The sequence below is a fragment of the Macaca nemestrina genome, chromosome 6, assembly GCF_043159975.1.
Source record: "Macaca nemestrina isolate mMacNem1 chromosome 6, mMacNem.hap1, whole genome shotgun sequence".
NCBI lineage: Eukaryota > Metazoa > Chordata > Mammalia > Primates > Cercopithecidae > Macaca > Macaca nemestrina.
Genome location: NC_092130.1, coordinates 7,884,319 through 7,956,407, shown reverse-complemented (window position 1 = coordinate 7,956,407; position 72,089 = coordinate 7,884,319). Strand labels below are relative to the sequence as shown.

Here is a 72,089-nt window from a genome sequence, read left to right as displayed (position 1 = left end):
GTGAGGTGGGTGCAGCCAGATGTCACTCTCTTTTTCCTTGGAGTAAGTTTCCATAGCTTGCTGTCTTCTACTTCCACTCACTTCCCTGCAAGACGGAAGAGCTTTGTGAAATTTCTGCTCAGTATCCCCAGATTTCTAACTACTTCTTCAGTCTCATTTTCCATTAGAATCTTTCAGTTCAAGAATACTGAAATATCTTTAGAGTCTGGTAAGTTTTGTACCTATTTAAGAAACTGCCAACTGTTTTCCAGAAGGGCTGCATCATTTTCCATTCTCACTAGCAATGTATGAGAAATCAGATTTCTCTCCATCCTCACCAGTATTTGATATTGCCACTGTTTTTAATTTAGCTGTTCTCATAGGTGTGTGGTGATATTCCATTGTGTGGCTATAACACCGTGAATGTTTAGTCACTCAGAAGTTGATGGCCATTTGGGTTGTTTTCACCTTTTGGCAATTGTGAATAGTGCCACTATGAATATTTGTGTCTAAGTCTTGGTTTGAATACCTATTTTCAATGCTTTACGAGTGGAATTGTTGAGTCACGTGGTCATTCATTAATTAACGTATTGAGGAACCGTCAAATAGTTTTCCACAGTGGATGTATCATGTAACAGTTCCACCAGCAAGGTACGAGGGTTCCAATTTCTCCGTTTCCTTGCAAACGCATACTGTTTTTTTTTTTTGATATGGCCATCCTGATGGGTATGAAGTGGTATTTCAGTGTGGTTTTAATTTGCATTTCTCTAATGACTAACGACGTTGAGCATCTTTTCTTTTTTTTTTTTTTTTTTTTTTTTTGAGACGGAGTCTCGCTGTGTCGCCCAGGCTGGAGTACAGTGGCCAGATCTCAGCTCACCGCAAGCCCCACCTCCCGGGTTTACGCCATTCTCCTGCCTCAGCCTCCCGAGTAGCTGGGACTACAGGCGCCCGCCACCTCACCCGGCTAGTTTTTTGTATTTTTTAGTAGAGACGGGGTTTCACCGGGTTAGCCAGGATGTTCTCGATCTCCTGACCTCGTGATCCGCCCGTCTCGGCCTCCCAAAGTGCTGGGATTACAGGCTTGAGCCACCGCGCCCGGCCGAGCATCTTTTCATGTACTTGCTGGCCATTTATATATCTTCTTTGGAGAAGGGTTTATTCGGGTCCTTTGCCCATTTTTGAATTGAGTTGTTTGTCTTCTTGGTATTGAGTGTAAGAGTTCTTTTTTATTCTAGTTACAAGTCTCTTAGCAGATTCTGATTTGCAAATATTTTCTCACATACTGTAGGTTGTTTTTTCACTTTCTCAATAGTGTCCTATGAAGCATGAAAGTCTTCAGTTTTGATGAAGCCTACTTTATCAACTTTTTCTCTTGTTGCTGCTTTTGGTGTTTTATCTAAGAATCCATTGCCAAATTCAAGATCATAAAAACTTATTTCTGTGTTTTCTTCTAAGAGTTTTATAGTTTTACTCCTTATATTTAGGCATTTGATTCATCTTGAATTAATATTTTGTATGCAGTATGAGGTCAGAGTCCAGTGTCATTCTTTTACATGTGGTTATCCAGTTGTCTCAGCCCCATGTGTTGAAAAGAATATTTATAGTGTTTTTGAGTGTATAACTTCATATAGCTGCTTTTAGTGGTTGCTCTAGGCATTATATATTCAAAGCTTATCAAAGTCTACTGGTGTTAACATTTTATCAGTGCAAATGAAGTATAGAAACATTATCTCCTTTTATGTCCCCTCTCCTCCCCTGCTTATAATAGCCTTAAATATTTCCTCTTCATACATTGAGAATCATATTAGACAGTGTTATAATGTTTGTTTCACAGTCAAACATAATTCAGAAAACTCAAAAAAAGAAGGAAAGTCTATCTTATTTACACATATAGTTGCTGTTTCCATGCTTTTTTTTTTTTTTTTTGAGATGGAATCTTGCTCTGTCGCTCAGGCTGGAGTGCAGTGGGGTGATCTCGGCTCACTGCAAACTCCGCCTCCTGGGTTCATACCATTCTCCTGCCTCAGCCACCCGAGTAGCTGGGAATACAGGTGCCCGTCACTGCGCCCGGCTAATTTTTTTTGTACTTTTAGTAGAGATGGGGTTTCACCCTGTTAGCCAGGATGGTCTAGATCTCCTGACCTCATGATCCGCCCGCCTTGGCCTCCCAAAGTGCTGGGGTTACAGGTGTGAGCCACCATGCCCGGCTTCCATGCTTTTTTTTTTAATTTTAAATTCCTGATGTTCCAATATTCTATCTTTTGTCATTTCCTGTGTTTGGAAAACTTCTTTTAGCCATTCTCTTAGGGTAGGTCTGCTGTTGACAAATTCTGGTATTCCTTCATCTGAGAATGTCTTGATTTCTCCTTCATTCATGAAGGATTTTTTTTTCTTTTCTGGATCTACAATTCTAGGTTGGCAGTTTTAGCATCTGAAAAATGTTTTGCCACTTCTTTCTGGTCTCCATGGTATCTGATGATAAATGAGTTGTCATTTGAATTCCCTCCCGCCCCCCGTTGGCAACGTGTTACTTCTCTTTGGCTTTGTCTTTAGCTTTCAGAAAGTTGACCATGTGTGTCTTCTCATGGATTTCTTTGGGTTGATCCTATTTGGGGTTTTCTCAACTTCTTAAATCTGTAGACTTTTTTTTTTTTTTTTTTGCCCAAAGCTGAAACATTTTCAAGTCCTTTTTCAGTGCCGCCTTCTTCATCCTTTCCTTTCCTTTTCTTTCTCTTTTCCCTCCAGAACTCCAATGACATGAGTGTTAGATCTTCTGTTACAGTTGTACGTGTACCTGAGGCTCTGTGCATTTTTTTCCCAATTTATTTCTTCTCTGCTGTTCAGGTTGGGTCATTTCTTTTGTTCTGTCATCAAGTTTACTAATCCTTCCCTTTGTCATATCCATTCTGGTGTTGAGATATCCATTGGGTTCTTAATTTTGGTTATTGTATTTTTTTGGTTCCTAAATTTCTTCTTGGTTCTTTATATCTTCACATTTTTTGCTGAGACTTTCTATTTTATGCTTGATTTTAAATGTGTTCTTGTTTGTTGAAGCATTTTTAGGATTTCTGCTTTAAAATCCCTGTCAGATAATTCAAACATCTGTGTCATCTTGATGTTGATATCTGTTGATTGTCTTTTCTCATTTTATTTAAGATCTTCCTGGTTCTTGGTATGATAAGTGATTTTGATTTTTTTTCTTCTCTTTTTTGACAGAGCCTCACTCTGTCGCCCAGGCTGGAGTGCAGTGATGCAACCTTGGCTTGTTGCAACCTCCACCTCCCAGGTTCAAGTGATTCCCCTGCCTCAGCCTCCCGAATAGCTGGGAGGGATAACAGTCATGTGCCACCGTGCCTGACTAATTTTTTTTTTTTTTAAATTTTTAGTAGAGATGGGGTTTCACGATGTTGGCCAGGCTGGTCTCGAACTCCTGACCTCAAGTGATTCACCTGCCTTGGCCTCCCAAAGTGCTGGGATTACAGGTGTGAGCCACTGTGCCCGGCCTGATAAGTGATTTTTGATTGAAACTTGGCCATTTTGGATATCATAAGACTCTGGATCTTATTTAAATCGTAGGTGTTAGCAGGGATTTTCTGATGTTGTTGTAGAGGATGTAGGGGCCTCTTCCTCGTTATTGCCAAGTGAGGGTGGAAGTCCAGGTTTCCCACTTGGCTTATGTTTACGCCTGAAGCAGGGGGCTTCTTATTACTGCTGGGCAGGGGTGGGAATTCCGGTTTCCCATGCGGCCTCCACTGCCACTGTCTATATGGGGTGGTCTCATCATTGCTGAGTGGTGGTAATAGTCCTGACTCTCCTCAGGTCTCCTCTGACACCACTCCAGTAGGGAGGTCGAGGGGCACCTTGTTACCATGGGTGGGCCAGGCTCCCCCCATAGTCTCCACTGACACAATGGAGGAGGCCTCAGGACCACCAGCTTCCTTCTGGGTCTCTCCGACACCACCCAGGTGGTGCAGTAGGGGAGGCTTGCTACAGCTTGGCCAGGGTGAAAGTCCAGGCCCTCCCTTTGGCCTTCGTGGGCGTGGGCGGTGTTTTCTGTGGAGTTGGGCTACGGCAGAGTGGTTATTATCTAAACGTTTCCTGTCTTGCCACGCTGCCCATTGCCTGGTCTTCTAGTTAGAGAATGCAGCTCTCCTGGGAGCTTCTTTAGTCGACCCATTGACGTTTCTGGGTTTCTGGCTTGTCTTGTGTTCAGTCTGGGAACAAGCCAGGGAACTGACCACCGTGCTGTTAGTTGGGTCCTAACATTCCAGCAGGTCTGCCTTCTTCTCTCCACCTTCCAGAGTCTTCTTACGTTTGTTTTATATCAAATATCTAGGATTTTTTATTTTATTTTATTTTTTTGTAGGAAGAGGATAAAACATGTTTATTCCATCTTTCTGGAAATTCTAGAACAAGGTTCTTTTCATTTTGTACCTATTGAAACCCTCAAATGGTTACTTTACCTGCTAGGTTCTTGGGAGGATTAGAGATGAGGCACAGAAAGTGTAGAGCAAACAGTAAGTGCTCAAATAACGGTCAAGCGGAGAAAGAGATGTTGCAACTCTTTTTTTTTTTTTTTTTTTTTTTTTTTGCCCAGAGTCTTGCTCTGTTGCTCAGGCAATGATGTGATCTCGGCTCACTGCAGCCTCCACCTCCTGGTTCAAGTGATTCTCCTGCCTCAGCCTCCTGAGTAGCTGGGACCACAGGCATGTGCCACCATGCCTGGCCTTTTTTTTTTTTTTTTTTTTTGCATTTTTAGTAGAGACGGTTTCACCTTGTTGGACAGGCTGGTCTCTAACTCCTGGCCTCAAGTGATTCGCCCACCTCGACCTCCCAGAATGCTGGGATTACAGCTGTGAGCCACCAGGCCCAGCCCAGCAATTCTTATTCTTACTGTTTTGTTATTTTGGAAGCACTAGTAGTTAATTTCCTCTTCATTCAAGCTACTGCTAGATAACAGTAGGGCTGAGGTTTTGAATTATTGATAAGTACTATTTTATCTTCCCTGACATAAACTTGTTTGAGCTTTCTGTCTGATTTCTCTTCCTGTCCCGCCCCCTCATGTAAATGGCAACCATTTTGATTGAGCACCTTCTGTGTGCCAAATGTGTACTCCAGCCTTGATTCCATCTCTCATACACACAGAAACCCTGAACCGTTAGGAGGGGCTTGTTAGATCTTGGGCTGTGTTGGGGGATTTGGGAGAGGAGTCAGAGAGGTGGGGTTTTGCTCTGGCTGGGCTGCTGTCAGGAAGCAGGGGTAATTCAGAGTCTAGTACTACTTTTTATCTAGGAGGCAGGGGGAAAATAGCCCAATTGCTCAGTTTGGACGGAAGGGGGATATGTGCTGTTAGGACATTGCCCAGGGTCTTGGTTTTTTCTCTGCAGACCATGATTAAGGAGTGGTCTTTTTTTGCTCTGTTTTCTCACCTTCACAGTGTCCTCATCTGACGTTGCTATTCTGTGAAACTGTGTGTGTTCAGGATGGAGTGGCGCAGCCTGGCTGGAAGCAGGAGGCCAGCTACCAGCTTTTGGTGTCATTGGTGTCAGGACTGCTTCTTTCTCTTTCTCTCTCTCTCTCTTTTTCTTATTTATTTATTTATTTATTTATTTATTTATGTTTTTGAGACAGAGTCTCTCTCTTGTTGCCCAGGCTGGAGTGAAGTGGCACCATCTCGGCTCACTGCAACCTCTGCCTCCTGGGTCAAGCGATTCTCCTGCCTCAGCCTCCCAAGTAGCTGGGATTACAGGCTCCTGCCACCACACCTGGCTAATTTTTGTATTTTTAGTAGAGACGGGGTTTCACCATGTTGGCCAGCTGGTCATGAACTCCTGACCTCAGGTGATCTGCCCGCCTTAGCCTCCCAAAGTGCTGAGATTACAGGCATGAGCCACCGCGCCTGGCCAGGACTGCTTCTTTCTTTTATTTTCTTCTTCAAATCCTGCTCTCCTCAGGGGGCTTAAGTTTAAGAAGGAAAAGTCTTGCTTCAAATCTCCCAGGGGCAAGGAAGCCCAGAGCCAGCTCTCTGGTTGAATGTGGGGAGAAAAATATTTCTGCTAGGAGGAAACAGGAACTCAGGTGTAGACATATGTTTCTGGCCTCATGGGCTTAGGTGGTTTCTGCTAAGCCTAACCAAGGCCTTAATGTCAGGAATGGGAGACCTTACTAGAGAACCAAAGTTCAGAGAAGGGAAATGTGTGGTCCAAGGTAACGCAGCCAGCAAGGGCTAAACCTGGATTCCAAAACATAGTTATTCAGTTCAGGAGAGTCATTTTATGCTGAGAAGGAGGATGGTATCATTTACACTGAAATTTATGTGCTGAAAAACAGTGCAACAAAATAGACAAAGCAGAAGAAAGACATGGAAATAAACCCAAGAGGGGAGGGGTGTGCTAAACCTCTGTCCCATCCTTTGCTAGATCAAATAGACAAGAAGTAAATCCAAGCACAGAGCAACGTTCTTGGCCATTTTAGAGCAGTGAGTGAGCTCAGTGGGCCCTCCTCTACCCAGTGTACATCTGCAGGTCTGTCAGATTTTGCACACAACTGGGACGTTCATTACACCGCCATGAGCTCCATGAATATCAAGGGAAGAGTCCCTGATATGGAGGACTTTAATTATAAATTAGCCCAAGCTTAGGAATCAGAGTTAAATTGAAATCCCAGCCACATGCTTCTGGTTGTGTGACTGTAGGCAAGTTACTGAACCTCTCTGAGCCTTAGTTTCCTTATCAGTAAAAAGAGGATCACAAAAGACATATCTTGCAGGGTCCTGGGGACTGAATGAGAGAATTCATGGAAAGGGCTCAGCATAGATCCATGTACACAGCAAACCCTCAGTGGATGGTGGCTGTTACCATCAGAGCTATAAGGTGGAGTTAAGGGACACACATTCAATTTTGTACTTTGCAAATAAAGAATAAATCTTTATGGTGCCCGTGGACCAAGCGCAAAGATGGACTCTATCTGACACCACTAAGAAAAGTCAAATTAAATACAAAAGGCAGAAAGTTTATTGTCCATGTTCGTTGACCACAAAGCAATGAAACCAAGATATGAATACCACAGTTTAAGTTAAAAGCAAAAACCTAACTACTTAGAAATGGAAAACAACAACAACAACAACAAAAGCATTCTTCTAAATGGATCCTGGACCCAAGAGGAAATCAATACATGTACTCTTATTGTGATTAAGAAGCTGTTGGCATTTCTGCTTTGCATCCCAGGGCCTAGAGGTCCCTCTGTTCACTGGTGTCTGGCTGCCCTAGGGCCATCATCTGCAGATTTAAGGACAGATGTGAAGGTTCCTGCAGGTGCTGAGATGTGCAGGAGGATCTGGGGATGAAGGCCAAAGCAGAGGAGCTGCCTGGCCGTGGGGCCAGGAGTGACAGTGACTGTGGCTGTGACAGTGGCAGTGGTCCTTATTGTGAAGTTAATCAAAAGGAAAGTGGATCCAGGAAGATACAGCTTTACAAATGGATGCATTAAATAGAACTGGGGATAACTGGGAAGTCCTGAACGGAAATGGAGATCAATATGTGTCGCTTTGATTTGAATGGGCCAGGAGACCAGAGAATAGAATCAGGCCTAGAACATCAAGATACAGAATGGAAAGCAAGTAGAAAAGGCGTGGAAAATGGAAGAAAAAGAATTAATATGTTAGGGTAAAAGGAAAAAGGAACAATTTAATAAGAGAAAGATTAATCATTAAGTTGTATTTTATTTAATTAATTATTTATTTTTATTTTTACTTATTTTGTTAAGACGGAGTCTCTCTGGTGCCCAAGCTGGAGTGCAATGGCATGATCTCGGCTCACTGCAACCTCTGCCTCCCGGGTTCAAGAGATTCTTCTGCCTCAGCCTCCAGAGTAGCTGGGATTACAGGTGCCCGCGACCATGTCTGGCTGATTTTTGTATTTTTGGCAGAGAAGGGGTTTTACCATGTTGACCAGGCTGGTCTCGAACTCCTGATCTTGGGTGATCCGCCCTCCTCAGCCTCCCAAAGTGATTAAGCTGTATTTTAAAGCAAGCTAGCACAGGCAGATGATGTAACAAGCTGAATGAAGAGTTGAAAGATGGAAGACTGAGTTAAAAGCTGGTAGGTAAGGAGGGAGGCAGGACTGCCTGGGCACTCCTTAGGTTTTCGCACTGGCAGCAGACCTAAGTAGCGAAAAGAACATTTGTGTAAATGTCTTTTGTGAATTAGACTGAGTGTGAGAGGAAAGCAGGCAGTGAAGGCCGTGTTGACAGGCAATTGAGATGCATTTGCAACTCAGGTCCAGACAGGGATCCCGGAGCAGCGGAGAGCTTGCAGGAAGAGGCAAGATGTAATCATGGCCAGCAATGAATGGGGTTTTGCAAGAATGCTGAATGACTGTAGTGAGGAATTTTTATCCTTCATAAAACAACTGTGAGATTACATTGGAAACAAATCACTGTGGGGAAAAAAGAACCACCAAGTACATGGTGTTTCCTAGAGAATTATGGCAAAATCTTGTTTGATGTGATGATTATAAGAGGTCTGAACTAACTCTTAGGCATGCAGTAGTTATTGTAGCTTTCATTTGTTGTCCAGCATTAACTGTGTGCTCTGTGCCTGGCATGATGGCCATCATAATGATAGATAATACTTAACTAGCACCTGTTGAGCTCTGATTGAAGCTCTATACATATCTTAGCTTATTTACACTATCAGAGAGGTGCTGTTATTCCTCCCATTTCACAGATGGGGAAACTGAGGCATAAAAGAGTTAAATAATTGCACAAGGCAGGGCCAGGATTAAGGTGAGCTGAGTGAGGTATTTGTTTCAGATGCAAAATTTAAAGGGGGTGCCCCCTAAGACTCTAATCAAGATAATTAATACAGTAAAGCTATATATATATATATATATATATATATATATATAATTTTTGAGATGGAGTCTTGCTCTGTCACCTAGGCTGGAGAGCAGTGGTGCATTCTCGCCTCACTGCAACCTCTACCTCCCAGGTTCAAGAGATTCTCCTGTCTCAGCCTCCAGAGTAGCTGGGATTACAGGCGTCTGCCACCCACCATGCCCAGCTAATTTTTGTATTTTTAGTAAAGATGGGGTTTCGTCATGTTGGCCAGACTGGTCTGGAACTCCTGCCTCGGCCTCTCAAAGTGCTGGGATTACGGGCATGAGCCACCGTGTCTGGCGCAGAATAATTTTATAATGTGATACCATCTATGCAAAGAAACCTCCAAGAAAAAATAGAAATTTCTATCTGCGTGGGGAATGGTCTGGAGGAGGAAGACCAAGCTCTGGGAGGGCTCCAGGAGGGTTAGGAGGTTGGAGGGCAGTGAGAGAGGCCTTCAGCCTTGCATGCGATGTTCAACTTCTAAAAAACAAAGATGAGAGCTGTGTTTACTTGGGTAATTCAAATTTAATTAAAAAATAAATTGAAGAGAATTTCTATGAGCCAAATGGAGTTGTTTCCAAAATTTATTTTTAAGTGCAAAAAAGTTCCATTTTTTTTTTTTTGTGAAACCATTACAATTTATAAAAATAGAATGTGGGAAGAGTAAGTCCAGAAACAGTGAAAATGATTACCTATGAAAGCAAAAAATGGGGAGAAAAGGGTAGAGATGAGTCACTATCTTTACAATTTTTAAGTTTGAGCCATATAAATAATTTACTGAGTAAAAAATTAAATAAAAATGATGGGAGGCCACATGCAGCCGCTCACACCTGTAATCCCAGCACTTTGCGAGGCTGAGGTGGGCGGATCACGAGGTCAGGAGTTCATGACCAGCCAGGCCAACATGGTGAAACCCCGTCTCTACTAAAAACACAAAAATTAGCCGGGCATGGTGGCAAGTGCTTATAATGCCAGCTACTCAGGAGGCTGAGACAGGAGAATCGCTTGAACCTGGGAGGTGGAGGTTGCAGTGAGCCACGATTGCGCCACTGCACTCCAGCCTGGGCAACAGAGTGAGACTGTGTCTCAAATTAAAAAAAAAAAAAAAGAAAAAAGAAAAAGAAAAAGAAAATGATGGGAAAAGCAACCCTAGACTCTGTCTCAAATAAAAAAAAAAAGAAAAAGAAAAAGAAAATGATGGGAAAAGCAACCCTAGACTTGAATACAAATAGAAACAAATGAACCTGCCTGTCAAATTGATAGCAACCACAGACAGTGAAAGAATTCCAGGACTGTGGGCGCACACTCTTAGTGGGCTATATTTTAAGGATGAAATAACCGCCACTAAATCATGACTTTGTTGGAGCAGTTGTTGTTGGTAGTGGCATTGGTGTAGTTATTCGTTTGCCCCGTGAAGTGGAGTTAATATATGGATGTTGCTGTCTGCCAGAGTTCTCACTGTGGAAGAAGAGAGGTTCAAGTATGGCATAGGGAAAGCATGGGAGAAACCTGTGGTGTTGAATTTGATTTGGAGCAATCATTGTAAGCTAATAATTAAAATTTAACTAAAACAGCAGTGATACCTTTCCACAGACCTTGGTTTCTAAAGAACATTCCTCACCAACTCCTCAAAGAAATGAACAGGGAACATACAAGGTGAGTCTGGCACAAAAGGAAGGGCTCAAAGACCGATGTGGACAAACTATTAATAAAAGGACAAACAAGACACAGGATCTGTTGGAAGGGGCTCCGACGGTCCACCCAAGAACAACTGAAATATTGAAAGAAGAGTGATGGGAATGGGTTATCACATATTAAATGAAAAACCCCATGAGTTTATGGTGACACTAAAAAAGGCAGAAGGGAGTTCTGTCTTACAGAACAATAGAACGAATACATTCAAAAGCCATGAAAGAACCAGAAAATCATCATTTTGCAACCCGTAATTGGCTCAAAGATCATATCAGTAAACCAATAGGTTGTTGGAGTACCAATAGGTTGTTGGAGTATAGAATATTCACATGGTCTCAAAGAATTGTCCCACACATGACATAATCACAATAGGTATAGGGTACAATGGAGTGGATGGGTGGTCTGGTGGATGCCACCTACACCAAGCATGACAGCCCCCGAGGTGCTCTGTTCAGCTCTCCCTTCAAGAGGATCCGCTGTGGGAAGCACGTTTGACAGATAGTTCAGTGGCCATACTTTTTGACCCACCAATGGTCTACTTTGCTGTCACACTTAACACAGCCACAACTGAACACAGTAGGAATACTAGAACCAGGCCATTCCTGCCCTACGTGGGATTCCTCTATCGGCGCCTTGACTTGGGAACTCCCCATCAGCCTAGCCAAGACATTCCCGGAATTCTGCTGCTGTCTGGTGCTCTTCCTCCCCAGTCCTTCCCTCTTGCTCACCTTTCCTAGGTGTTGGATGTACACAGCAGCCAAACTCTCCCTGCTGCCTCCTGCTCCCTCTCTGTCCTACACAGGTGTTTCCACCAATACATCTCTTGCACATTGAATCCTATCTTGGCATCTGCTTCCTGGAGGACCTGAAGTGGCATGCCACATGATCACATTTGGCACTGCCAGTAATTTCGGTCTGCTGGTTCTGCCCCTTACATACGCAGGCTCTGATTCCAGGGTGGGTTACTTATCTTCCCTGTGTCTCATTTCTAAATCAGGATATGTATTATACTTACTTTGCAGGGTTATTGTGAGGATTAATGAAAACCAGTGGTTTGGATAATGCCCTTAGACACTTAACTGCATGCATAGCACACAGTAAGCACTTGGTAAGTGGGCTGCTCTTATCATAAGGGCCATGCTATTTGCTGTCTTATCAGCTCAGGCTGCCGTAACAAAATACCATAGACTAAATGGCTGGAACAACAGACATTTATTTCTCAAAGTTCTGGAGGCTAGAAGTTCAAGTTGGGGGTGCTGGCCAATTCAGATCTTGGTAAGGACTCTCTTCCTGACTTGCAGACAGCCACCTTCTTGCTGTGTCCTCACAGGATGGAGAACGAGAGGGAGCTCTCTGGTATCTCTTCTTATAAGGGTGTTAATTCCATCACAAGGGTGTTAATTCCTCGCCCTCATGACGTCATCTAACCCTCATTATCTTCCAAAGGCCCATCTCCAAATACCATCACATTGTATGTTAGGGATTCAACATGAATTTTGGGGGGCCACCAGTCAGCCCATAGAAGTGGGACACAGGTGATGCTCAATAAATGTTATTTTCATTCTTTTCGTCTCTTCTTCTCCATCTGGCAAATAAAGCCCGGACCCTGAGTCTGATTGTGGTTGTGCTATGGAATAAGTGAGTGACCTTGGCCAGAGCAGCAAACCCCTTGGAGCCTCAGTTTTCTTTTCTGTAAAATGGGGCTTCGGCCGGGCGCGGTGGCTCAAGCCTGTAATCCCAGCACTTTGGGAGGCCGAGACGGGCGGATCACGAGGTCAGGAGATCGAGAGACGATCCCGGCTAACACGGTGAAACCCCGTCTCTACTAAAAAATACAAAAAACTAGCCGGGCGAGGTGGCGGGCGCCTGTAGTCCCAGCTACTCGGGAGGCTGAGGCAGGAGAATGGCGTAAACCCGGGAGGCGGAGCTTGCAGTGAGCTGAGATCCGGCCACTGCACTCCAGCCTGGGTGACAGAGCAAGACTCCGTCTCAAAAAAAAAAAAAAAAAAAATGGGGCTTCATGGGGGTGATTGTGAGGATTAAATGAGATAGAATATGAAAAGAGCCTGGCACACAGTAGGTGCTCATTAAACCTGCTATGATGTCACCTTGGGGCTGTTGTCACTCCTCTAGGATTTTTTTTTCTTTTTTTTTTCTTTTTGAGATGGAGTCTCGCTCTGTCACCCAGGCTGGAGTGCAGTGGTGCGATCTCCGCTCACTGCAAGCTCTGCCTCCCAGGTTCATGCCGTTCTCCTGCCTCAGCCTCCTGAGTAGCTGGGACTACAGGCGCCCGCCACCACGCCCGGCTAATTTTTTGTGTTTTTAGTAGAGACAGGGTTTCACCGTGTTAGCCAGGGTGGTCTCGATCTCCTGACCTCGCAATCTGCCCGCCTCGTCCTCCCAGAGTGCTGGGATTACAGGCGTGAGCCACCGCACCGGGCCTCCTCTAGGATCTATCAGGAGTCCTACATTCCTGACTCCCGCCAGATGGGGGCACTCACTGCCTTCTTATTCCTTGTGTGCTTAGAGGGACATCCCTGAGAAGTGGGCTGACTCACCACCAGAGGGCTTTGTCACTGCCCTTCAAACCATCCTCAGGCAGACAGACAGACAGAGAGACAGAGGGAGTCCTGGATGAATGGCAAACCTTTCAGATTCTAATTTGTTTCTCAATCAGTTGCTTCCTCATGTGAAATGAGGTGTTAGGCAGCTGATCTCTCTGAGCTGCCCATGGCTGGAACCTCTGCCCCCATTCCCAACATCCTGCTGGGAACCCCGCCTTCCAAAGAACATGCCCCAGGCACACAGGTGAGTTCCCGCCATGCACTCCACATGCAAGGGAAGCCGTCTGGAGGCAGTGTGGCACCTGAAGATGCTGGAGCTGCTGCTGTCAGGGATGCACGCCCTGCCCATTCATCTGCCTTCTGCGCCGGGAGCCCCCGCAGATGCGGAAGATGCAGGGAATGATTCAGCCCCAGCCTTAGTAAGTCAATTTCCACTCATTCACAACTTACGATGGTTTCACACAGGGTGCTGGATTGATGCTTCATGTTACTCAGCAAGGCTTGCTTCTGCGAGAGGGAGGAGCAGTGGTGGTGGTGGTGGGGGAAACCCTTCCTCGGTGAGGCCTAGTGGTCCAGCACAGTGCTTAGGGCCCTGCAAGGGTCCTGGGGTAGAGTAACTTGCTCAAGGTCACACAGCTGGAAGGGGCAAACTGGATTTGAACCCAGACTGTGGGGCTCCAGGGAACCATGGTGGGGTGCACCCCTCCCACTGCCACCACTCTTTGATTGGCAGCTTTTTGTGGAGTGTCTATACTGTGCCCAGGCCTGTGCGGGAAGCCTCTGGGAGACGCAGGGAAAGTGGCTGGCCTTGTGGCAAGATAGGACACATTTGTTGCTATTATTGTTTATTACCACCCTCTCAAACTCTGATCCTTAGAGAAAAAGAGGCACCAAAGAAGATGAGTAAAGAGGAGCAGGGTTTCCTTTTTCCTCCCAAATGAATGATTGAAAGAAGTAAGTTTCCCTTCAATTTACATTTCAGTTTGGGCCTTTAAAAGCAGTTCTTTTTTAGTTGTTTGACTAAATATATCTTTTAGTGAATATTTGCACCGATTTTTGGTTGTTTTATAATTTTTTTTTTCCTGATGACTGGTGGTGTGGTTAGAGTCTGGGTTCTAGAGTCCTGTTGACCTGGGTGTGAATTTGAACTCTGTTGCCACATGAGCTGTGTGACTTTGGACAAGTAACTTAACCTCTCTGAGACTCATATTCTTCATCTGAAAAAAATAGAGAAATTAGAGTATCTTTCTTACATGTTCTTTGAAGAACTTTTTAAATATAGTTTTTTTTTTTTTTTTTTAAAGATGAGATCTGGCTATGTTGCCCAGGCTGGAGTACAGAGGCTAATCACAGGCTTGATCCTCACACTGTAGCATTGAACTCCTGGCTTCAGGTGATTCTCCTGCCTCAGCCTCCCAAGTAGCTGGGACTACAGGTATGTGCCACTGCACCTGGCTAATATACTCTTTATTTTTTTTGATGAGACAGAGTCTCACTCTGTCACTCAGGCTGGAGGGCCATGGTGTGATCAAGCTCACTGCAGTCTCTGCCTCCCAGGCTCAGGCAATCCTCCAGTCTCAGCCTCCCGAGTAGCTGGGACTGCAGGTGCACACCACCATGTCTGTCTAATTTTTTTTTTTTTAGTAGAGACGAGGTCTTGCTATATTGCTCAGGCTTGTCTCAAACTCCTGAACTCAAGCCGTCCTCCCACCTCAGCCTCCCAAAGTGCTGAGATTACAGGCATAAGCCTCCACACCTGGCTTAATAGACTTTTTATGATGAAAAATTTCAAAAGCAAATAAAAACATAAAGAATAATATAATTTGAAGTCCAATGTACCAATCTTGCAGCTATGTCTTCAACTTCTGGCCCCTCTTGTTTCATTGATTTTACTTATAACTATTACAATATGTATCTCTAAAACAGGGGACCCCAACCTTGGGGCCATGGACTGGTCTGGGTCTGTGGCCTGTTAGAAACCGGGCCGCATAGCAGGAGGTGAGCAGTGGGTAAGTGAGTGAGGGAAACTTCACCTGTATTTACAGTTACTCCCCATCGCTCACATTACCCTTGTACTCTGCCTCCTGTCAGATCAGTGGCAACATTAGATTCTCATAGGAGCACACACCCTACTGTGAACTGCGCATGTGAGGGATCTGGTTGCGGCTCCTTATGAGAATCTACTGCCTGATGGTCTGTCGCTGTCTCCCATCACCCCCAGATGGGACCGTCTAGTTGCAGGAAAACAAGCTCAGGCTCCCACTATTCTACACGATGGTGAGTTGTGTGATTATTTCATTATATGTTACAGTGTAATAATAACAGAAACAAAGTGCACAATACATGTAATGCACTTGAATCATCCAAAAACCATCCCCTGCCCTGCCTGCCCTGTCCATGGAAAAATCGTCTTCCACAAAACCACTCCCTCGTTTCGAAAAGGTTGGGGACGGCCGCTCCAAACGATAAGGTTTCTCTTTTACAACATAACCGTTACAATCAGGATTATAATTGTAATCCTGATGATCATGTGTGGAGGGCTTACTGGGTGCTGAGCCATGCTTTTACAGCCCTTGGAGGTGCGAGTGACTATCTTCATCTGTAGGTGAGAACAAAGAGGCACAGAGAGGTTGAGGAGTTTCCAGGTCACACAGCAGCAAGCAGTGGAGCTGGAGTTTGAGATGAAAGCTTGTCTGACTCTGGAGCCTGTGCCCTTTCCTCTGTCTTGTGCTGTTATAATCAGCATCGTGTGTGGCTCGTCTGTTTCGATTATAAACTGTTCAAGGTTAGGGCCCCACCGTAGCTTTCTGTTTTTCCACAGTCTCCAGCTGTTTGATGATTGTCAGACTGATCATCGTCATCATCATCATCGTCATCGTCATTGGTCTGCACGACCAGCAAGTGCTTGTTAAATACCTGTCTATAGGACTGCACTCAGACCCTGTGCATGGAGAAGTCACAGTCTCTGCCCTCTAAGTTTCTTACATAATCTGCCAGGGATCAGTTCAGACATAACCGCAAGATGGGGAAACCGATGGGTATCTTCCTGCTGATGAGGCTGGTTTCTTCTCTGAGTGACCTCAGATTCCACCTGAAGACGAAGATGTGGGCATGAGCTGAACAGACATTCCTCTGTGCCCACTGTTGTGCCTTGATCTGGGGATAGCAGAGGATACATGACGTGGGGCTTTTGAGGCCAGGGGAGGAATTTGGATTTTACTCTCAGTGTGATGGGAAACCAGTGGATGGTTTTAAAGCGTGATGCGATCCCACCTTGCCACCCTCTAGCAAGTGAAATCCCTCCTTTGAGCCTCTTGAGTAGTGGGGCAGGTGCGTCCAGCCAGGTCCTGGGTGCTGCCTGGCGTTCACCTCTTGGCAGTCAGCCATGCTGTAGGCCTGGGACAGGTCCATGCATGCGGCAGACCCAGGCCCTGCTTTCCTTCTGCCTTCGGCTTCCCCAGCATCTCCATGCTGCCTCCAGAGGGCTCCTTCCAGAGGCTTGACCACATTCCTCTTTGTGGCTTCCATCACCTTCTGGATAAAGTCAGGCCACTGTAGCCTGCCTGCCTGATGGGTCCCTCATGACCCGGATCCTATTCATCCTCCTGCATCGCCTCTTCCCTCTGCTGCTCATGCTCACATGTCCTATACTCCGGAACTGGCAGCCCCTGTTCTTCCAGACCTCTGGGCCTTGGGCCTTTGTCATGCTCTTCCCACTGTCTGCAGTGCTTTCTACCCTGGCTGACCTGGTGAACTCCTAATTATTCATCAAGGGCCCAACCTGAAGATGACTCCTCTGAAAGCCTTCCCTGACTTCCCGATGCTTGGGAGGTGCCTGTTTCTATTGGTCTGCTTTTGGCCGTATGTAACAGACCCCTCAACTAAAAGAAGCTTAAGCAGTAACGAATTGATCATTTCATTTAACAAGCAACCTGCAGGTAGGACAGTTCTAAGATTGGTTGATTCAGGGACAACCAGGTCTTTCTTTTCTTTTTTTCTTTTTTTTGAGACGGAGTCTTGCTCAGTCCCCCAGACTGGAGTGGAGTGGCATGATCTCGGCTCACTGCAACCTCTGCCTCCCGGGATCAAGTGATTCTCCTGCCTCAGCCTCCCGAGTAGCTGGGATTACAGGCACCCGCTGTCATGCCTGGTTACTTTTTGTATTTTTGTAGAGATGGGGTTTCACCATGTTGGCCAGGCTGGTCTTGAACTCCTGACCTCAGGCGATCAGCCCGCCTCAGCCTCCCAAAGTGCTGGGATTACAGGCGTGAGCCACCACGCCCGACCACAACCAGGTGTTTCTTCTTTGCCATCTGGGTTGTTGGTGATGACTCCCCTCATGATGACAAAATGGCTGCCACAGCGCCAGACAAACCTGCACGTGACATCCAGAGAGGGTGGTATTTTGTGTTCTGTAGCGGGGAGGAAGAGCTCCCTCAGGAGCCACCCTGCAGACTTCCCCTCAGGTTCCCATGGCCAGGACTGGGTCATCCGCACGTTCGAAACTAATTCCAGAGAAGGAATATGGGATCACATGTTTCCCTCAAACCAATCAGATTCTCTCTTTGGAGCTAACGAGGAATCATCATCTGATCGAAATTGGGGTTTTATTAGCAAGAGAGAAGGGAGAAAGGTGATTAGTTAGTGTGGTTGTCGGCCTCCAGGATGGCCCCCAACGATCCTTCCTCCTGCCTGCTGTGATGGCCAGCCTTGTGTTGCTACCGCTCACCTTGCACTGGGTTGGTTTGTGTGACCAATAGCATCGGGCAGAGGTGATGGTGCTTTGCTTTTGAGATGAGGTTGTAAGCACTGTGCTTTCCATCTTGGCTTCTCTCTTGCTAACTCATGTGCTCTCTCTTCCCCTTGGGCTGCTTATTCTGGGGGAGGCTGTATCTTCAGCCACCCCGCAGAGAGGCCCATGTGGCCAGGAACTGAAGCCTCCAGCCAACAGTCACACCAGCATGCCTGGGAGCAGAGCCTCAGCCCCTTCAGCGGCTGAGAGCTTGACTGCCACCCCCTCCGAGAGACCATGAGCCAGAGCCACCCGGCTGAGTGCTTCCGGATTCCTGACCCTTAGAACCACATGAGATGTCAGACGTCTATTGTTTTGGACTGCTAAGTTTGGGGGAACTTGTTATGTGGCAGTAGATAACTAATAAAGCTAGCAAACAACAGTGGCTGCTGATGTGCACTCCACTGCCCCCTGAAATTGCCATCAGAGCGTTGTTTCATAATCTGTGTTTGTCTGTTCCCTTTACAAGCTTGCGAGTGCCTTGATTTTCCACTTGCTTGTGCATGGGGGTCTGGAGTGTGCTTGTGTGCATGCTCGTGTGTGTGTGCCTGCTCATGTGTGTGCATGTGTGCATGCTTGTGTGTGTGAGTGCATGCTGGTGTGTATGTGTATGTGTGTGCTGTGTGCATGCTTGTGCGTGTGTGCCTGCTCATGTGTGTGTATGTGTGGATACTCATGTGTGTGCATGCTTGTGTGTGTGAGTGCATGCTGGTGTGTATGTGTATGTGTGTGCTGTGTGCATGCTTGTGTGTGTATGAGTGCATGCTTGTGTGTGTGTGTGCATGCTCGTGTGTGTGTGCATGCTCGTGTGTGTGCATGCTTGTGTGTGTGTGCGCGTGCTCATGTGTGTATGCTGTGTGCATGCTTGTGTGTGTGATTGCATGATCGTGTGTGTGTGTGTGTGCATGCTCATGTGTATGTGTGCATGCTTGTGTGTGTGAGTGCATGCTGGTGTGTATCTGTATGTGTATGTGTGCATGCTTGTGTGTGTGCATGCTCATGTACACATGTGTATGTGTGGATACTCGTGTGTGTGCATGCTTGTGTGTGTGAGTGCATGCTGGTGTGTATGTGTATGTGTGTGTGCATGTGTGTGGGGGACCAAGTCCACCAATCTTCTTTGAGACTCCTTCCTACTGGGCTCTCCCTGGATTCAAGACGGTGTCTAATTTCCTTTGTATCTCCGAGACCTGGCATGGGGCTTGTCACAGAGTGGCCTCAGGGAATTTGGAGGGAATCAACAAAATGAATAAGATACTGGGGTGGGTGAGAACCCGCTTGGCTGCCATGACAACTGCAGCATGGAGGACTGAGAGCAGCCTGGGTCCTATTGATGAGCTGGAAGATTTTGCAGTAATTTTTCTGTGACATGGCTTGGATAGTGGAAGGCAGTTTCCATTCTCACCATCTTGGAAAGATGGTGCCCAGAAACATGGGGCAGGGTGTCAGGAGGTGACGAGAGTGCTCTCCCAGGAGCAGAGTCCTCCCACATCCATGTCCTTAGCTGTGCATTGCCATAACTACTCCAAGTCTCCTGAAGACCTACTATGTGCCAATCTATTGGCTGAGCACTTTCCACTCAGCTGTGGTCCATAAGCCTCTCAAGGGCGGGAGCTGTGTCTGTCTTGCCAATAACACAACGCCAGGCACATAGAAGGTGCATAATACATACTTTGTGAATGAGTGAATGAATGAATGAATGAATGAATGAAATGAGTGAGCCAGTGACTCTGGCTGATGCCTCACATAAAAGATAAAAGGAGGTTAGCCTTGGAAAAGTTAGGCAAAGGGAGGATAGGCAGAAGGGTGACTAGGATGGGAAGAATGTTCCAGGCACAGGAAGCCGCATATGCAAAGGCCCTGGGGTGAGAAGAAGCTTGCAGTTGGAACCCAGGCTCCATAAATGGCACTTTCACCATAGCCCATGGTCCTCTGAGATAAGTCCTTTTATTGGCACCACTCTTAATTTGAAAAGTCCATCCCCTCCAAAGGGTCATGGAGAACATATAGAATTGGAGTGCAGGCTGCCTGGACCTGGCTCTGTCCCTAAATAGGTGTGTTTACCTGGGGTTCTTGTTTCAGTGTTTTTATCTGCCCAGTAGGGGCAACAGCAGAACCTACCCCATGGGCTTTTTGTGTCACTAAATGGGCTCATAGAATATATTATTATCTCGTAGGAAGCAGAGCTGTGCTGAGTCAAGCGCAAACTCAGTGCCTTGGTTAGACAACCCTCTTAGCAGGCAGAAGGACAAGAGCATTGGCCATCCCCTGCTGGAGGTGGAGCGTGCAGTCAGGCCTGTTCCAGCCTCTCTCTTCTGCCTGAGTCCCCCACCCCTTGGCATTGATCAGAAAGGACATTGGGGCAGAAGATTTGTCCTTTGCATGAGGCCTCCATGTTCTGAGAGTTGGTGACGGTGACGGTGTACTGGGCCCATTGTCTCCATTTCCAGACAGTTCCAGACAGGACCAAGCATGGCTGCGTCAGAAAAGCATGGAGTGAGACAAAGCTGCTATTTTAAGGCAGCTGCAAGAGCTCCGAGGGTGCGTCTGTGTTCTCCTGTCACAGGCTTGTCAGAGTTGCTGGAGTGAGCCTGGAAGTCAGGGCAGAGGAGGCAGGACAAGGAGAGGAAGGGCCCTCGGCTGACTCACAGACAGACCTGGGAAAGCCAGGGTCCCAGAGGAAACCAGACGCAGCAGGGGGACCCTCAAAAGGGGCATCTGTATATGGGGGTGGGGCAGAGAAAATGTTTATAATCACAGGCTGTGCAAATGGCCATAGAGATTTTTCGGCAAATGCCCCCATTTTACAGGTGAGAAAACTGAGGTGAGAGACGCAAGTGTGGTGGAGGGGCAGAGGCTTCTTTGTCAATTGGTGAAAGCACTTTGTTTTAAATAATCACTGTATTAAATAGTTAAATAATTATGGCACATTAATACTATAGTCTTTTGTCATATTTTAAAAAACAAAAAAGATCTGTGTGAACCAACTTAGATTTCTAAGACTTGTTAAGAGAAAAAGAAGTTGTAAGAGAAGGTGTACAGCATACTCTTATTAAAAAAACAGAAACAAAGCAAGATTTCCTATTTCAGTAGGTCCAGGTATGTCTATCAAGGCTTTGAGAAAGTTCTGGAAGGATGTTAGCCAAATGGAGTAGGATGGTCAAACTTCAGAGGGGACTGGGTGGGGAGTGTGGGACAGGGGACCTTCACTTCATCAGGATTGTTGCAATCATTAAGAGAAACTTTTCATGTGTTACTTGTGTCATTAAAACACAGGATACATAATTTTTTTAAAAAATTGTTTTCCAAAGGCTTGTTTGGCTTTGAGGCTGGATTTGTCCAGAAAAAATTTCTCTCCTGGGTATCAAACCCCCTGAAACCCTGGCCTCTCCTCTCTGAAGCCTCACCCTGCTCCCGCTCCCCCACCACACATTGGATTTTATAAAATACAGAAAAATGATAAAAATGCTAATTAAAAGACATCCACTCAACTCCTTCTGCCCAAAGGAAGGCCGTGAGAAGATGCTTTTTCTCATGGTGCCTCAGGCTTCCAGGAAATTCCCGAGCCCTGGGGGCAAGGCCTGCGGGGGTGCACCACCTCCCAGAGGTAGGGATGGAGCCCCTGCGTCCCTCTTCAGAATGTGGGGTGCTTCCCCTCCATCACTTCCCACACTTTGTCTCGAGATAAGCAGTCAGCACCCTGGACACGCTCTTCCCAGAAAAACGCACAGTTTTCATTATTTAACAATGTTTGTATATTTGCTATTTTTTCAAAATGAATTTTTAGGAGCATGAATAAAATAAGAATACATTCTCCATGATGGGAAAGGGAGTTCAGGAAGAAAAGCAAGCACTGTAGATGAGGCTAAAGTCGCTTCAAACAGCCCCCCTCTCCAGGGGTAACCACTGTTAACAGTTTGGTGCAGATCCTTCCAAACCTTTTCCTAGGCGTTTATGTGGAGTTACTTGGACTCATAGAACTCTATGACGTTGGCGTGTGTGCAAGATGGTTAAACACGACCTCAGCCTGCAGTATGCATGGGGTAATGACAGTTTCCGGTTGCTGGGCTGTGAGCCCCGCATGGTGATTCCATCTTTGTCCTGTTCCTCATGGTTTCCCCCTGCCTGGTGCATGGCAGGTGTCTGCGAGGTCCCCTCTCTGCCTGGCATCCATCTCCAGGCACGGCCTTGTGACTGGCACTCTGTTGCGGTGTCAGACCCTGAATGAGCCTCTGTTCCTAACAGTGCCTCAGACGGGAGGCTTGGGGGTATGACCAAGAGGGAAGTGACCAATCAGAGGCACTCCTGGATGGGACAACCCTGGAGATCGGAACCTTATTGGGTGGCCATATGGCCCCAGAGAGAAGAGAAGTGTGAGGAGAAGGTTTTGTGGAAATCCGGAGGCGAGAGGGCAGGGCTGGGACTCCTCAGAGCTTCCCTGGGGAAGAAATGGCGAGTTTTGATGTGGGAGTGGGCCCTCGAGGGTCCTCAGTGGGGAGGCCCATGTTGGGGGCTTGGGTCACAGCCACTGGGAGGCTGCTGGTGCCCTCCCCAGCAGAAGTCTATCAGACATCCCAAACATGTGGAGAAAGTAGACCTGGTGACTGGTCTGGAAGGGAAAAAGAGACCGTCTTTAGATATGAATAGGCCTCTTGACCAAACGAAATAGGAAAACCCACTTCCCGTGCTTCTGTGGAATTATGCTCGGATCAGCCTGGGCCCTAGTCTGGGCTCAACACTTCCTGACTCTCAGCACTTCATGTTTCCTACCTGGCAGTAGCAGGCTGTGTCCTGGGCACACTGTAGGATCTTAACCAACTTCAACTCACCTGCTCTTCAAGGGCCCTACCACTTGTGAGATGATGGCATTGACTTCTGGAATAGACTTCACTGATTCATATGTGTTGATCATCTGTGTGTGTCTCAGTCTGTTTTGCTATAAAGAAATACCTGAAACTGGGTAATTTATGAAGAAAAGAGGTTTAATTGGCTCACGGTTCTGCAGGCTGTACAGGAAGCATGGCTAGGGCGGCCTCAAGAGACTTAGAATCACGGCAGAAGGTGAAGAGGAAGAAGCATCATCCCAGGGCCGGAGCAGGAGGAAGAGAGGGAAGCGGGAGGTGCCACACACTTGTAAACAACCAGATCTCATGAGCACTCACTCACTATCATGAGAACAGCAAGGGAAAATCCACTCTCATGATCCAATCACCTCCCATCGGGCCCCTCCTCCAACATTGGGGATTACAGTTTAACATGAGATTTGGGCGGGGACACAAATCCAAACCATATCAGTCAGTATCAGGGTTCCTCGGTTGCAAGTGACAGAGTAAAAGCTCCTGTGCTCTGCTGTCCAAGGCAGCATCCTCCAGGACTTCTAGGTTTCTCTCCATTTCAGGGGTTGGCTTCTTCAGCAAGGCCTCTGTAGTTGGGCTGACCTTCCTTCTGTGGTCTGAAGACAGCTGCTAGCAGCACCCATAGCTACATCTTCCTTCATTCACATCGAGTGGGAAGAACAAGCGCCTCTCTGCAGCCTTCCCAGCACAGTCTTGAGTTTCCTTCTGATGGGTCATCTAGGGTCACAGGGCCTCTCTGGAGCAGGTCAGCTCAGCTGGGGCGTAGGCACTTGAGGTGGCCAGGCCAGTCACAAGTCCACCGTGGAGTGGGGTCAGTCAATTTCCTAGACTGCCTCGAGGACAGTGGGCAGCAAAAGCCCTGCACCCCTGAAGCAACAGGAGCATGGAGCCTTCTCCCTGTGCCCGCGGGTTTGGAAGATGAAGTGGGTGTCAGATCATAGGTGAGGATGGAGGCTCCTGCATCCACACACACCCCCCAGAGCCGGGCTACCTAACCTGGGAGGAGAGGTGCAACTACCCCAGTGCCTTAAATATCACCCTGTGGTGGCCAGGCGTGGTGGCTCATGGCTGTAGTCCAAGCACTTTGGGAGGCTGAGGCAGGTGGATCACCTGAGGTCGGGAGTTCATGGTGGCCAGGTGCGGTGGCTCACGGCTGTATTGCAAGCACTTTGGGAGGCCAAGGTGGGTGGATCACCTGAGGTCAGGAGTTCAAGACCAGCCTGGCCAATATGGTGAAACCCCATCTCTACTAAAAATAAAAAAATCAGCTAGGCAAGGTGGCGGGCACCTGTAATCCCAGCTACTTGGGAGGCTGAGGCAGGAGAATCACTTGAACCCAGGAGGCGGGGGTTGCAGTGAGCCAAGATTGTGCCATTGCACTCCAGCCTGGGGAAAGAGAGCAAGACTCCATCTCAACAACAAAAACGAACAACAACAAAAAAGATAAAAATAAAATTACCCCATGGGGATCGCTGCTTTTAGAACCTAGATTCCCCAAGAGAGAATATCAAAATCTATCATTTTATGAGCGAGGAAACAGGAAAGTTATGACTTGCCCGGGTCACACAGCAGCTCAGGGCCAGAGCTGACAGCAGAATTCAGGGGTTCTGACTCCCAGGGGAGTGCTCAGCTTATGGGAGTGGTCAGCCAGGCGTGTGATTCATTGCACCAGAGGCGGGGGTAAATACATGCTCCTAAGTGGTGGGGGGTCACTCCTGCAATGTCTCTTCTATGTCCTGGGGTGGGTGGTGGGGGCTGCCAGGGAGCCAGCTGGGCCCTCGCTAGTCGAGCATGAGTCTAGGCTCTGGCCTGACACAGTGGGCAATCCCAGAAGCTCTCCCAGAATGTGTGGCGTGTCTCCCTGCTGATGTTGAGCTGGTCTGCCACTCTCTAGCTGTGTGACTTTAGGCAAGTTACTTCACCTCTCTGTTGCCTCCTCAGCTGTGTAATGAGACCAACCACCCTGCTTCTCTAGGGGGCTGCGAGGAAGGAATGAGACAAGATGTGTGAAGCGTCCAGCACAGTTACTGTCCATAGTCAGTACTCAGGAACAGTGCGTGGCTCCCCACAGGGGCACAGATGGTCCATCCTTGGGCACATGTGTGCCCTCGGGTAGGTCCTGGCTTAGTCTCAGGACTGGGTCTGAGGGTACCTGGAAAGGAATGGGCATTCTGCCTGGTATCTGCAGGTAAGCAGGAATTGCTTCTAGAATGCCAGGCCAGCTTGGGCATGCTGCTCCCGAGGCCTGACAGCCCACTGGCTGCCCACCCTCTGGGGAGCCTCTTTTCCTGGCCCTGCTTCTGGGGTTCCCAGGGGAGGCCTCGGGGCATCCACTGGGAGCAGCTGCAGGATGAAGACAGGGTGACTCACCTGCAGACAGGGAGGCCAAGTCAAGGGATCAAAACAAGACAGACAGACTCCTTTTCTTCCCTAGGGACAATGAGAAGATCCGAAAGGGCATCATCAGTTATTCAGGAGGTCTGCAGGAACTCGTGTAAAAAGTCCAGCTGGGGAGCAGGGTGGGGTGATGGTGAAAAGCCCTTCTGGACAGGTTCCCTCCCCGAGCTAAGCAAAAGCGTTGAGGTGACGCTTGTCACCCATTCCTAGAGGATCTGCACTGAAGGCAGGTCAAGCAGGACCTGCTGTCCCCAGCACGGAGCCTTTCTTTCCACAGCTGCATGCTGCAGTGGTGACACTCTTGAGTATAAGGGCTGGCTAGCCACATCGCATGAATGAGAACACAGAGAGGCAGGGAGAAGTGACTTTTCCAAGGTCTCACTGCTATGAAATGGCCAAACCAGGGATGAATGAAAGGAACGCGCTCATCTGAAGGGGAGTCAGTATTTGTTGGGCATCCACTGCCGCTCTGTGTGCTGTGGGTACCGCAGTGAACAAAGCAAAGCTTTTGCCCTTGTGGGGCTTGTAGTTTATTTGTGAGGTAACAGACAGTTAACAAGCACATAAATAGATGCGTGAAATAATTTTAGGGAAGGATAAGTGCTGACCGATGGGCTGAAGGAAGAGAGGATGAGAGGTGAGATGGCACGCAGGGCCATGTGCACTGTAAGTGGCTAGGCCTGTCACAGGCCATCCCCGAAGTGGGGTCTGCCAACTTACCTGACTGCTGTGTGGCCTGAGGGTTGGGGACCATGGGCAGAAAAACCCCTGTAGCAGGGACGGGCTGCTAGTTTAGATGGGGTGGCCAGGAAGGGCCTCTCTGAAGAGGTGACATTTGAGCTGAGGCCTGAATGAAGCGAGGGACTGAACTCTAAAGGCCCAGGAAGAACATTCTAGGCAGGATCACAGCAAGTGCAGAGGCCCAGAGGCTGGAGGCTGCTTGGTGTGTTCAAAGTGTGACAAGGAGGCTGGTCTGGTGCAGGGCATGCAGAGTGGTAGGAGATGGGCTTACACTGGGACTTGGGACCAGAGGTGGGGGCCCTTGGAGGCCACAGGATGGAAAGAGACTTTAGGAGGAATATGAGATGCTGAGGCCCCAGAGTACCCGAGATGGCCTCCTCCCTTTCCAGGTCAGATCATTCCGGGTTTCCTGGTTTCCTTCCCTCCTGAAGAACCACTGGAGGAGCCAGGACTCCTAGCCTGTGGAAGGAAAGGATGAGGGGCCCACAAGTCCGTCTTCACACACCTGAAGAGCTGCTGCCACTGCTCTCTGCCTCATCCCTGTCATTCCTTTCTCTTTTATTTTCTTGAGACTTTCACTCTATCACCCAGACTGGAGTGCAGTGGTGCAATCTCAGCTCACTGCAACCTCTGCCTCCTGGGTTCAAGCGATTCTCCTGCCTCAGCCTCCCGAGTAGCAGGGATTACAGGTGTGTGCCACCATGCCCAGCTAATCTTTGTATTTTTAGTAGAGATGGGGGTTCACCATGTTGGCCAAGATGGACTCAAACTCCTGACCTCAGGTGATCCGCCCGCCTCAGCCTCCCAAAGTGCTGGGATTACAGGCATGAGCCATTGCGCCTGGCCTCCTGTCATTCCTTCAGTGCGATGCCCTGTGCCTGGCCTGAGAAATATGCACATGATCTCGTTTACTGTATGCCCCTCCACAACCCTGGGAGGAGGCACACATACTGTCATCCCACATGACACATGAGAAAACTGAGGCTCAGCCAGGACAGGCTTACTCAAGGCCACACAGCTGGAAGTGGAGCAGATCTGAGCCCAGATGTTGAGACAATGCTCTCAGCCCAGGGCAGGTCTTTGAGGACTCTGACATGTCTGCAGCTGGGACTCCCTCCAGACCACGAGCCTCTCAACCCCTCCCTGAAGAGGTAGTGATGTGCTTTATCCATGGATGCTTGCGTCTCCAGCTTCCCTTCTTCTGCAGTCCAATGCCCTACCCCTGAGCTATACCCTCACACCTTCCCTTCTTCTGGCTTCCGGGTCTTCCAGGAACCTTGGATACCCTGTGAAGCCATTAGCATTATCAGCCTCTAATAGGGAACTATGAGCCCTGCTGACCAGGGAGTCTTTGGTGAGAAATTGCATTCTAGCGCCTTCTTGACTCCTTACTAGATGGGCACCCGTGAGAATGGCAAAGGGGCTTCTTTAAAGTGAGAATGAAGTTGGAGCCATTTAGAACGAGATGTCAGCTGGCTATCGTGGCTGAAGTCCGTAATCCCAGCCGCTCCCAGCCGCTTGGAGGTGGAGGTGGGAGGATCACGTGAGCCCAGGAGCTCAAAGCTGCAGTGCATTATGATTGGGCCATTGCACTCCAGCCTGGGCAATAGAGTGACACCCTCTCTCTAAGAAAAAAAGAAAAAAAAGTAGATATCAAAAGTCTCAAAATGTTCCCTTATCTCTTGGGCCACTCGGCAATTCTACCTCTTAAAATCTATCCAGAGAAATCGCAAGATGTGTGCACAGATAAATGTCTGTGCAGTGGGAACACAGTATAGCCAAACCACTCATTTGTGACCCCTGTCCATTCCAACTGAGCCCAGAGCATACCAGTTGTTACATATTTTGAAAGTCATCTCTGCATAGAAGGATATTCATTGTATCCGTAATGTCAATAGAGGGGAACTGGAAACAACCTAAATGCACAGTGAGGAGATTGGATAAATAAATTATGGCGCATCCATTGATTGATTACTGAGTTGCTGAGGCGGGCAGATTGCTTGAGCTTAGGAGTTTGAGACCAACCTGGGCAACATGGTAAAACCCCGTCTCCACAGAAAAATTAAAAAATTAGCCAGGCTTAGTGGAGTATGCCTGTAGTCCCAGCTACTTGGAAGGCGGAGGTGGGAAGGTCACTTGAGCCTGGGAGGCAGAGGTTGCAGTGAGCCGAGATAGTGCCACTGTGCTCCAGCCTGGGTAATGGAGGGAGACCCTATCTCAAAAACCAAGACCAAAACGAAACAAAACAAAAATGATGCTTCTGAGGAATATACAGATTGGTAAATGAAAAAGGGTTACAAAACAGCATGTTCCCAATTTAAAGAAACAAGGTAAAGTTTTCTGATCCTGGCAGTATGACAAACTGAGCTGACACTTCTCCTTCCTCGCCATAACTGATGGAAACATCTAGAAGTGCTGGATAAAACAGAAGTATTAAAAACATGTAGCTGAACTGAAAGTAAATAAAGGGAAGCCCCCATTGGGACAGTCAGAGATGCGGCTGTGATGTGCTGTGGTAGCCAGGTAGAAGTGAGATGCCTGAAGGAAGCGAAGGTCTCAGCAAGGCCTGTTTCCTGACCAGACATTTCAGAGCATGTCAATGCCTGTGCAGGTTGTCCAGACTGGGAATGTTCAAGAGATTGGCTGCTTCCTCAGCTTTGGTCCCTGAAGGAGGACACAGGGTACAGATCTCAACTGATCCCTGGTAGACATGGAGTATAAGTAAGAAATAGATCTTGATTGCTGTATTAAGCCACTGAGAGCTTAGGCTTGTTTATTACCACAGCAGAACCTCACCTACTGTATTAGTCTATTTTCATACTACTATGAAGAAATACCTGAGACTGGGTAATTTATAAAGAAAAAGAGGTATACAGCTCCACATGCTGGGGAGGTCTCACAATCATGGTGGAAGGCGAAGGAGGAGCAAAGTCATATCTTACATGCGGTGGCAGGCAAGAGAGCGTGTGCAGGGGAACTGCCCTTTATAAAACCATCAGATCTTGTAAGACTTATTCACTATCACAAGAACAGCATTGGAAAAACCTGTCCCCGTGATTCAGTTACCTCCCACTGGGTTCCTCCCATGACATGTGGGGATTATGGGAGCTACAATTCAAGAGGAAATTTGGGTGGGGACATAGCCAGACCAAATCACATACCCTAACTGCCACAGCATGGAGGGCCTAGAAAAACCCCATCCAAAATATTATGTTAACTTTGGGCTCTGAATGGGAATTAAAAAATATACTTTGATAATTTGAAATCACAGGCCTGCACCATGTGAGTGAATGGAGTTTGAATATTCACTACCCAACTATTACAGGAAGACTGAATCAAAAAATTACTGTAAAAATTGGTCTTAACTAGTGAAAGCTCAGGACACCAGCAGGAGCAAATGGAAAGATGATTTTCAAAAACATTTCCCAACCCAGCATGCATGAAAGTCTCATAGAAGCCACAGCCTGGGGAAAAGATGAGGTTACAATAAAAAATAATAAACTACACAAGGAAAATGATCACCGTAAGGGAGAGTCAGAAAATAGAACAAATTAAAAGGATGTGTATCTCAATACCATGAGATAACAGTGCAATCAGAGGCTCAAACATACACACTTTTAAAATGATTTAGGATGGTTACTTTAAGAATACAAACAGAGCAACCATGAAAGAAAAAGCAAGGCACTTGAAAAACACAGCTACCTGCATAGAAAAAAGACTGGAAGGAAATACATTCTAATTCCAACCGTATCTTTCGGTGATGAGAAAACCAGTGATTTGAATGTTTTTCTGTATTGTTCAAAATTTCTACTATGACTCTCACGTTTGTTTCAGTTCGCATTAAAATCTTTGTTTAACCATGCCAGTGCTACAAATATACAATTAAAAGAAGGTAATACAGGCCAGGTGCCGTGGCTCACACTTGTAATCTCAGCATTTTGGGAGGCCGAGGTGGGAGGATCATTTGAGTCCAGGAGTTCAAGACCAGCCTGGGCAACACAGAGAGATCTTGTCTCTACAAACAATAAAAAAACTAGCCGGGTGCAGTGGCCTGTGCCTGTAATTCTAGCTATTCAGAAAGCTGAGGTGGAAGGGTGGCTTGAACCCAGGAGGTGGAGGCTACAGTGAGCCATGATTACGCCACTGCTGGACACTTAAACCAGGGCTGAGTTTCAAAATAGGGGTTCTAGTTTGCTTCAAGGTCTGGCCACTTCTTAGCTTTGGGAGCTCAGGCAAGTCATGTTTGCTCCTTGGGCCTCAGTTTTTGTGTCTAAAATTCAATGAAAATCTGCTTTGCTGCCTCACAGGGGGGCTGTGAGGATCCAAAGAAAAAAGCTTTGTAAATGGGACAAGATGGGATAGGGGTTGTATTGGCAGACAAGAAGGAGAAGGGCTGGGTGCATTGGCTCACGCCTGTGATACCAGCACTTTGGGAGACCAAGAAGGATGGATCACCTGAACTCAGGAGTTTGACACCAGCCTGGCCAACATGGCGAAACTAAAAATGGTCTCCACTAAAAATATAAAAATTATCCAGGCCTGGCGGTGGGTGCCTGTAATCCCAGCTACTTGGGAGGCTGAGGCAGGAGAATTGGTTGAACCCGGGAGGCAGAGGTTGCAGTGAGCCGAGATAGCACCGCTGCACACCATCCTGGGTGACATGAATGAGACTCTGTCTCAAACAAACAAACAAACAAACAAAAACAAACAAAAAAGAAAACAAGGAGAAGGACATGCACCATCTGGACAGCAGGAGTAAGACAGAGAGGTGGACACACCAACTATTTCCCCCAGGCTGATGAGTACCAACATTCTAATGACAGGATCCATTTTGGGGCTCTGGTCCTGTGCCAGGCTCTGGAGGCGGTGCTGGGGCCACAGGAGCAACAGAAGTGACATAACTCTGGGCTACATGGAGCTTAGGAGCAGGGACTGCAGTTTAAATTATCAGTGGTGTTCTGAAGGGGACACTTGTTTTCGGAGCAGTAACAGGGACCTGAGCCAGTCTGAAGTCAGGAAGGACTTCCTGGAGGAGGTGACCCTGAGCTGAGCGCCAAGAATGGGGGAGGTCACAGGGCCAGCCAGTGGAGGACAAGCACTCTGAGCAGAGAGGTCCCAGCTGGGGAAGCCAGCGTAGGCTGGAAAACCATGTGCTAACATTGCCAGAGGGATCACAGCTCATGGGAAGCAGAGACACTGCTGCCTAGGGACGTTCACTTGTTAGGGCCTCAGGAGGAGCCAGTGAAATAGGGGATCTTGCCCTCCTGGGGTTCTGGGATTCAGAGAGTTTGAGTGCTTCGCTTAAGGGCATTCAGCCTATAGGATAGTTAAGGGAAGGTTCAGATTTAGGGGAAGGTGGCTTGGGAATATACCCTGAGGACAATGAGGATGCAGTTGGAGGGCTGAGGTGGATTTGTTCCTCCAAGCAATGGGGAGCCAAAGATGTCTTAGAGCACAGCAGGTTCCCAGCACCCATGGCAGCCATTTAGCTCCAGTGTCAGAAGGCTCAGGACAGTTTCTGGGGACAACGTGCCACAGTCTGCCACATCACATGCCACGTTTAGTTATGGTCAGCAGTAAACCTCAGCCCTCTTTCAAGGCAGTAAGTGATGGTAGGGATGGCATCTGAGTGTAATTGGAGGTTGTTGCTGTGGCCACTCTGCCCTGTGGAGGAGGAAGGCCAGCTTCTTCCCGTGAGTTGCCTGTTCTGGGAGAGACTGGGGTGGGAGAAGGGAGCTAACATTTCTATTTCTGAGCACCAACCAGGAGTCAGGAAGGGGTGGGAAGTGCACCCAGGGCAGGTAAGGTCAGCAGGTCAGTGAAATCAGGTCTTTAACACTTGTTTAACACTCTTTTGCAGCTGCAAAGCCCGACTTTTGGCTTCACTGTATTTATTTTCATGGTTACCTGTTATTTATGGTGAATGTGTTTGGTCTTCTTTTTATGGTAGTGATAGCAAGTTTCATTTCAATACATTTTCAATACATATACTTGAATAATAAATCTTAGGCTATTTAAAGAAGAAAAAAATCATTAGTAAATAACACAGGGAGCTGAAAACTGTGGCCTGCAATGCAGGAATGGTGGAGATCCAGGAAGCCTTACCGCCTGTGGTCCTCATGGCAGCTCTGAAGCAAGGACTGTCATCCCCATTTTACAGCTGGAAAAGCTGAGTCCCCAAGAAAGTAACTTGCCCTCTGCCCCAAGCCAAGTCCGGAACCCAAGTATCTTCCCCCCTCACCCTCCCACCTTCACTAGTGAATGAGCTTCCAGACACTCCTTGGCAGTTCAGAAATCTCCTGATGCCAGGGGTTCTAATCCAGGCCCTGGTGCCACCATTGACAAATTGTGGCTTTGTGCAGTTGTCTAACTCTTTGTCCTTGGTTACTGATATGGTTTGGCTGTGTCCCCACCCAAATCTTATTTTGAACTGTAGCTCCCATAATTCCTATGTATCGTGGGAGGGACCCAGTGGGGGGTAATTGAATCATGGGGGTGGGTCTTTCTCGTGTTGTTCTCATGATAGTGAATAAGTCTCACAAGATCAGATGGCTTTATAAAGGGGAGTTCCCCTGCACAAGCTCTCTTGCCTGCCACCATGTAAGACATGACTGCTCCTCATTCGCCCTCCACCATGATTGTGAGGCCTCCCCAGCCATGTGGAACGTGAGTCAATTAAACCTTTTTCCTTTATAAATTACCCAGTCTCAGGTATGTATTTATTAGCAGCATGAGAACAGACTAATACAGTTACTCATCTTAAAATGGGAATAATATGTGTACCTCAGAGGACTGTTAAAAGGATTTAATGATATGATATGTTATTTTTCCTAATTTAAAATGAGACAATAGAATCCCAGAGCCTTGAAGCCACTTGACCAAGGTCACAGAGGTAGAAAAAGGAGGAGCTGGATGCCAATGTAGGTAGATCCAAAAGGCTTCCACGCTGCTGTTTTTAATGATCCCATGGCACTGCCTTCCTTCTATAGAAAGCTGCCTCATGCCTAGGTTGGGAGCTGAGAATGTCTCCAAAGCCCATTGGATAGAAGAGAGACCTGAACAGTGTGCCCATGTGGAAGGGGCTTGGTTTTCTTTAGGCTGGAGCCTGTGGACTCTGCCAAGGTCCCCAGAAGCAGCGAGTCGGGAGTGCGGGAGGACACTTTCCTGTGGGAAAATGTAGGGTGCTTCCACTTATAGCCTGATAATTGGGCCCAGCGAGGTCTGAGCTCAGATGATGTCATTCATTCTCTGTGGCCTTTGGGGCTGAGGAAGCCTCTAGGGAAAGAGGGGTGGGGGAGGAAGGGCTGGAGAACAGAGAACCTGGAAAGAATGACAGATAAAAACAGGAATCCGAATTTTGGGCATGCATGGAATGTGGCCAAGGGAGCTTTAGAGCCGTTGTGGCGGGACAGTCCATGGCAGGAAGTACTCATAGAATCAAGGGCAGACGGCCCGGGGGCCAGCCAGCCGGAACCCAGTGCTGGCAGGCAGTGCTGGGGGTGAAGGCATGAAAGAGCCGGGATGCGTGAGTGAATGGTTGGCTTTAGTGCAAGATCGAGGAGTGGAGATCAGTTCCTGGAAGGCAGCTGAGTCGGGGGAAGGGGTGCGCAGACAACATTGGACAGAGTTTAAATCCCGGTAGAAATTTATCAGCTGCCTCACTTGGGCTGATATCTGACCCCTCTGAGCCTCCGTGGGAGCAGATGCTGTCAATTTCCAACCCGATATCCGTTTCCCAAGTCATCCTTGCCCACAGAACCCTGATTCTACTGAGGGTGATGATGCAGACAGCCTGGGCCCTCTGCATTCCCAGCCTCCTTTATAGCCAGGGGTGGCTTGGCTGAGAGCCTCAGTCACTTCGTCTCGGAATGCAAATGATTATGCCCCTTCTGCAGGGATCTGGGGAGGAGTTCGGCTGGCGCGTGCTGGGTGGACATTGCTGAGAGCGTGGCCAACTTCTGCTGCTGGTGGAGGGTCTGAATTTCTGTCTCTGGCATTTGCATCTCCAAGTGCTCCTGACACCTCTACCTCGGTTGTTCCCATTGCCTGCAATTCAACAAACCAATCAAAACCCTGCCCAGCCATCCCAGCATCCCATGCTCACCCCCAGCCCCCTGTCACCCCCGTCATCTCTGGAGCCAGTGGTGTGGACTCGAAGCTCAGTCCACCACTTCTAGCTTTACATGGCTTTGCAATGACCTGACAGGGATGCTAACAGCACCTACCTCCTGTGAGAGCGAGGGTGAAAATCAGCAATTCCTGTGAGGCCTATTCAGTGCCATGCTTAGCACATAGTGAGTGCTCGTGCAAGCTGTGTTACTGTGAAGAGGAAGGCTGACTCCTTGGCCTGGCCCACCATGCCGGAGTGACCGGGTCCTTCAGCCCTCCCTCACACCTCCAAGGCTTAGTGCTTGCTGGTCTGCCTGGAATGTTCCTCTATTCTTTTGCCCTTCCTTCTTTCTTCACTTGGCTAATTCTGCTTTATTTATTTATTTATTGAGACAGAGCCTCACTGTGTCACCCAGGCTGGAGTGCAGTGGTGCAATCTCGGCTCACTGCAACCTCTGCCTCCCAGGTTCAAGGGATTCTCCTGCCTCAGCTTCCCAAGTAGCTGGAATTACAGGCGCGTGCCACCACCCCTGGCTAATTTTTTTGTATTTTTATTTTTTAGTAGGGACAGGGTTTCATTGTGTTAGTCAGGATGGTGTTGATCTCCTGACCTCATGATCCACCCACCTTGGCTTCCCAAAGTGCTGGGATTGCAGGTGTGAGCCACCAAGCTCCGCCTGCTTTATTTATTTTTAAAATAATTTAAAACAAGTCATTTTTGTCCCCTTCTCTGAGAAGCCGTCCCTCGCTCACCTCTTACTGGCTGGGGTTCCACAGGCTTCTGTACGCTGTCCAGTCAGAGGCATTCTCTTAGTGTTGCCACGGTCTGTGGTCTGAGTTTCGGCATTTCTGTCCCTCACAGCTCCTGCTCCGAGCTCTTCAAGGGCTCATACCCCGACCTCATCATCTCTGACCTTCCAGGGCCTGGCTCAGGGTGCCCGGTAACTGTTCTCATGCCTCCTCAAACACAGAAACACCACACAGTAGCGCATCGAACAATATAGCAGCTACCACTCAATTGCATTGATGGCATCCATTTCCATGTTGTGTGCCAACCCTCTTCTCACCACTTTCCTGTGGGGTATGACTGCTCTGATGGTTTGGTCATCTTGGTTAGTCTATTGAGCCCAGTGGTTTGGTCCACTGCTAGTCTAGATATTGCTGTAAAGCCAGGAGTTTGAGACTATAGTGAGCTATGATCGTGCTCCTGGACTCCAGCCTGGGTGACAGAGTGAGAACTGATTAACGTCTATAATCAGTTGACTTTAAGTAAAAAATATTACCCTTGATAATGTGGGTAGGCCTCACCTAGTCAGTTGAAGGCCTTAAGAGTAGACACCAAGGTTTCCTGAAGAAAGAACGATTTTCCCTCAACTGTAGTAAGGAAATCCTCCCTGAGTTTCCAGCCCGCTGGGCCACTCTGTGGATTTTGGACTTACCAGCCCCCATAGTCACATGAGCCAATTCCTTAAAATAAGTATACATTTCTATCCATTCCCTCCTGTTGGTTCTGTTTCTCTGGAAAACTGTAATACAACTGTCATTCCCATTTTACAGATGGGGAAGCTGAGGATCAGAGAAATTTGGTCTCATGGGCAGTGTCATACGCCACTCAGTGGCAGGGCTGGAACTGGAACCCAGGCAGCCTCTCTAGGACCAGCATTACAGATCACCTAGCTGATGCTGGGATCCAGGTCTTTTCACCTTCTTCAGGTGTTTCCAGGTGCCTAGAGCCAGCTTCCTTAGCCAAGGAAGCTAATGAGTGAAGCAGCCCCTCTTCAAAGTGCCCTCTTCTGTGCACCGTGTTTTCCAGAGAGACCTGGGGAAGCTTCTCTAGGTGTGAAAAGAAAAGAGAAGGGGAGGGCTGGGCGCTGTGGCTCCCACCTGTAATCCCAGCACTTCAGGAGGCCAATGCAGGAGGATTCCTTGAGCCCAGAAGTTCAAGACCAGCCTGGGAGATAGCAAAACCTTGTCTCCACAAAAAAAGTTTTTAAAAAATTAACCGGGTGTGGTGGCATATGCCTATTATAGTCCTGGCTACTGGGGAAACTGAGGTGGGAGGATCACTTGAAGCCAGGAGTTCGAGGTTATAGTGAGCTATGATCATGCCACTGCACTGCAGCCTGGGTGACAGAGTGAGACCCTGTTTCTACAGAGAGAGAGAGAGAGAGAGAGAGAGAGAGAGAGGGAAGGGGAGGACCTGGGGACCTGGGAGTAAGTCCTTCTTTTCACTTCCTGTCTGTGTGACCTTAAGCAAGTACCTTTGCCTCTCTGAGCTTTGGTTTCTACAGCCTAAAATTACCTCCAGACAGTGGGACAAAGTCAAGAGATTCTCTGTGTATTGATATAGAAAGGCCTTTAAGACAAAATGTAGAGGGAAAAGAGCAAAGTGTAGGACAATGTTTCTCTTTTGTATAAGTAAAGGGGGGACTTTTTTTTCGAGACAGGGTCTTGCTCTGTTGCCCAGGCTGGAGTGCAATGGCATGATCATAGGTCACTGTAGCCTTGATCTCCTGGGCTCAAGCAATCCGCTCACCTCAGACCCCCAAATAGTTGGGATTACAGGTGTGTGCCACCATGCCTGGCTGATTTTTAATTTTTTTTTGTAGAGACAAGGTCTCACTGTGTCACCCAAGCTGGCCTCAAACTCCTGGGCTCAAGCAATCCTCCTGCCTCTGCCTCCCAAAATGCTGGGATTACAGGTGTCAGCAACCACACCAAGCCAGGGGGGATTTAAGAATATATTCTGGTATTTACATAAACAGACTCTTGGGGAATATACTAGAAATTAATAAAAATTATCCTTTAAGGAGGAGAATAGGAGCAGGATGAGACTTCTCACTGTGTTCCTTTGATTTTTGAAACGTGATTAAATTATGTAGCAGAAAATAAATATTAATAGTTTTAAAATGAGGATAATGAGAGTATCTCCTTCAAATTGTTGTATGGTTAAGCTTAAATGTAAAAATAAATGTAAAATGCAAAGCACGCAGTAGGTGCTTAAAAATGGGAGCTGGTCATCGTGCCACAGTGACCCTCCAGGATGTTTCTCCAGGAAAGAGCAAGATGATTATAATGATGCTTCGATGTCCCGCTTGAACCCAATACGTGCTTTCTGCTGAGCTGGGTCCCCTGGGTGACAGAGGAAATAGTCCCCATAGGCCCTTGATCTCAGGCTTTAATAAGCCATCTGGGGATCCTGGACTAACAGTCATGGGCTATGCAGTGCTCACCATTCATTCACCAAAGATTTGAAGAGAAAGAAGGGTCGCTAATGGGCAAGGGGAGGGGCTTTATCGGATAGGAACAAACATTCGTTGGGCTGTACCGGGTGTTCCTACATACATTCCTCCCGTAATCCTCATATCAACTCTGGGAGGAGCAGTGATTGTGTTCATTTCACAGAGAAGGAAACTAAGGCCCAGAAACTTGAGCTAGTGTGTGCAAGAACACACAGCTAGGAATTGGCAGAGTTAGGCTCTGAGGCCACGTCTCTCCAGTTGCAGGTCTCCTTGTCTTCCTACTACACAACAATGCCTGGCCAGGGTCTAGAAGGATCCGGTGGGTTAAGTGAAGTGTGGGTAGGTGGTGGGATGGGAGTGTAGTTGTAGCAGCAGCTGAGAGCGATCCCATGATCCCCTCTGAGGACCATTTAAACTTGCCAACAACCCTACTACACAAGCAGAAGACATAGTGCTATCTTCCCCATTCCCTCAGGGATTCATTCATTCATTCATTCATTCATTCATTCATTCATTCATTCCCTCAATTTAGCCAATCATTAACATTTTAGTGAGAACTAGTCCTTCCCAGGCCTTATGCTGAGAACTACGGACATCAAAATGAGTGGGTCACAGCATCTGTACCCAAGGAGCTTACAGTCTAGCAAGAGAGAAAGACCCACAAACTGAGGTAGACAATTGAATGCTGGGATTGGAGATGAACATAGAGCCTAGAGCCTAGAGCCCAGAGGAGGTGACATTGCAGGGCAGGGGGTCTTGGAACATGTATGGGAATTTTCCATGTGTGGAGTGTGGCTCAAAGGGACAGCACATGGTAAGGACCAAGGGGAAGAAAGCACAGTGGGTTTGGGTAACAGCTAAGGCCTGGAGTGATCGGTGGGGTGCAGGTGTGGAGGGAAGAGGCTATGGATGAAGAGTTGGTTTGGGAAGAGTCAGACCATGAGGCATTGTGACAGAGACTGGACACCATCTTGTAAGCCACAGAGTTAAGCAGGGCAGCGGAGTAGCCAGGCCGATCTGGGCTTCGGAGCAACCACGCTGGGGGACCTGGGAGGAAGGGCAGGGACTGGAGAAAGAGGTCCTTCGTTCATCCTAGGGCACTCTCCAGTGCCTTGGGGTCCTCCAGGGTCTTATTTGTGCTACTTTCTCCAGCTTTTGTGTGTGTATGTGTGAGACAGAGTCTTGCACTGTCGGCTGGGCTGGAGTGCAGTGGTGCAATCTCAGCTCACTGCAACCTCCGTCTCCCGGGTTCAAGCGATTCTCCTGCCTCAGCCTCTTGACTAGCTGGAATTACAGATGCCCACCACCACGCCAGCTAATTTTTTGTATTTTTAGTAGAGATGGGGTTTCACCATGTTGGCCAGGATGGTCTCGAACTCCTGATTCGCCCGCCTCTGCCTTCCAAAGTGCTGGGATTACAGGCATGAGCCATCGTCCCCGACCACTCCCTGACTTTTGTATTGATAAACTTTGAGATAATTGCAGATTCACAGTCATAAGAAATGACTCAGAGAGACTGTGCTTTGTGCCCATTTCTCCCCAGTGGTCACATTTTGATTCCTTTGCTGCTTTTGAGAAGGAGGTGGTGGTGGGGGGTTGGGGGTGGGGGGCGGTGGGCACCAGTATGTTGAAGGAGAAATGCCCAGAGAGCTCTGGTGAGAGTTGCCTCCTTCCCCATCACCCTCCCTCTCTGTGAGACAAGACTGTTTCATAGGTGTATCATGGAGCGAGTTTGGGAAGCCTGGTGTACGCAACTCACAAGTTCATCCTATCAACCCCTTACCAACCCCTTTGCCATCTTCTCACAAGAGCCCAGGCCACTTCCCTAGGGCACCACCCTTGACATGGCCCCACCCAACACACAGTGGATGTAGCTGAGAAGATCAACTGACCAACAGAGGATCAAGTTCCCTTTACACCATCTGTTTGGTTGTGGAGCTGGTTGGTAGGTTCCTGCCCAGCCGGGAACTACATTTCCCAGCACTCCTTGCTTCCCACATGACTAGTTTTCACCAATGCAGTGTGAGCAGAGGGATCCAGGTGCTGTCAGGACGCGGGGTTCAGTAGTGGCTATGCCATCTTCTCTTTCTTCTCCCAGTGGGCTGTTTGGATGACACCAGGACAACCTTGGGGCCACAAGATGGTAGAGGAGCCTCAAGATAGAAGTGGTCTGTGTCTCAGGGCAGCCATTGGAGGAAAACCACCCATGAGAGCCACGAGCCAGGGACACCAGCATTGGACTTTGTATGAGGGAGAAATAAACATGCATAAAAACTTCAAATATGCAAAAGAAGCAGAGAGCACACTAGAATAACTCATCCTAGCCATCTATCATTCCGTTTCCAGAAATTATCAACATTTTTCCAAGTCTTCTTTAATATACCACTCTGACCACTCCCTCCCTCCGCCCTTTTTATTTTATTTTGTTTTTTTGACCGAGTCTTGTTCTGTCGCCAGGCTGGAGTGCAGTGGCGCCATCTCGGCTCACTGCAACCTCCGCCTCTGGGATTCAAGCAATTCTCCTGCCTCAGCCTCCCAAGTAGCTGGGATTACAGGCACACACCACCATGCCCAGCTAATTTTTGTAGTTTTAGTAGAGACAGGATTTCACCATGTTGGCCAGGATGGTCTCAATCTCTTGACCTCGTGATCCTCCCGCCTTAGCCTCTCAAAGTGCTGGGATTACAGGCATGAGCCACCGTGCCCGGCCTCTGACCCCATTTTAAATTGTTTGCTAGAGTATTTTAAAGTAATTACCAGACATCATGCACAAGGGCAAACAAAACCAAAAGGTAAACACCCTTTATCATGCTAAGCCACTGAGAGGAGGGGCCGTTCATCACGGCAGTTAGACAGCCCTGACTGATGTGGTGGAGACTCTCTGTACCCAGCTGTGGAATTGGACATAACGGGCCTGTTCTCCTGGGCTGTGCAGTGCGCAGAGGAATGTGTCTGGGCCCAAAGCAGCAAGCCTGCCAAGCCTTCCAGCCCTCCGAGAAGGAGTTCTCTTTGTTCTTCTGGCCCAGCTGCACCCAGCCCCTACCGCCCACTTCTTCCTCCTTCCAGGCTGGGGCTGCCCAGAGGAGAAGCAGACGAAAGGTGGGATGAGAAACAGAGTGTTTTGCAGACCGAGTCTGGCTTGGGCTGGGCTGGGTGTGGCGGGGTGAGGCTGTGCTAGAACAGAGAGAGCAGGCAGAAGGCATGGATATTGGAAAGCCAGGGCCTATAGCAGGGGCTGGAGCCAGGGGAGCAAAACCATTTTTTTGCCTTTTGGCTTGGCCTGTGTTCATGACCCTGAAGCTCAGAAGCTGGATGGAGCTTTGTGGTCAGAACCTCCAGAGAGCTTGAGTCCATGGAAGAAGGCATTACTGGGCACCAGTGGGGCAGCTCTGTGCTGTGGGCTGCATCCTGGCTTAGCTACTCTTCCCAGCCTCGTGACTTCAGAGAGGCCCCTTCAACCCTCTGAGCCACAGGCTCTCTGTATTGAAAGTGAGGATGGGAATATCAATTTTACCTGGTCCTGGGGAAATTAGACTTAATGTACATAGAAAGCCTGATACATAGCAGGTTCTCAATGACTCATAGCCATGGCTATTGATCTCTGTTAACAACATGACACAAGTATAGGAGTGCAAACTTGCATCCATCCACAGAATGGACCAGGGCCCCAGGATGCTGGGCCTCACCCTCTTGGGAGCTGTTTTCAGAGGAGGAGAAACAGAAAATGCAGGGAGCCAAAGGGCTTGCCCTGGGAGCGGCCAGGTCTGGTTTTGTATGTCAGAGGATCAAGGGTGGGTGGAATCCTACAGTTCAGGGACTCTTTCCTGGAAGGGGCTGGATTGGCAACAAAAGACTCCCTCCCTTGGAAAGTAGCCTCACAGCTGTCAGGAAAAAACAGCTGTGTGGCTTCCTGTCAAGGAGGTAAGACCTCAGTCCTGTGGGGAAGCAGAGCAAGACATGATGGAAAACAGGAACTCCCAGGCCGGTTATCTAGCAGCGATGGACTGGGTTCAAAGCCCAGCTCTGCTGCTTGCTGGCTGTGTGACCTTGGGCAAGTCACTTCACCTCTCTGAGCCTTAGTAACATCATGTTTTAAATGCGGATAATGATGCTCATTTCACAAGGCTACTGGGAGAAGAGGAAAAGATATTAAATCGAAAATGCCTTGCTCAGTGCCTGGTACCCTGGAAGCACTTAATAAATTGTCATTGTAAATCACTCATCCCTAGGGCTTAAAATGAACCCCTGTTTCTTCTCTTAAGAGACTTCTAAATATGGGAGGCTCCATCGTCTCTTGTTTTCCCTGCATCGACTCCCTGGATGGGCTTGTCCTCTTCCACAGTATTAAACACTGTTCCATGACATCAGCTCTGGAGATGGCACTTGAAACCAGACACCCTTGCTATTACCCTAAACGGCACCCCCACCCCCAGCCCTTCCCATTTTGGGAAGGGGCCTCCATTTGGTTGTAAGATCTTTTGTGTGTGTGTGAGTACATAGATAGATAGATAGATAGATAGATAGATAGATAGATATAGATGGGGTACAGGAGATGTTTTGATACAGGCACGCAATGTGAAGTAACCACATCATAGGGAATGGGGTATCCATCCCCTCAAGTGTTTATCCTTTGAGTTACAATTCAATTATATGCTAACTTATTCTAAAATGTACAATTAAGTTACTATGGCTATAGTCACCCTATTGTGCTATCAGATAGTAGGTCTTATTCATCCTTTCTATTTTTATTGTACCCAGTTAAAGGATCTTGATTATTGTCTTTCCCCCAAGCCCTCAAGTCCAACCCACCAGGAGGTCCTGATGGCTCCATCATCAGCATGTATCTCTCATCTCACCCCTCCCCACCTCCACCACCACTGCGACGGTCCAACCTGCCATGCTCCCAGCTCTCTGCTGCACAGACCCCTCCCCACGCTCCCTGCTCTCACTCTCGCCCCTTCTACAGTCAGCTCTCCACACAGCAGCCTCACCTTTTTCTTTTAACTTTTAACAGAAATCCTAGACTTACAGAAAAATGGCAATAGTACAAAGCCTTCCCACACAGCCTTCCCTCTACTCCCCACATTTGCTTGTCTCTATCTACAGAAGTATTTTTTCTAGAACATTAGAGTCAGTTGCAAACATGATGCCCCTTTGCCCCTAAATACTCTAGTGGGACATTTCGACACACAAGGACACTCACATGGCCGCAGCACGGTGATCAAAAGCTGCGCTTGTGACACGGTCCTGGCAGCGGATCTGCAGGCCTGTTCACTGCTGCCTGTCTCCCAGAAGGAGCGTCTGGCTCACGCATCACCTTCTGTCCTCCTGCCTCTTCAGTCTCCTTTACCTGGGAGCAGTACCTTTGTCTGTCTTCACCTGTCACGACCTTGGCATTTTGAGTACAGTCCAATTATTTTACAGCACATCCCTCAATTTGGGCTTGTCTAATATTTCCTCACACAGTGAGCTTTTAAAAGGAATAGGGAGCTGGGCATGGCGGCTCACACCTGTAATCCCAGAACTTTGGGAAACCGAGGTGGGTGGATCACTTGAGGTCAGGAGTTCGACACCAGCTTGGCTAACATGGTGAAACCTCGTCTCTACTAAAAATTAAAAAATTACCAGGCATGGTGGCACGTGCCTGGAATCCCAGCTACTCAGGAGGCTGAGGCAGGAGAATAGCTTAAACTCAGGAGGTAGAGGTTGTGGTGAGCCGAGATTGTGTCACTGCACTTTAGCCTGGGAGACAGAGCGAGACTCCATTATAAAAAAAAAAAATAAAAAAAAAAAAAGTGAAATAAATAAATACATAAATAAGGTATAGGAGATCTCCTGACTTGCCGGCTCTCAACCCTGCAATGGCTGGCTGCCACATCCTGAGAAAATGCCAACTCCCCACCAGGCCCTTCACCAGAAGGGCTTTGCCCGACTCTCTCCCTCTGCTCTCTCGACACCAGCAATCTGACCTCTGTCCTCAGTGCCCTGGCCCTGCCACTCCTCTCTGGGGACTGATGGGAGGTTTGAGGGGGCTACCTGTCTTCTCACTTCTCACTGACCATTGGCTCACATGAGTGCCCCCTCTCTCCAAGAAATTATCTTAACCTATCCCATGGGATATTGTAGAATTTGTCTTGAGCCCTGGTGTGTGACAGGGAAGACCCAGAAGGGACTCCTTTGTATGACACAGGTAGACCTGGCGTGTCATGCCCTGGTGTTTCTTTTCAGCTGTGTGTCCTTAGACAAGTTACTTAACATCTCTGATCCTCTATTTCCTCATCTAGAAAGAGGGAATAGGAAGAAGAATTGAGATAGTAAACGTCAAAGTACCTGACACGTAATAGGGTTGTCTTGTCTCCGGATGGTGAAATTAGACCCATTGCGTCTTCTGGAGAAACTGGAAGGGGCTTGTAGTGGGTTGAATGGTGGCCACCCCAGAAGATATGTCCCTGGAACCTGCTAATGAAACCTTACTTGAAAAAGGCACCTTTGGGCCGGGCACACCTGTAATCCCAGCACTTTGCGAGGCTGAGGACAGTGGATCACCTGAAGTCAGGAGTTTAAGACCAGCCTGGCCAACATGGCTAAATCCCATCTCTACTAAAAATATAAAAATTAGCTGGGCGTCGTGGCGGGTGCCTGTAATCCCAGCTACTCGGGAGGCTGAGGCAGGAGAATCACTTGAACCTGGGAGGCGGAGGTTGCAGTGAGCCAAGATTGCTCCACTGCACTCCAGCCTGGGTGACAGAGTAAGACTCTGTCTCAAAAAAAAAAAAAAAAAGAAAAGAAAAGAAAAAAAGAAAAAAGAAAGAGGCATCTTTGTCAATGTGTTTAAGTTAAGGATCTTGAGATGAGATTATCCCGGGTTGTCCAGTGAACCCTGAATCCAGTGACAAGTGTCTTTAAAAGAGACACACAGAGGAGAAGACAGACACAAAGAGGAGACGGTGATGTGAAGATGGGGGCAGAGATTGGAGGGGCACATCTACAAGGCAAGAAAACCAAGGATGGCTGGCAGCCTCCAGAGGCTGGGAGAGAGACCTGGGCTGAGATGGCCTCAGAGCCTCTGGAGGGAGCCTGGCCCTGCCGACACCTCAGTTTTGGAGTTCTGACCTCCAGAACTATGAGAAAATAAATTTCTGTTGTTTGAAGCCACCGAGTTTGCGGTAACTTCTCATGGCAGACCTAGGAAATTAACATAGGAATGAATTTGGGCAAAACAACAGCGGAAGGTCCTGGTCCAGTGGAGCCCTTCCTGGATGGCACTGTCCGCACCCAGGGCTTCATTCCTTCTCCATAGAGGCAGGAGTGGAGGGGGCCCTGAGGACTGAGAGTAGGAAGTAGCCCAGTCAGAAGTCTTCTGAGCCAGGGGTCTCCCAGTGCCCCCTCCTTCTCTCCCTGGAGTGTCCCTTTGAAAGGGCAAACATGAGAGAGTGGCTCAGTCCCTGGAGCATCCCAGGCTGCTTGGATCCAGGCGGAGTGGAGTTGGGGAGATGGCTGTTTGCAGAGGTTGTTCGGGGGTGCTGACTGCCAGCACCCAGGGGTCTTGGGGATCTTGGGGGCCAGTGGTGGTGGGAAGAGGGGGCCATTAATCTGTGGAAACAGGGTGGTCCTCCTGTAGCTCATTGCTTAGACAACATGGGAAGACATTCTGGGGTCCTTTTCAGACAGTTCTGCTCATGATACCCATCTGTCTCCAAATCTTCACCGTTTCCACCACATTACACACTCTCCCAGACAACGCTTGCCCAGAGAACTCGGCATCCTTAGCTCGAATCTAACACTTGACTGCATGGCTCATGCCTGGGCTCAATAATTTCTGTGGAGCTCTAGGAAGCAGGTGCAGGCAGCATGGAGCCCATGGCCACAGGTCCTTGGTGTAATCTGTTGCCCAGGCTTAGGTTTACTCTCATACAGGGATGTCCCCCGAGTCTCTGCCGTCCTCTAAATGAAGGCTCCAAAGCTCTGTGTGAGTAGATCATAGGCGAGGTGGGGCTTGAGACCCCACTTCCTTTGCAATGTTCACTGCCTGAGCTTTTTTCCCCCTGGGAAAAGCCACTCCCCTCTTGGTGCAAGTCAGCTGCGTCAGAAGCAGGCTATGGCACCCACGGCAGCCTCAGATTCTCCCCACCGCGCCCCCACCTCTGTCAGGGCCGGCTCAGGGGCTGCTGCTGAATTCCCATGCGAGGCTCACTCGGCGGTCAGGAAGAGGAAAGCTGCTCTGGGAATAGCAAACTCCAGGGAGCCAGGATTACAGGCACGTGGGGGAGGCAGCGGAGGTGGCTGTTTCACACTCTGTCACAATGGAGGTAGCAGTTTCCTTTTGAGGGACTGGAAATGTGACCTACTTCCTTGTAACAAGGATGCTGCGTCAGCACTTGGATGGAAAACACAGGTGAAGGATGTGCTCCTCCCCAGACAGAACAAGAAAGAAAAAGGTCTGTGCCCTCGTTTTCAGCATGCATTGTTCTCCCTGCCTGAAACACTCCTGCTCAGCTTTTCCATCTGCAAAACCCCTCTTTGTGCTTTGTAAGCCAGCTGGAGGAATTTCCCTAGGGAAGCCTGCCGTGACCTGTCCGTGCTCTGCTGCCCATGCTGGGGGAAAAGTCAGAGCCTTTAGAGTTGGATACTGGGCTGTTTTGGCCATCCGAGAAAGGGGCCATGTTTGCTCTGAATGTGGCCCAGCCCCTAGCACTGTGGCCTGCACACAGCAGGTACTCAGTAATGTTTGCTTATCAGCTGTGGAAGGTGGGCAGGTGGATTAAACTCTCTGAGCCTTGGTGTTTTCATCTGACCATAGGACTAGTATATAATAGCTGCCTTTATCAAACCCTTTATATTGACGCATTTAGGAGGTAGGGGCTATGGTTAGTCGCATTGTGCAAAAATGTAAAAAACTTATCCAAGGTCTCACAGCTGGTAAGTGACCAGTATACCTCCTCATACCTTGTTTGAGGACCAAATGTGTGTGTGTGTGTGTGTGTGTGTGTGTGTGTGTGTATGTGTATCTAATTCAGAGCAGTCAGTGTTTGGTACATGGTAACTGCCCAATAAATGGTAGTTGTTTTGTTTATTACCACTGCTGTCCTACTACTGCTCCCAGCATCTCCCCAGGCACTGATCACATCATGTCATACAGTCTTGTCCAATTCTCCCTGAGGCAGGAGATCTCTGTGCACAGGTCTGCCCAGACTAGATGCTAATTACATGCTAAAGGCATGAATACAATGAATGAGGAGGTGACTTTAAACCCAATTTCAACTCCTTAACTAAAAATGTAGTTCCCAGTGAGTATCGAAGACACTTCTATAAAAGCTCATTGTCATTGCTAAGTAAAATTTCATTGTAATCGTCTCTGCAGTGTGCAGAGAATTTTTCACATTGGAAAATTCTTTCAAAACTGTAATGTCAGTTGATCCACCCAGACATGTGGTACAGAAGGGCACTGTGACTGTTTTGCAAATATAGTTGGCACCTGTTTTGTGAAGGAGGTGGTTAATGGAACTTTTGCTAATTGATGTCCAATTCATGCTCTACAACATCCTCTGTGCAATCTGGGGCAAGTCATTTCTCCATTCTGAGCCTCAGTTTCTACATTAACAAAATGTAAGTAATCCTATGTACTCATGTTGACCTAAAGGAAGAAATTTAGGCAAAATTAATATAAGTAGAGAGTTTATTTGGGTTAAATTTGAGGACTGCAACCTGGAAAACACTTCACGTTACCTTGGGAAGTGCTCCAGAGAATAAAGGAGAGGCCCCAGCTTTAAAAGAAGACAGGGCGAATCAGCAGATGGGGTGATTCCAAAAGGTGTTTCTTGGGAATCCTCATAGGTTAGTAGAAATAACATTGATTAGTAATTGGCTATATATTAATATAGGCTATGAGTTATAATGTCAATGTGCAACATTGTTAGGTTAATTTATAGTTTCTTGGGGCATTAGTGAGTCTAGAGTCCAAATAACAAGTGGCTTCAGGAGATGATTATTTAGCTCAAGGGAGTGGGGTGGGATGTGACTACTGTCTCATTCCAATGCCTCCCTGGGCCTGATAATTTAAAGGGGGCTCACATTCCTCAGATAAAAAAGTTTCTTTGCTTTCTCACCCAATAGAGCTGCTGTGAAGCTTGCATGAGACACTATATATATAGGAGGGCAGTTAATTAGGACCAAACCATCCAAAGAGGATGATGGGAAAAGCTATATGGAAAATAACATCTTAAATGTATCAAAGAGCTAATAAGAGAATAAAGAATTAGCTGACTAAAATCTAGTAAAAAATGAGAACCCAGAGAAGTAAGCTTAATAGGTAAAGCTGTATTTTTCCTAAGGACATTTACTAATCCAGAAGAAACAGTTATAGTCTTGATGGCCTCAGGAAAAAAATATAAGGTCCAGAGTCTACCAAAAGTGGGGCCTGTGATAACTGTTCCTCTTTCCTCCCTTTCAGCTGGGATCCCAAATGGCTACCTCTGAAAGTTATGATGAAGCATAAGTAAATGAACTCCCACAGACTTTTAGGTTCTAGTCATCTGGGTCATCCAGAAAACCACAAACCTAGAACTTGAATTAAGGCGGTTCCATGCTGGTAGAGTTCCCAGACTCTTGGTAAAAGCAAACAAAAATCCTTTCTGCAGAAAAATAGTACCATTTTAGGTAACAAATCATTCTTACAAATAATTTTTCAAATCAAATGTCTGGCACACAGTGAAAAATAGTCAGGTACTTAAGGAAATAAGACACTTGAGTGAGAACAACAGAAACACACACAAAACTTTAGTTATTAGAATTGTTAGACACAGACTACAAGGAAAATGTGTATCATGCTTAAAGAAATACTGGGGGGCAAAAAACTATGAGAAACCATACTGTAAATTAAGAAAAATAAAATAAACTTTGAAGGCTAAATAATAAAAAATTAAGAACTTACAGTCTGTTTAATGGTACAATAGATACAGCTGAAGAGAAAATTAATTAACTGGAAGGCAGATCAGAAGAAAGTATCCAGAATCATCCTGAGAGACAAAAAGACTAAATATATTTAAGAAAGAATGATAAAGCACAGTGAGAACATCTAACTATTGTAATTGGAGTGGAGTTCTAGAAAGAAAGAGAAATATAAAGAGATGATGGCTGAGAATTTTCAGGTCTGTAGAAAAAAACCAATTTGAATATTCATGAATTCAAGAAGCCCAAGTAGGATACAAAAAAAAAAAAAAAAAAAAAATCTATATCTAGGTATATCATAGTGAATCTGAAGAAAACCACAAAGAAAACAATCTTAAAAGAAGCTGGAGAAAAGGGATAGTATTTTCAAAGGAGTGACAGAACAGCTGACTTTTCTCAATAGCAACAATGGAAGCCAGAAAACAGCAAAATAACATCTTTGATGTACCGGGAAAAGTACCCCAAACCCCTAACTTAGTATTCTATACCCAGGGAAATATCCTATAGAAATGGAAGTAAAATAAATGCAATTTTTGAACAAACACCCCCCAGATAATTGGTCACCAGTAGACATTCACTAAAGGTATTCTTCAGAGGAAATAATCCCAGACAGAAGATCAGAAATGAAAGATGAGCAACAAAAGAAAAAAATAGGTAAATTGGGTTTCATGAAATTGAAAATATTTTATGCTTCCAAGAACACTATAAAAAAGAAGACAACCCACAGGATAGGAGAAAATATTTGCAAATCATATATCTTATAAAAATGTATATTTAGAATATATTAAAAACTCTTACAACTCAATAATAATAATAATAATAAATAACCCAATTAAAAAATGAACAAAGGATCTGAACAGACATTTCTCCAAGGAAGATATATAAGTGGCCAATACGCACATGAAAATATGTACAATTTTATCAGTCATCAGGGAAATACAAATCAAAACCCTTCAGATACCTCTTCATACCCACTAGAATGGCTAAAATAAAGTGAAAGAATAACGTGTTGGTGAAGATGTAGAGAAACTGGCATTTTCATACACTGCTAGTAGGAAAGTAAAATGGCACAGCTACTTCAGAAAAAGTTTGGCAATTCCTCAATAATTAAACATAGAATTACCATATGACTCAGCAATTCCACTCCTAGGTATATGCCCAAGAAACGAAAATACATGTTCTCCCAAAAACACGTACACATATTTATAGCAGCATTATTCATAATAGCCAAAAGGTAGAAACAACCCATATGTCCAGCAATAGATGAATGGCTAAAAATGTGGTATATCCATACAATGGAATGTTGTTTGGCCATAAAAAGAAGGAGGGGGACTTCTAGTTTCTAGTCCATCATATAAGGAGCTTAGAAGTTGCCACTCTGTCTTAACAAGTAAAAAGCTGAACAAACTGAAAAATAACTCTTTGTGGATCTGTAAGAGAAGTGAGGTCACTGGGCAAACTGCTGCCCCCAAACTGGAGAGACAGATAGGTGAATATAGAGAATCACAACTTACCAGAGCAGAAACCCATGAGTAGAAACCTCCGTGAGAGTCAGTGCCAGGACAGGAAAAACTGTAACTGGTGAATTGCTGGAGGCTCAGTGTGGAGTCTTAGTTTGACAGTTAAAACTCCAGGGGAACCCAGTCATAGAGGGACCACCACACTTTTGGGAGTTTTATCTCCAGGAGCTCTACTAGGTCATCACAGTGAAAAATCAGAGAGAAAATCCCCTCATGCTTCCAGCAGGGGACGGAGAAATGAACCATTTTGAAATACCCCAGAGCAGGGGTCCCCAACCCCCGGACTGTGGACCGGTACTGGTCCATGGCCTGTTAGGAACTGGGCCATACAGCAGGAGGTGAGCGGCAGGTGACCAAGCATTATGGCCTGAGCTCTGTCACCTGTCAGATGGGTGGTGGCATTAGATTCCCATAAGAGTGTGAACTCTATGGTGAACTGCTCATGCAAGGGATTTAGGTTGCATGTTCCTTATGAGAATGAAGGCCTGATGATCTGAGGTGGAACAGTTTCATCCCAAAACTATCCCCTGCCCAACTCTGTCTGTGGAAAAATTGTCTTCCACGAAGCCTGTCCCAGGTGCCAAAAAGGTTGGGGACCACTGCCCCAGAGCATTATGCTCTTAACAGGGGTTACCTGCAGAAGAAACTATTTTACCAGACTCTAATCTGCTGGGCTATGTCAGAGCCTAATTGACCTGGAGAAAGAGAAATACCCAGTTCCAGCCAGCTTTAGTCATCTTGTCACACATGGGGGAAAAAACAAAACTGAGAGGCATTGATGAAGTTCACAGTCCAGAGGTACACGTTCATTAAAAGACTGAGACCTAGGCCACATGTGGTGGATCGCTCCTGTAATCACAGCACTTCGGGAGGCCGAGGTGGGTGGATCACCCGAGGTCAGGAGTTCAAAACCAGCCTGGCTAACATGGTGAAACCCTGTCTCTACTAAAAATACAAAATTAGCTGGGCGTGGTGGTGCATGCCTGTAATCCCAGCTACTTGGGAGGCTGAGACAGGAGAATTGCTTGAACCTGGGAGGCAGAGGTTGCAGCGAGCCGAGATCACACCACTGTACTCCAGCCTGGGCACCAAAAGCAAAAAAAATAAAAAAGAAGATTGAGACCTAATTATGGAACTATAGAATAGTTCCCCTCCCCCACACCTTATTGCTACATCATTAAAGGCTGATTTACTGCAGTTACTTTTACCTAGTACATCAATCACATCCACCTTTCAACAAGAAATTACAAGACATACTAAAAAGCAAAAACACATTTTGAAGAGACTGGACAAACATCAGGACAAGAGTCAGATAGGGCTGGAATGTTAAAATTATAAAACAAATAATTTTTTTAAAAAATATGATTATGTTAAGGGCTGTAATGAAAAAGGTAGAAGGTATATAATAACAAATGGATAATGTAAGCAGGAGGATGGAAATTCTAAGAAAGAATAAAAAAGAAATTCTAGGCATCAAAAACTGTCACAGAAATGAAGAATGGTTTTGATGGGCTCATTAGTAGACTGGACATGGTTGAGGAAAGAATCTCTGAACTGAGGGTATGACAGTAGAGACTTCCAAAACTGAAAGGCAAAGATAAAAAAAAATACTGATTCCCACCCCCCACCCACCCAGAACACACTAACCAAGAACAGACTCTGAAGAACTTACAGAAAGGTGTAACATACATGTAATGGGAATATCAGGAGAAGAGACAGGAGCAGAAGCAATATTTGAAGCAGCAATGACTAAGAATTTCCCCCAAATTAATGCCAGACACTAAACAGATACATAAAGCTCACAGAATACCAAGTAAGATAAACTTCAGAAAAATGACACCTAGGATATAATACTCAAGTTTCAGAAAACCAAAGATAAATAAAAAAACTTTAAAAAAAGCCAGAAGGGGAAAAATGCCTTACCCAGAGAAGCAAAGATAAGAATTACATCTGACTTCTCCTCAGAAACCATGCAAACAAGAAGAGAGTATAATGAAATATTTAAAGTGTTAAGAGAAAAAACTCACCAACCTAGAATTTTTTACCCTATGAAGTTATTCTTCAAAAGTGAAAAAATAAAAATAAAAACTTTCTCAAAAAAAAATTGAGGGAATTTGTTGCCAGTAGACCTGCCTTGCAGGAAATGTTAAAAGAAGTTCTTCAGAGAGAAAGAACATACATAGGTTGGAAGCTGGATCTACATAAAGGAAGAGCATCAGAGAACGAATAAGTGAAGGTAAAATGAAAACTTTGGTTTTTCTTAGTCATAACTGATCTAACAGATAAGTTTGTCCAAAATAATAATAGCAACAATGTACTCATATATATATATATATATATATATATATATATATATATATGCTTATGTATGCTTATATGTAAATGACATGAATGACAGCAATGGTATCAGTGACAGGAAGACAGAATCAGGAATATTTTATTACTATATAGTACTTGCACTATCCACAAGGCAGTATATTTTTATTTGAAAGTGGACATGGATTAGCTGTAAATGTATATTGCAAACTCTAGGGCGACCACTAAAAGAGGTAAACCAAAAAGTATAAATGATATGCTAAGAAAGGAGAGAAAATGGAATTATATAAAATGGTCAATTAAAATCACAAAAGGCACTAAAGTAGGAACAAAGAACAAGGGCAACAAATAGAAAACAGAAACAAACACAGTAGATATAATTCAACCAGATCAATAATTACTTTAAACATAAAAATTGGTCTAAGTACACCAATTAAAAGACAGATTGTAAGAGCGAACTAAAAACAAGACCCAAATATATATTGTCTGTAAGAAAACTACTTTAAATATAAACACACATAGATTAAAAGTAAAGGGATGGAGAAATACATATCATGCTCACACTAATCAAAAGAAAGTGGGAGTAGGTATATTAATTTCAGACAGAGCAGACTTCAGAGCAAGGAAAATTATTAGGATAAAGAAGGGTATTACAGGCCCGGCGCAGTGGCTCATGCCTGTAATCCCAGCACTTTGGGAGGCCAAGGCGGGCAGATCACGAGGTCAGGAGATCGAGACCATCCTGGCTAATACGGTGAAACCCCGTCTCTACTAAAAATACAAAAAATTAGCCCAGCGAGGTGGCGGGCACCTGTAGTCCCAGCTACTCGGGAGGCTGAGGCAGGAGAATGGCATGAACCCGGGAGGCGGAGCTTTCAGTGAGCCGAGATCACACCACCACCAGCCTGGACGACAGAGTGAGACTCTGTCTCAATAAATAAATAAATAAATAAATAAATAAATATTATAAAAAAAAGAAAGCTATTACATAATGACAAGAAGGCCAATAATCCAAGAAGACAGGAATCTGTAATATGTATGTAACTAACAACAACAAAGTGTTAAAAGACATGAGACAAAAACTGATAGAGCTGCAAAGAGAAATAGATGAATACATTATTATAGTTGGAGATTTAAACACCAGAAATTGATAGATCCATCAGGTAGGAACATTCTTGAATTTGATAGCACTATCAATCAACTGGATATAATAGACATCTACAGACTACTTCATCCAACAACTGCAGATGATACATTCTTCTCACGATCACATGAAACATTCGCCAAGATAGACCATATTCTGGGTCACAAAACACACTTGAACAAATTTGGAAGAATGAAAATCATACAATATCTTCTCTCAAACCACAGTGGAATTAAACTAGAAATGAATAACAAAAAAGATAACTAGAAAATTTCCCCCAAAACTTGGACATTAAACAACTTTTTTTTTTTTTTTTTTTTTTTTGAGACAGGGTCTCGCTCCGTTGCCCACACTCTGTTGTGTGGCACAATCTCGGCTCACTGCAACCTCCGCCTCCTGGGTTCAAGTGATTCTCCTGCCTTAGCCTCTTGGGTAGCTGGGATTACAGGCGCATGCCACCATGCCTGGCTAATTTTCATATTTTCAGTATAGGCATGTGCCCCCACGCCTCGGCTTCCCAGAGTGCTGGGATTACAGGCGTGAGGCCCTGCGCCCAGCCTAACAAACTTCTAAATAACATATGGGTCATCGAAAATATCATGAGAAATTGATTAATTGATTGATTGACTGATTGATAAAGTCTTACTCCATCAGGTTGAAGTGCAGTGGTGCCATCATGGTTCACTACAACCTCAGCTTCCTGGGCTCCATTGATCCTTCTGCCTCAGCCTCCTGAGTAGCTGGGACTACAGGGGCACACTACCACACCTGGCTAATTTTTGTGTTTTTTGTAGAGATGGGGTCTTGTCATGTTGCCCAGGCTGGTCTCAAGCTCCTGGGCTCAAGTGATATGCCCACTGTGGCCTCCCAAAATGCTGGGATTATAGGCATGAGCCACCATGCCTGGCTTTCATGAGAAATTTTAAAAATATTTTGAATGGAATGAAAATGAACATACAACTTATCAAACCTTGTGGAATACAGTAAAAGCAAGGCTTAGAAGAAAATTTATCATATTGAATACATACGCTAGAAAAGAAGACCTAAAATCAATGATGAAAACTTCCACCTTAAAAAACTTGAAAAAGAGCATATTAAATCCAAAGTAAGCAGAAGAAATAACAAAAATTATAGTAGAAATCAGTGAAATTAAAAACAGAAAATCAATAGAGAAAATCAAAATCAAAAGCTGGTTATGTGAAAAGATCAATGAAGGTTATAGACCTCTAGCCAGGCTAACTAAGAAAAAAGATAGAAGATACTTGCTAATATCAGAAATACAGGAGGGGACATTACTCCAGATTTCATGGACATTTAAAAGATAATAAAAGATATTATGAAAAACTATGCCAACAAATATGATAACCTGGATGAAATGACCAATTTCTTGAAAGACACAATCTGCCACAACTTACATGAGCAAAAAAGGACAATCTGAATAGGACTATATCTGTTAATGAAATTGAATCAATCATTAATAACCTTGCAAAACAGAAAGCACCAAGTCCAGATGGGTTCACTAGTGAATTCTACCAAGCATTTAACAAATAAATTATATAAATTATCTACCATCTTTTTCAGAAGATAAAACTAGACAGAATACTTCCTAACTCTTTCACTCACTCTAGGTGGTCAGCATGACCTTAATACCCAAACCAGACAAAGACATTACGAGAAAACTACAGACTAGTATATCTCATGAACATAAATGCGAAAATCCTCAACAAAACATTGGCAAATTGAATAAAAAATGTATAAAAATTAAATTTATAGCACACCACCAAGTGGAATTTACCCTAGGTATTCAAGGCTGGTTCAACATTCAAAAAAATCAATTAATGTAATAAACCACATCAACAGGCTAAAGAGGAATATCACATGATCATATCAATAGGTGCCGAAAAAGCGTTTGACAAAATTCAACACCCATTCATGATAAAAACTTTCAAAAAACTAGGAATAGAAATTTACTGAACTTGATAAAGAGCATTTACAAAAAAACCTACAGCTAATATCATACTTAATGATGAGAAACTAGACACTTTTCTTCTAAGATGAGGAACAAGGCAAGAGTATCCCCTCTCCTTTTCCATATCATACTGGAAGTCCTATCTAATTCAATAAGACAAAAAAAGGAAATAAAAGGTATATGCACTGGGAAGGAAGAAATAAAATTATCTTAGTCCACAGATGATGTGATCATTTATACAGAAAATCCTCCCTCCCAAAATTGACAACAAAACTCTTGAAACTAATAAGCAATTATACCAAGGTTGCAAGATACAAAGTTAATATACAAAAGTCCATTTTTTTTATATTGAGCAAAAAACAAGTGGAATTTGAAATTTTAAAAATTACTATATGCATTAGCACCAAGAAAAATGAAATGCTTAGACATAAATCTAACAAAATATGTACAAGATCTATATGAGAAAAAATAGAAAACTCTGATGAAAGATATCAAAGAAGTAAATAAAGGGAAAGATATTCCAAGTTCATGGATAAAAAGACATAATATTGTCAAGATGTCAGTTCTCCCCAGTTTGATCTATAGATTCAATGCAATCCCAGTCAAAATCCCAGCAAATTATTTTGTGGATATTGACAAATTGATTCTCAAGTTTATATGGAGAGGCAAAAGACCCAGAATAGCCAACTCGATATTGAAAGAAAAGAACCCCATCAGAGGACTGACACTATTTGACTTTAAGACTTGTGATAAAGCTACAGAAATCAATATAGTGTGATATTGGTGAAAGATTAGGCAAATAGGTCAACGAAACAGGTTAGAGAGCCCAGAAATAGACCCACATAAATAGTGTCAACTGATATTTGACAAAGGAGCAAAAGCAATACACTGGCACAAAGATAGTCTTTTCCACAAATTGTGCTGGAACAACTGAACATCCACATGCTACAAAATGAATCTAGACATAAGTCTTAAATCTCCCACAACAACTAATTCAAAGGATCATAGAAGTAAATATAAAACACAAAACTACAAAACTCCTAGAGGGTAATATAGGAGAAAAATCTAGGTGATTTTGGGTATGGCAATGACTTTTAGGTCCAACACCAAAAACATAATTTATTAGAGAAATAATAAGTTGAACTGTATTAAAATTAAAAACTTCTACTCTCCAAAAAATAATGCCAAGAGAATGAGAAGACAAGCCACAGACTAGAAGAAAATATTTGCAAAACACATCTGATAAATGACTTATTCAAAATATACAAAGAACTCTTGAAGCCCAACAATAAAAATAAACAACCCAATTTAAAAACAGGCAAAAGACCTGAACAGACATCTCAACAGAGAAGATATATAGATAGCAAGTAAGCATGTGAAAAGGTGTTCCACATCATGTCATTACAAAAATGCAAATTAAGACAACAATACTACCATTACATCCCTAATAGAATGGTCAAAATGCAAAACACTGACAATACCAACCACTACATCCCTAATAGAATGGTCAAAATGCAAAACACTGACAATACCAAATGCTGATGAGGATGTGGAGCAACAGGAATGCTCATTCATCACTGGTGGGAAAACAAAATGGTACAGTCATTTTGGGAAGACAATTTGGCAGTTTCCTCACAGAACTAAATATACTCTTACTATACAATTCAGCAATCATACTTCTTGGTACATCCTCAAATGAATTGAAAAGTTATGTCCACCCAAAACCTGCACATAGAAGTTTATGGTAGCTCCTATACATGGAAGTTTATGGTAGTTTTATTCATAATTGCTAAAACTAGGAAGCAACCAAGATGTCCTTTGGGAGGTGAATGGATGTATAAACTGCTATATATCTAGACAGTGGGATACTTATTAAACACTAAAAAGAATTGAGCTATCAAGTCATTAAAAGACATGAAAGAAACTTAAATGTATATTACCAAGTAAAAGAAACCCATCTGAAAAGGCTATATGTTATATGGCTCCAACTACATGACATTCTGGAAAAGACAAGGTTATGGAGTCCCCAAAAAGATTAGTGACTGCCAAGGGTCTGTGTGGAGGGATGGATGAATAGCAGAGCACAAAGGATTTTTTTTAAGGCAGTTGAAACTACTATGTATACTACAATGGTGGATATATGTCATTTTACATTTGTCAAAACCTATAGAATGTACAACTTCAAGAGTGAATCCTAATATAAACTATGAACTTCGGGTGGTAATGATGTGCTAATGTAGGTTATTAAATTGTAAAAAATACACCATGGTGGTATGGGATGTCACTAGGAGGGGAAATTTTGCATGAGTGAGAACAGGCAGTGTATAGAAATCTGAGAACCGGGACTAAATGAGAATCTCTATACTTTCTGCTCCATTTTTCTGTGAACCCAAAACTGCTCTAAAAGTAAAGTTCATTTTTTTTTTTTAAAAAGGAAATGAAGTCCTGATACATGCTACAACATGAATGTACCTTGAAATGGTTTTGCTAAGTGAAAGAAGTCCATCATCAAAGTTCACATATTATATGATTCCATTCATATGATAGTCCAGAGTAGGGAAGTCTATGGAAACAAAAGGGAGTGGTGGAGAGTAAGGGGTAATAGCTAATGGGTACAAAGGTTTTTTTTGTTTTTTGTTTGTTTTTTTTTTTGAGGTGATTAAAGGTAATAAAATTGGCTGTAGTGATGGTTGCACACAGAAATCTATTGAACTTTACACTTTAAGCAGGTGAATTTTATGGTATGTAACTGAAACTCAATTAAGTTGTTTTAAAAAGGTAAACATAACCTTAACACTAGCATAACACAAAGGAAATGAAAGAAGGAATGAACAGCAAACAAAGTGGTAAATATAAATGAACACCAATGGAGCCTTAAAAATATGTGTAGAATTAAAATACACAGCAACTATAATACAAAAGTTAAGCAGGGGACAAATGGTGTTAACATGTTCTAAAGTCTTTCTACTATTTGTGAGGAAGATAAAAATACAAATCAATTAGACACTGATAAGTCAAGGATGCATGGGTAAGCACTAAAAAGGTATATGACTTCCAAATTAGAAGAGAAAAAAAAATCCCAAAGAAGTCAATATATAAGAGAAAATGAAACAGTTATAGGCAGGAAAAAGAACTATTAGCAATTATATTAAATGTGAATGGACTAAACTATTCTCTTAAAAGATTAACACTATCCGACCAGGGAAAATACAAAACCTAACTATATGCTATTTATAAGGGTCACATCTAAAACATAAGAATACAGAATGGTTAAAAATAAAAAGATAGAAAATGAAATACTATAGAAGTGCTGAGCAAGGGAAAACTGATGTAGCTGTGTTAAATTCCTATAAAATAGGCTTTAAGAACACACAAGTGTTCATAGCATAATTTGTAACACCCAAATATGAAATCATCCAAATATTCACTGAGAGTACAATGGATAAATTGTAGTATATTCATACAATGCAAATCAATGAACTACAACTACTCACAACCTTGATTCTTAAAAATATAATGTTGAGCAAAATGGAGTAAGGCACAAAAGCATACATACAGTATGAATCCATTTTTAAAAGCATTAAAAAAACAGGCAAAACTAACGATTTTATTTAGGGAGGAATAACTGGGTGTTTATGAAGGCCCCATTCAACCTGTCCACATTAAGGGTTCTTCCTGCAGAAATACAAGGAGATTTGTGGCAGGCTCTATATCTGGGTGGGCTCTGCCCATGGTAATGAAGGGCCAGGGTAAGGAGGGGAACTTTAAAGGCCAGGATGAGCCTAACAACCACATAAAAATTGAGGCTTCTTTGACTACTTATTGCTAAGGGCAGAGAAGGTCTCAAGGGAAGGGATGATAAGGGTGAAACCAGAGAGGAGAGAACAGAGCCCTTCTTACCTTCCTGGCCTGTACTGTCTGGCCCCAAGGTGCCAGTACTGGGTGCCTTCTTGGGCCACCCTTTGGGCTGGTGTGGCCATATTTAGTATCATATGACTCTCATTCCCAGCTGACTCATCCACTGCAAGCTTGGGATCCTGGACTCCACAGCATGTAGAATTAAAGTTGCGTGGGCCAATTTACCTGCTAGTGCATTGAACAAGGGAGATCTCAATACCTGAATTGCAGGAGCAATTAGGATAATACAATCTCAGGCTATTTCTATAGTTAGGTTGGCTCAGAGTGGAGTTTCAGTAGGAACAGGATTTTCCAATAGTGGCTTCAGTTGAGTCCCCCAAAGCTGATCTTTTCCCTTATCTCCTGTGTCTGATTTTGGCTACATCTGCAGCTGGTTGGGGAGTGTGCCTAAGTGAGTGCTTCCACTCAGACCATCTGATGCTTCAAGTGGCAAAAGCAGAAACTGCTGGTGACATTTTATTTGACCTAGTGATTCTTACAGGGTGAAAGTGATGCATGGCTTCCCTCCCTCCTGCTCTCCTGCATTATCTCCTTTCTTCCTGCCCTCTCTTCTTTTTTAACTCTTGATTAGCATTAGGATCTTAGTTGCATATTTGCAACTGTTATTACAGAAATCAATCTGGACTTACTTGTGCAAAAAAAGGGTTTATTGCAAGGATCCTGGCTTGGCAGCTTGTAGAAGGACTGAGGGAAAGGCTGGTAGGTCAAGGACACACAGATCCTCAGATCTGTCCTGGCTGCCACTGGCCACTGGTCCACTGGACTTGCAACTCCATTCTGCTGCAGCCCAGTACTCAAGATCCCAGATGCCACCAACTTTGTGATAAAATAGGAAGGATTTCCGCTTCTCTCTGTCCCACATACGTGTTTGTGTCCCAGATGGAGTCACTGGACAGGCTGGCTGAATTGCAGGGGCCAGGAAAACATATGTCTGGTCCATTCGGCTTCTGCAGAGAGAGGTGAGGCTCAATAGGACTTACACAGTGGCTGTTTCTTCAAACCCAGGAAGGGGTTCTGTTGTTGGGCACACAAAAAAGTGATAAGCACAGACTACAGTGTGGTACTTCCAGTGCTGGGCACTGAGGGTGAGAGGAGAGTCAGGCACAGCCCCTGCCACCAGATGGGATACCGATGCATGATACATTGCAACATGGGGATCAAAGGGCCACCAAGTTAGCACAAAGGACAAGGAATCCAGCCTCAGTTTCCCCATCTGTAAAATGAGAGTAGTAGTCATAGTGCTTGTCTCATATCGCTGTTGTGAGGAATAAAAATAGTGTATGTAAAGCACCTTCTATTGTATGGGCATGTGTGGGGCCCTGGACTAATGGCAGGTGTTGGCATTAAAGAGGTCGTTCAGCCCAGCGGTTGGGAATGCTGTCATTCTCGCTTTGGGGTCCCATGGCCCTTCTTCAGATACAGAATAGTGGAGTAGTAAAGACCATCGGCTCTGGAGCCAGATTGAAACCCAGTTCTCACTCATACTAGTTAGGGGGCTTTGGCTGACATACTTTAAGTGGCCATGCCTCAGTTTCCCTATCTGTAACGTGGGAGTGGTCATGATATCTCACACAGTTGCTGTGAGGATTGCACAAGTAGCAGCTTTAAAAGGTCTCTGAGGTCGGGCACGGTGGCTCACGCCTGTAATCCCAGCACTTTGGGAGGCAGAGGCGGGTGGATCACGAGGTCAGAAGTTCAAGACCAGCCTGACCAATATGGTGAAACCCCATCTCTACTAAAAATACAAAATTAGCTGGACCTGGTGGTGTATCCCTGTAGTCCCAGCTACTTGTGAGGCTGAGGCAGGAGAATCCCTTGAACCTGGGAAGTGGAGGTTGCAGTGAGCCGAGATTATACCACTGCACTCCAGCCTGGGCAACAGAACAAGACTCCTTTCCAAAAAAAAAAAAAAAAAAAAAAAAAGTCTGTGAATACTGCCTGGCATGTGGTTACAATCTTAAATAAATGTTAGTGATTTTTATTTTTCAGAGACCTATTATGGGCACAAAGCCCTGACAAACTCCAGACAGCCCTGTTTTGGATGCAGACAACAATCACACATGACAACTCAAGAGGAGTGAGGCATGGAGCTAGTGAAGACTGAGCATGCTGTTCCGACTCTACGTCAGCAGCCTCAAGCCTCCGGGGCACAGCCCGTGTGTGCCTGCAACCCCACTGGATGCTGCCAGCTTCCACCAAGGCCCTACTGATCCCTACCGGCCTGTTCCGCACCCAAGCCTGCCATCTTGGTTTGGCCTTATCACAATTTTCACAGCACACCTGTCTTGCTCAGCATTTTGAATTCCAACAAAGACCTGAGGGGTAATAGATTGAAGTGCCAGCTAGCCCTCTGCCATCTCGCTCAGTCCTGTTCCCCAGACAGCCCTGGGCTCTTTCTTTGTTGGTTGCAGGGCAGTGTGGTCTAATCTTTCTTTCCAAGTCTTTTCTTGGGAGCAGCCTTGCCATCTAGTCTGCCTTCCCCTTACTCTAGGACAGTGCTTCTCAATCAGGGATGATCTGGTATTCCAGGGGACATTTGGCAGTGTCCAGAAACTTTTTTTATTGTCACAATGGGGGCTGGAGTTAGGGAAGTGCCACTGGTATTTGCAGGTAGAAATTGGGGATGCTGCTAAATATCCTATACTATGCACAGGGCAGTCTCCTACGAGGAAGAATTTTCCAATCCCAAGGCGAAGAAGCCCCATTCTAGGAACTGTACTGAATGAAATGGTCTATATCTTGTTACAGTACAAAAGTATAAAGAGGAAAGCAAAAATGCCCCCCAATCTTACTATCCAGAGACAACCAGTCTTCATTTTGGTATCATCCCTCCAATCTGCATATTTACATGTAGATTTATGGATGTGTATAATTTGACAGAAACATGCTCATGCTATATGTGCTGTTTTGCAACCCATTTTTTTTTCACTCAGCAACATATGATGGGTGTCTTTCCACTGTAAACAAATGTAAATTTGCAACATCTTTTTTAGAAGGCTGCACGGCATTCCATAGTAGGGATGTAACACTTTATTTAGACAATCCCTTATTGATGGATATTTAGATCACTTCCAGTATTTTGCTGTTATAAACAACACTGTGATGAATATCCTTGTATATACATCCTAGTGCACTTGTCTGAGTAAATCCTTAAGATAAATTCTAAGAGTGGAATTGCTGGCCAAAGAATAACATGCCCTTTTTGGACTTTTGATACTTAATGCAGAACTGCCACTTTAAGGCATATTAACTTACACGACTTCCAGCAGGGCACTGGAGTACCTATCTCTCTGCTCCTTCCTCCACACTGGATATTATAAATAGTCTTAATCTGTAAAAGCAATTGTTTAAAGCATTAGCAGAGAAGAGCCAGGAATGCTCAAAGCACAGTGTCTGCGTTTCTCTTTGGCTGTTGAATCCTGGGATTTGAGGTATCCCTTCTGGAGCCTGATTTTATTTTCTCTCCCTGAGCCCCCCTCCCTTTGTGGACTCCTCAGCCAGGCCAGAGCAGAAAGAGGAATTTGGAGAACAGACTGGGGGCCCCACTTTGGGGCTGCTGCTTCCTGGTCCTGTGGACCTCTCTGTGTGGCTGAGAACTCTCCTCTCTTCCTCGGTGGCTGCTCTGCTCCCTGGCAGTGAAGGAATCAGGGGTGTGTTCCCGCTGGGGCCTCCTCTGTCTATGGTCTTAACCATCTCTATCTATGGGGCCACCTCTATCTATGGCCTTAACCATCTCTATCTACGGGGCCATCTCAATCTATGGCCTTAACCATAACCACCTCTGTCTATGGGGCCATCTCTGTCCATGGCCTTAACCAACTCTATGGGGCCATCTCAAACTATGGCCTTAACCATCTCTATCTATGGGGCCATCTCCATCTATGGCCTTAACACGAAGCCTCCCCTATTCTTTGTGCTCAGCGGGACTGCTCCCTATTCCTGGTGAAGTCTTACATAATACTAGCTCATATGGACACAGCGGTTTCAAGCTTAGAGTGTGTGGGGTTTCTTTTGTTCCTGGTTTCCATGATTCCTCCCAAAGAGCCACACGAAGTGGTTATAATTCTTGCCCTTAATTTTCTCTTTTTTTTTTTTGAGACGGAGTCTCGCTCTGCAGCCCAGGCTGGAGTGCAGTGGCCGGATCTCAGCTCACTGCAAGCTCCGCCTCCCGGGTTTACGCCATTCTCCTGCCTCAGCCTCCCCAGTAGCTGGGACTACAGGCGCCCGCCACCTCGCCCGGCTAGTTTTTTGTATTTTTTAGTAGAGACGGGGTTTCACCATGTTAGCCAGGATGGTCTCGATCTCCCGACCTCGTGATCTGCCCGTCTCGGCCTCTCAAAGTGCTGGGATTACAGGCTTGAGCCACCGCGCCCGGCATTTGCCCTTAATTTTCTCAATGCAGTAACTGAAGCTCAGAGAGAGGAAATGCTTGACCTAATCCCACTGCAGGTGAGCAGTAGAGCAGGTGGGATTTGAACTTGCACCTTCTGTTTTAACACATACCCAGGATTTGTTTAAATGAGGTATGGTAAGACCGACAGCTGTCACGAAGGACGAAGTGTTTACACTCACACAGCTTCCAGCAGGGCGCCGGAGTACCTGTCTCTCCGCCCCTTCCTCCACACTGGATAGTATAAATTGTCTTAATCTGCAAAAGCAATTGTTTAAAGCATTCTAGGTCCCTAGAAACAGGAGGCATCGCACGCCAGGCAAGGCCACATGGGGAAGAGCCAAGGTCCAGCAGGAGGTAGAAGGAGTGAGGGAAGGAGTTGTCCAAAAGTCTTGATTGTGGTTTCCATGGGAAAAAATGGGTGAGACAGGTTAAGAAGGTTTAGGACTGGCCGGTTTGAATAATTTCAGTGGGCTCCAGGGTGTAGGGACTGCCCCTTGTAGTCTGATACTTGGCCCTGGATTGATTAGGGCAGGAGGATATGGGAAGAGGGGGCTTGATATGGGAAGAGTTTGATGGGTAGCTGGAAAAAAATAAAGCCCAGTTGGGCTAAATTGATTGATATGCATATGGAAGGGACACTTGCAAAGAAGGCACACTTGTTTGCTATTTCCAAAAACTGGCTAGCCCTGGGAAGGGCAGCCTCTCCCCACTCAGTGGGGCCACAGATGCCAGAGCATCACGCATACAGAAAATAAGAAAACACGCACCTCCCAACTCCGTGGTGCTGGGCTGAACCAATCTCGGCTCAGCCTGCGCACTTTTCTGCTCCCCACACCCATTCTGTGGGTCTGGGATAGCTTTCCTAGAGAGAAACCTTCTCTCCAAATGACCTCCACATATTGAGAGTCTCCTGGGGTGGAACGCTATCAGTGTACTATTTTGCTTCATGCTGGTAATGACCCTGGAAGGAAGCAGTCATTATTCCTGTTTTTCCGGTGAGTCCTGAAGAGGGGAAGTGGTTGGATCCAGGGCACGCAACTGAGCTGGACCAGGTGTCCTCACTCCAGGGCTTTCGCTCAAAGAGAAGGAGCTTGCAACGAATGCCTGTTTCACGTAGAATAGGAAAGAGGGGAAGGTATTTAAGAAAGTTACCTTGCACATTTATCACAGCTGCTGATAGAGGAGCTGGCTTTAGCTGACGGAACTTCTTGCTGTTTGGCTTTGAGGCTGTCACCAACAAAAGCCTGTAGAGAGGCTGCTTGGTTTGTCCCTGGTCTTGTCCACACCTCCAGCCCTGTCTCCCTCAAGTCCATGCCTGATATCTTCCCTCTCCCCTAAACTTATCTGTCCAATGCTCTGCCATTTCAGGAGCTTGTGTCAGTAGGAGCCAACTGATGTGAGGTTGTTTGCAGGGAACAGAAACCAAACTCAAATGGGATTATGCCAAAAAGACGGACATTATTGGCTCCTCATAGCCAGTCTGAGGAAAGGTCGGGAATGCAGCTGGCCTTAGGGCCTCATGTGCCACTCGCTACTCCCAACTTTGCCTTTCTCTCTGGCTCTGGCTCCAGCTCTGGGCTCTGTGGCTTCACATCCTTCCAGGTCCATGGCCCAAGGGACAAGAAGAGTTTCTCCAGCAAATCTTGTGAGAAAAAAAATCCCAGAGAAGACCTCTGATTGGCCCACTTTGGGTCACATGTCCTTCTCTGGACCAGTCAGTGGCCAGGGGAATGGAATGCTATGATTGGTCCAGACGGAATCACAGTGCTACCTTTATGGGGAGCAGGGCTAAGATTTGTTGCCAAGAGAAGAAGTTCCTGGGGGTATATTTTGGATAATTGAAGACAATATGCTTTTGACTGTCTTACCAAGTAACATATTCACACTTTCACAAGGGACTTCTGAGGATAGAATGCCCTAATGCAAGGAAATGGAATGGTGGGAATTTCAGGCACTATGACAGGAATTTAATGGAAATATTTTTGGCTTGGGAGAAACTTGGCTTCTAAGCTTGAAAATGACTCCATCCTTTTTTTTTTTTTTTTTTTTTTTTTTTGCCAGCAGTGCCCCACCAGCAAATTACCAGAGTGAAAACTAGTATGTATATACTGTATTTTAGAATGGTGTGGGAGTTTATGTTTCTGAAATTAGAATGCATCTTATAATTGAAGTGCATATTTAATGTGTTACCAGGCAATAGACTGTATTAGTTAAAAATGAGAGATCTTTCATTGGATGAATTTAGTTCAAATCTTGGTTCTACCAGTTCCAAGCTGTAGAAAAGTTAAATCAAATGACTTAACTCTGCAGCAACCTCCATTTTGTGTATGCAAAACGATGCTGGTAACAATATCTACCTCGCCTAGTTATTGTGAGGAGTAAATTAAAAAACAGTATGATTGAGCATAATGCCAGACACACAGAAAAGCCTCAGCAAATATTAGCTATTATTTTATTTATCTAATATTTGTAAACCTGCAAGCTAAAATTGTAAACCTATAAGCTAAACTCAGATTAATGGTTTAGCATAAGGGTTCTTGATTGGAAGCTGCAGAAATGGACTTTTAAAGAGAAAGGGGACTTTTAGAAGGCATATCAGGGCTCATGGAATTGATGGGAGGCTGTAGACTCAGGCTTGATAAATGGGCAGAACAAAATAGATCTGGGGGAGATAAAGAATCAGGAAACACAGTAACAGTCAGAATCAGAAACCACTCTAGATATCTCAAACAGTAGGTATTTACTACAGGGAATTCATTACAAAGACGTTGGAAGGGCTGACAAGCGAAAGAGAAGACTCACAAGGAAGAATAAGGCTGTTTCCTACAGGACAGGAAGCTGCCACCACTCCCTGGGCTGGAGCCTGAGAGCCCACATGCCCCACTGAGCTGCTGGAGGTGCCACTGTTCCTGCTGTGAAAACCTCCTTACTGTAACTGGGTTGGAATCCCAGGGCCATACTCCTGCAGATACAGCTGAAACTACATCGATGCTACTGGAAGTCCCCTGCAGTTATGCTCAGTTGTTTGCTGCTGCTGCTGAAAGCCATTGCCAGAAACCTGAAAGAAATGGCTTCTCCCTTCTTCTACCTTCCAGCTGCCTGTGAATGTGTCCCATTGGCAGACCCTAATAAAAGGTCATTGCAAGGGAAACTGGGAGAGAAAGTTTGCAGATTTCCAAACCTGATGGTACAGAGGAGGTAGCATGGGGGAGTGAGGAGGTGAGAGGCATGGACACCACTTAGTTTTTGTCCTTATCAGGCATAGGGTGGCCGAGGCACTTTTGTCCTGACCATGGGTGTCCCTCTGGCACTTGGCACTTTGAATGCCAAGCTCTACATAGGAGCACTTCACACACCCTGGTCAACAGGGAGTGGTGAGAAGGAGAGTAGATCCCCATTTAGATTTGGGGGAGGCGTGGGGGCCCTGAATCTTCCAGGAGCATACACAGTGTCGGGGGGTTCCCAAACTGAGGTGGTGGGCAAGGTTCTGAGAAGCCTCCCAAAGGACAAATATTCAACTTGATGAAGCACCTCACAATCAACAGAGATTAATGAAAACACTAGGGATGGTGCTGCCATCTTTACTAGAAGGACAAAGTAGTGACAAGACATTGGGTGAATGTCAAGAGGCAGGAGCTGGCTAGTGACCCCCTAGGAAAGTGGCGAGGGTTAGAACTGCCACTACACAAGTCCTTCAAACCTGCGTCTGGCTTCACTGTGTGTGCAGAGGGCTGAAGGAGGGGCCAGAGGAGCTGGGTCTGCTGATGCCCACTCCAGAGGCAGGCTCAGGGCAGGCCCATCGGCACCACAGCAGGAACCAATAGCAAGCCCTCGGCGGGCACCAGGCCAGTGCTTGCCACGTACTCCTCAGGTAATCCTCGTAGAACACGTCAAGCACACACTATTACCATCTCATTTTATAGAAGTGGAAACTGAGGCACAGAGCTGTGAGATAAGTTATCTAAAATCACACAACCGTTAAGAGGAGAAGCCAGAAGTCACCTATAGAATCTGGAATCTGTTTGATTCCAGAGCCTGTTTACTGATTTTAAGGGTTGGGAAGGTTCAGTAACTCCTTTAGGGTTTTCTGACCTATGGGTGGAGAAACGTGGACATTTTGGTGGGGGTGGGGAAATTCAGCCTACCGATCCTCAAAAATGCGTTTGAGTCCTTTATTCATTCAAGTAATAAGAAGTGAAACTGAAAATTTCAGATGAAGCTCCATGACACAATAAATATCAGAAACTAAATTACATGGCGAGATGAGTTCCCCTGGGCACTTATGAAATGATTCATCCAGCTCTGGTGACCTGACTCTTCAGCCCCTCACTCACATGGAGGCTGTAAAAAGGGACGGAATGAAGCTTGAGAGAGGAGCTGGGGCCAGAAGCCCCACTCTATCCCAAGAGTACCTTCTCTTTTACTTCAGGTCAAGAGAGAGGAATTTCAATAGACCACTTGGAGGGCTTCATCCCTGTCCCTTGCAGTCAGGGGATACAGTAGTGGGCAGTGTCTGGCTCTCGCTTGGAAAATCTACAAGTTAAGACTATCTTAGTGATTTCACTGACTGCCCTGACAGCAGACGTGAAGAGAGGTTGTGGGTGCATTGGGATTGGCCACCGTCTCGAGTTTCTTGGGGAAGGCATACATGGACATTTCCCATGGATTAGATGGGGGCCACAGGGCAAAAGGGCTGGAAGGAGACCATCCGAGGTCTGTCCAAAAGGCCCCCTCCCCAGGAGGTGGTGAGCTCTCAGCAGTTGGAAGCTGGAGGGGGCAGCTGATTCCGAAAGGCTATCGATAGAGGAAGCCATGAGACTCAAGAGATGACATCACCCACATTGAGGGCCTAGCACTGGGGGGGTCTCTGAAGAACTCACAAAAGCACTCACACGAGTCAGCTTTAAGCTTGCGAGCAGAGGACAGTGTCAGGCAGTCCGCATCAAGTGGAACCTCTCCTGCCCCTGTTTACCTCCCCTCCCTTCTCCCTGCCATCCCCATCCTAGTGCAGAACAGTCACAGCAGCTGGCGAGGGAGATGGGGGTGAGCGGGAAGGAAGAAACGGGCCTACCTTACCCTCTTCACAGAAGCCAGGCAGTGTTCCTGCAGCGGGAGGCGGCTTTCAGCCAAGCATCCTGTAAGCATTTCCAGGGCACCTGGTTGACACCAGGCCCAGCTTGGGCGTGAAGTAGGGTCATGGGTGAAAGTGAAACGAAGCTGTAACTCCAGCAGAGCCCCTGCCATCTAGAAGCTCCCATTCTAGCCTAAGAGGCTGGCATAGACAAGGCACTTACAGAATGGTGGGATGCACAATAACAAAGGCTCATCTTCACTGAGTACCTACTCTATGTGTCGGCACTTTGCCTGAATGCTAACTCAATCCTCCTAACAACCTCTAGATCAATAGTGCTGTGCCCGTTTTACAAAAGAAAACCTTGGAGCTCAAAGAGGTGATGTGGATTTGAACTCAGTGCTGGCTGACTCCAAATGTGTGGTTTTTTTGTTTTGTTTTGTTTTGTTTTGTTGTTTTGAGGCAGTCTCACTCTTTCGCCCAGGCTGGAGTACAGTGGTGTAACCTCTGCCTCCCCGGGTTCAAGCAATTCTCTTTCCTCAGCCTCCCAAGTAGCTGGGATTATAGGTGCCCACCACCACCCCTAGCTAGTTTTTTGTATTTTTAGTAGAGACAGGGTTTTGCCATGTTGGCCAGGCTGGTCTCAAACTCCTGACCTCAGGTGATCCACCCACCTTGGCCTCCCAAAGCGCTGGGATTTTTTAACCACTCTGCTATAACAGCGCACAGAGGAGGCACCCAGGGTGGGTGGGTGTGGAAGAATGGGGTTTGGGAGGATGTGCTGATAACAGAGAGAAGTGCATTCCAGAAAAGTGAATCAGCATTTTCAAACGCTGTGTAATTGTGTGGGTGCAAGACACTGTTTGTGTAGCTGCTAATTAGCATTGATTGAGCACTTACTGCATTTCAGGCACTTTCCCTGCATTTAATCCTCACAGCTTGCTGTGTATTCTCACCGACATTTTTTATAAAGGAGGGATCTTAGGCTCGGGGAGTTGTAGCCCAGAGACCCACAGACAGTAGAGGAGAGAAACCAGAACTAGCAGTCAGGTCTGTCTCAGACTAGCCGTGTTCTCTCCACTACACCAGCCATGTGGCTGGAAATTAGCATCAATAGGAAAGGACGGGGATAGCTGACTTTTGAGGGAGTTCTGGCTGACCCATTCAACCCCTTTTTTGGAACTAGCCCCGTAATTTGTTTTTAGGAAACCATAGCTCCCCAATCGTCCATCCTCTTGCTTTGAGGGGGACCCACCTGGGGACCCACCCTACTCTCTGCCAGTCAATATACTGACTGCCCCTGGCCACACGACTGATTGGGTCAGAGATGGGCACGTGACCCCAGCTGGTCCAATCACAGGGAGTTCTGGGGCTTGAAAAGGTGCTTCTGGGCGGAGGATTTCTTCCTGCCTGCCCTGGGGGGGCTGGGCATGAGGTTCTTTCTTTCTTCTTCTTTTTAGCTTGCAAGCATTTATTTTATTCTATTCACACTGTACTGTTGTTATACAACCTGCAAACAGTACAAAAGACTAATCCATGTTTCAATGCCAGGTCAGAGCCAAGTTGCAACAAAGGAAGACAGCACGGACAGATACAAGAAGAGCTTAGGTGTCCCGTACAAGCCACAAGCCTCACTGTCACGTGAAGTATTTAAAGCTGTAAATATCACCACAGGAGAATCTCTGGTCTTTGCAGCAACCACACAGAGATAGGGGTGGGAGGAGGCCTAGGCTACAGCTCAACTGGTGTGCAGAGTGGGGGAGGGGGGGCCCATGAGTGGGGGCAGAATCCTGGGTCCTAACGTGGGCATCTGGTGGGCAGCAGGGTCCCTGACCGAACCCGGCAGGCAGAGCCACTGTGGGGGAATCACGTGTTCTCTTTAAGCTGACAGACCATGCTATAAATGAAACTAGACAGAGTCAGGGACTACTTGTACTTTCTCTAATAACCGCCCACCAGACTCACAGACAGAGTGTCCCAGGTGGGTCATCAGGCAACTGCACTTCATGTCACAGTAATAAACAGGAGGCTGATATTACAGTGAAAAATTCAGCGTGGACGTTTCTGTGGGATGGCACAGTGCTTATCACTCGGAATAATGAGGCATTCCTTTCAGTATCTCGAAATGCCAAGTCCTTTCCAGCCTGGGGCTTTGGCACACCCAATTTTTGCCTGGACTGTTTGTTCTTGCCCCATATCTTCACCCAGATCCCCTTATCCAGATCCCCCATGAATTCTGCTTTTCCCTGGAGCCTCCCTGGACCCCTGAGGCTGGGCTGGCAGCCCCTGCCCCTCGGCTCCCATTGTTCCTGGCTACCAAGCAGAGGTCAGCCTGCCTTGTAGCCAGGCTGTGAGCTTTCCAAGAGTAGGGACACCTTGCCTCGTGGTCTCTCCTCTGTCTTCGGTGCCTAGCCTAAGTGCCTGACACATGCTTGTTGCCTGATTACATAAACACAGGGCAGGAATTGTGGCTGATTCATCACTGGGTGGGCCTCACCCAGGGCTGGCTTCACGGGCTTGTGACCAGTGCCATCACATAAGGCCCTAGAAAGATGGGGCCTTGGTCACCACGTGTGATGTCACCATCGTTGTCTTGAAATTTTTAATAATTTTTTTTGAATTTGTGTTTTGTAAGTGAAGTCTGATGGGACCCCTGAGCGTGCTTTAGGGACTTGGAGCCTCAGCTCTAGCACAGTCCTGCCTTCCATCACCTCCCCAGGGTGGGTCAGATACCCATCCCTCCACCTCCACCCGCCTGCCCCTGCCCATGACTGCAGCTGTCCTCCACTCAGCAGGCACGCAGAGGATTAGGGGCAGGCATGCACACTTGGTGGCATCTTTCAGTGGGGCATGGCCCGGGGTTAAGCACCACAGTGCATCTGGTGAGTGGCCAGCTGGAGGCTGTGTCTCAACAAGGTCCAGCCTTTGGCCCACCCCGATCCAGGTCCCCAGGGCATGTTGGCCTGGAGCATTAAAGATTCCCAAGGATCCCTGTCTGCGGTGGGTTGGAGAATAGGCTGTGGGAAGAGGCAGGCTTGGCTCAGCTTCCCCAGACCCCGCCCTAGCCAGGGCAGGTCTTGTCAGTCCAGTCACTGGCTGAGGGTGAACCCAGCTGCCCTCAGACTCAAACAAGCCTGTGTGTCCCATGCGGCAGGGTAAGGCCCCAGGCACTTGTGAACTTCTGTCCTCTCCCCGCTAGTATCCCCCATACCAGAGAGAGTATCCCTGTACCCAGGAATGCTCCAGCAGCTGGCTCTGTGTCAGGTGTGTTTGTGTGTGTGTGTGTGGGTGTATGTATGGGTGTGTGTGTGTGTGTGTGTTCCGCTTCTCCTTTCAGCCTTCTTGTGTCTGGCTCGTTTGTCTCTTGTGGCCACTTAAGGCACCCCCATAGGGTTGAGCCACATAATACAAACTGTTAATTTCAGTGATTTTGATAAGGCATTAAATGCTTGCTCTTTTGCATTGAAAACTGGAATTTCACAATATAAAGCTGAACAATAAATTCATGCCAGTAAAAAAAAAATTTTATTCTTTTCTTTACTTAGAACATCAAATA

The 72,089-nt window shown here is 46.1% G+C and overlaps 2 long non-coding RNA genes across 2 annotated transcripts; one reads left to right on the top strand and one right to left on the bottom strand.

Annotated features, from left to right (window-relative positions):
* The first annotated feature begins 13,006 nt into the window (after positions 1-13,006).
* LOC139363695 (uncharacterized) lies at positions 13,007-18,302 on the top strand. The gene is made up of 3 exons (XR_011624452.1): positions 13,007-13,537; positions 14,423-14,553; positions 15,940-18,302. It is a non-coding gene; the product is annotated as an uncharacterized lncRNA (long non-coding RNA).
* A 14,292-nt stretch (positions 18,303-32,594) lies between these two features.
* LOC105480875 (uncharacterized) lies at positions 32,595-42,619 on the bottom strand. The gene is made up of 3 exons (XR_986640.2): positions 42,459-42,619; positions 34,767-34,970; positions 32,595-33,950 (listed from the first exon to the last, which is right to left on the bottom strand). It is a non-coding gene; the product is annotated as an uncharacterized lncRNA (long non-coding RNA).
* Positions 42,620-72,089: the final 29,470 nt, after the last annotated feature.